The 69,228-nt window shown below is 43.2% G+C and overlaps 2 protein-coding genes across 2 annotated transcripts in view; one reads left to right on the forward strand and one right to left on the reverse strand.

Moving 5' to 3' along the window:
- Positions 1–27,873: 27,873 nt before the first annotated feature.
- LOC128703462 (uncharacterized) lies at positions 27,874–47,988 on the reverse strand. The gene is made up of 6 exons (XM_053798122.2): positions 47,912–47,988; positions 46,956–47,047; positions 46,008–46,175; positions 45,037–45,146; positions 37,361–37,492; positions 27,874–28,178 (listed from the first exon to the last, which is right to left on the reverse strand). Exons 1-6 carry the CDS (start codon positions 47,971–47,973, stop codon positions 28,020–28,022), a joined length of 723 nt encoding a protein of 240 aa, XP_053654097.2. The 5' UTR covers positions 47,974–47,988; the 3' UTR covers positions 27,874–28,019.
- A 17,311-nt stretch (positions 47,989–65,299) lies between these two features.
- The window catches only part of LOC128687578 (uncharacterized), a 36,321-nt gene continuing 32,392 nt past the window's right edge, over positions 65,300–69,228 (forward strand). Inside the window, exon 1 of the mRNA XM_070084136.1 lies at positions 65,300–65,336. The gene's annotated coding sequence lies outside the window, so the exon portion shown is untranslated. The remainder of the gene's footprint in view (positions 65,337–69,228) is intronic.

A 69,228-nucleotide genomic window follows, 5' to 3' on the forward strand; every position in this document is an offset into this window, starting at 1 on the left:
AAGGACCAAACAAGTGTTATTGTACCAGAGTCTGAAATAAAAGAAGCCAGGTTACTAGGATCCCATGGTAGAAAAAGTGTTATGCTTAGATTCCACTCACATGACAGGAAAAAAGACTTAATTATTGCATCTATTAAAGTAAAGAAAGAGGTATACATTAACGAGTGTCTTACAAAAAAACGTCAGAACCTCCTGTATAGAGTCAGAAAACTTAAGCGGGAGAATAATGACACAATACACCAATGCTTCACACGGGATCCTCTTCAAGGGGGGCTCCTTGGCGTGGTGAAGAGGCTCTTGGTCTGAGGAATTAGCCCTGTCGGTCTTCTTCCTCAGACCGAACCTAATTACCCCCCATTCTCCCCTCCCCTATCCCATCCTCCCCATCCTCCCCTTTTTCCATTCCTCCTCCTCCTCCTCACCCCTCCCTTTTGCCCTTCCTCTTTTTAGCCTTCGTGATTTCTCCCACAGGCGCGCTAGTTCCTAGGTAGGGGAAAGGACACCGGGGTCCATCCCATTCCGTTGAGGTTTCTTGGCGGTGGCGTAGTTTGCCGTGGAATCTGGATTGCCTAGGGATGTCCCGATCCCTCTCCGGTATCCCGGAGTAGCTTTGGGTGTCTTTTGGGCGACGGGTGTATCTCTGGAAGCCACCTTTCGGATTCCGGGGGTGGTGGCTGAAGGAGGTATGCTTTGTGGCGGATATCCGGCCGCCCTCTCTTTTGTCCACCGAGGTAGCTCGGCAGATGTGAGGTTGCTATCCCAGATTGCTGGTTTACTGGCATGAAGGGTAGGGTATGGCACGGGTTCCATGCTGCATCTGCGCTACTAGCGGTGTCGAGTCCTCTTGGGCGCGGAGGGAGATTTCTGGCCCTTTCATTCCTCCTAGGAACTATCCCTCCCCGGTCCCCCCTTTTTTTTTCTTTTTTTTATTTTTATTTTCTTTTCTTCTTTCTTTTTTTTTCTTAAAAACAAAAAGAAAGAAGTAACCTAACCATGGCAGCCCTAGTCCATGAACCTGGTACCCCCGGGCCCCTTCTTGATACCGCACCCCGTTCTGACCCCGCCTCGTCTTTGGACCACTCTTCAGACATTCCTCATGCCTCTGTACCTATTGCCGGTGCTGTTTCCTCACCCGCTTCAGGTACTGAGGCCTCGACTGACTCCTTCGATTTATCAGACCTTCGCTCTCCTCTGACTATGCTTCCGGCCTCTCCCTCTACGGTGCGGCAATTTTCAAATCGCCGACCCGTTCCACGTCGGACCAACTCTGGTCCCACGCCTAAACGTCAACGACAATTACCTGCTGATGATACTTCTCCACCTTCACCTTCTCGTTCTTCTCAGAAACGATCGACACGTCCTTCACTACCTTTCCACGCTCAGTTTCAGACTGAACAGTGGACTAAATTCTTCACTTTACGACCAACTTCCTCTACTGCCTATCTTTCTGACCATAGTATTGGCAAGGCACTCCTACGCCATGTTGGTAAAGATATTTCTTTTCATGCTCTTAAGAGCGGTACGCGCATCATTACCGTACAGAATGCTACCCAGGCTCGTGAGCTCTCTCGTCTTTCCCATATAGATACTGTTCCTGTCACCCTTGAAAAACATCATTCCCTCAATTCTTGTAGTGGTACCGTTATTCTGCCCCATACCATAGTTCAACAAAATTTCCAGACATGTGGCACCGACATTCTAGAACAGCTGGAACTCCAAGATCTCCCAATCCTCAAGGTAGACACTTACGTTCTTCCTGCCCGTGGGCGGAGACGATACCCTAGCAATGTGGCTCATTTAACTTTTGACAGCCGAGAACTCCCATCCTCCGTTTATATAGCAGGACATCGGTTACAAGTTCGAAAGGTGATCCCTACACCACAACAGTGTAGAAATTGCTGGCGATTTGGCCATCCAGCGAAATATTGCAGATCTATCGCCGAATGCCCAGTCTGTGGTGCTGATGACCATTCTAATACGTCTTGCAATCGATCTCCCTCTTGCCTTAACTGTCATGAGGCACACCCTTCATACTCTCGCCGTTGTCAGGTCTATTTAAACGAGCGGGAAATCCGTTACCTCAAAGAGACAGAAGGTCTCCCTTATGCCATGGCAGTTTCTCATCTCCGCCTCCAAGGGAGACTCCCACGTGTTTCTTATTCCCGTGTTTCAAAACGTCCCCCCACTTCTGGTATCCCATCTTCTACACCCACCTCTGTGGTTACCTCTCCCATAATCACTCCTGTATCTAATCCTTTTGCTGTCCTCGGCTCAGACGTCCCTACTTCAACGCCTCAGTCTAATCTCGCTTCTTCGAGTTCTCTCTTACAAGCCTCAGTATCGACGAGACCTCGTACGACACCTCTTCCCAATCGTCCCTCTACTTCTCAAAAGTCAAAAAAAGGTCCGGTAACACCTCCTACCCATCTTCCACCTCCTCATTTTACCCTCCCTGTCTCTGTCCCTAGTTCTTCCCCTCTCACTGGCTCAGTTACAAGTGCAGAGGTTCACCCTCCTCCTCGTAATGTACCTTCCTCCCCTGTTCCCTCCCAAGTTTCTTCCTCTTCTGCCACCTCCCAGGTTCCTGTCTCTTCTGTCCCCTGCCACGCTTCTCCAGTTCCCTCCACCCTTTCGCCCCCCCCTACCTTGGTACAGTCCAATACAGTTCCAATCTTTACTCATCCTCCCCCTACCATTCCCAATATTGTCTCCCATACGACATCTCTGAATTCCAAAACACTTGAAGCAATCTCTGAATATATTGCAGAGACCAAACCATCAATGGACACTGATCCACCTTCCGCTCTTTCTCTCTCCTCTGCTCCATCTGCGCAACTCCTTTCTTCACAGCGCACCGTTCCTTCGCTGCTTGAACATTTTCCACTGCCTCCGCATGTGGACTTTTCTAACCCTTCTAGTCCGTAGGAACCCTTACCTGCGGATTTCAAGTATCTTTATCATTGCCAATCATGGCCTTTTTACAGTGGAATATACGCGGCCTCAGGGGTAATCGGGGTGAGCTTCAGATGTTACTCTCCCAGTTTGCCCCTGTTGGTGTTTGCTTACAGGAACCAAAATTACACTCTGCTGTTATTTCTCACATCTCAGGCTATAATTTATTGTATTCTTCAGATCCTTTTCCTGATGGGACCTTTAATGAAAGTGCCCTTCTTCTCCGCACTGATATTCCGTACCATCAGCTATTTATTCATACTTCGCTGCATTACACAGCAGCCCGTATCCACTTACATAGGTGGTATACGCTCTGTTCTTTATATCTCTCTCCTTCTCGGGCATTATCTATTCCGGATTTTGCCTTCCTTGTTTCGTCATTACCGCCACCGATTCTGTTACTTGGTGATTTTAATGCCCACCATTTCCTCTGGGGAGGGTCTCACTGTGATTCCCGTGGAATTCAGTTAGAGGCTTTTCTTGCCACCCACCCCCTCCATGTTTTAAATACAGGTACTCACACCCATTTTGATCCTCGGACTCATACTCTCTCTTGCATCGATCTCTCAGTTTGCTCTTCCTCCGCCGCATTAGACTTTACTTGGTCTGTTCTCCCGGACTTACATGACAGTGATCATTTCCCAATCATTCTTACTTCCCCTTCATATTCGCCACCTCTTCGCACCCCACGCTGGCAATTTAATCGGGCAAATTGGAACCTTTACTCACACCTGACTGTTTTTAAAGAGGTTCCTTCTTCGTCCTCCATCGATGAGCTTTTACACCTCTTCTCGTCCTCCGTTTTCACCGCAGCTTCTCATTCTATACCCCAAACTTCGGGCAGGCATTCTCAGAAATGCGTGCCTTGGTGGTCTCCTGCTTGTGCTCGTGCAGTACGTTTGAAACGCGCTGCATGGGGCAGGTACCGGTACAATAGAACCACAGAGCGACTCCTTGATTTTAAACAGAAGCGTGCGATCGCTCGCCGTGTCATCCGTGATGCTAAACGCACTTGCTGGCGAGATTATGTCTCCACCATCACCTCTGCTTCCTCTATGAGTGCAGTCTGGAAAAAAGTACGAAAACTGAGTGGTAAATATTCTCCTGACCCGGCTCCTGTTCTGCGGGTTGCCGGTGTTGATATAGCAAACCCACTAGATGTTGCCAATGAAATTGGCAATCATCTGGTCCGTATTTCTCAGGGACTCCATCTATGCCCCTCATTTCTTTCCTCAAAGTCTGCCAGAGAGTTAGCACCCTTGGACTTTTCTTCTCTCAGAGAAGAACAGTATAATGTGCCTTTTACACTTCAAGAACTGGAGGCAACACTCTCAGCTTGTCGATCATCGGCAGCTGGGCCCGACGACATTCATATTCGTATGCTACAACATTTACATCAGTCAGCCCTTGCAGTCCTATTACGCCTTTACAATCTTATTTGGTCACAAGGAGTTCTTCCACAGCTGTGGAAATCCGCCATTGTTCTCCCTTTCCGCAAACCAGTCACTACGGGACATGAAACCTCCCACTATCGTCCCATTGCTCTTACCAGTGCAGTTTGCAAAGTAATGGAACGTCTAGTAAATAGACGTTTAGTGTGGTATTTAGAGACACACAACAGTCTCTCCACTCGTCAATATGGCTTTCATAAGGGACGTTCTACCATAGACCCCTTACTGCGCTTGGATACGTATGTTCGTAATGCCTTTGCGAATAACCACTCAGTTATTGCCATATTTTTTGACCTTGAGAAGGCATATGACACAACTTGGAGGTATAATATTTTAGCCCAAGCCCACTCCTTAGGCCTTCGAGGCAATCTACCATCCTTCCTTAAGAACTTTTTAACTGACAGGCATTTCCGTGTTCGGGTTAATAATGTGCTCTCCCCGGACTTTGTCCAAGCTGAAGGTGTCCCCCAGGGATGTATTCTGAGCACAACACTTTTTCTCCTTGCTATTAATGATTTGGCCTCTAGTCTTCCATCAAATATTTGGTCATCACTCTATGTTGATGACTTTGCTATTGCCTGTGCAGGCGCTGACTGTCACCTCCTTACAGTTTCTCTCCAGCATGCAGTCGACCGTGTTTCCAATTGGGCCACCACACATGGGTTTAAATTTTCCAGCACTAAAACCCACCAAATCACTTTCACTAGACGCTCTGTCATCTCTGATCATCCTTTGTACCTCTATGGCTCATGTATCCCTGAACGTGATACAGTCAAGTTTCTGGGCCTCCTCTTTGATCGTAGGTTATCCTGGAAACCTCACATTACCTCTCTGAAGGCAACTTGTCACAGCCGGCTGAACCTTCTTAAAACCCTTGCTCATCTTTCGTGGGGAGCTGATCGTCGAACCCTCCTTCACCTACATTCCACCCTTATTTTATCGAAACTTGATTATGGTGACCAGATCTATTCAGCGGCATCTCCTGCTACTCTCTCGAGCCTTAACCCCATTCATCACCAAGGATTACGTTTATGCCTTGGTGCTTTTCGCTCTTCCCCTGTCGAAAGCCTCTATGCAGAAGTGAACGTTCCATCCTTATCCGATCGCCGTGATGCCCATTGCCTGCGCTACTATGTACGCTCTCATGATCTCCGCAATCCTTCCATTTATAGAATGGTCACTGATATTAGTAGACATTCTTTATTTGTTCGCCGCCCCTGCTTACTCCGTCCCTTCTCTCTTCGCCTTCATTCGCTCTTGTCTTCTCTTCAACTACCACCTTTCTATGTACATGTAGCATCTCACTTTTCCCTACCCCCCTGGGAAGTTCCAGCTGTTCGAGTCTGTTCTTTCTCCCTCCCTTGCTCGAAAGCCCAACTGTCTACGGTCGCTTCCCGCTCTCTTTTTCTTGACCACTTTCACTCTCATTCTCATGCCATTGCTGTGTACACAGATGGCTCTAAGTCTTCTGACGGCGTAGGATTCGCAGCAGTGTTTCCGGACAGCGTCGTACAAGGGCATTTACTATCTTCAGCTAGTATTTTTACTGCTGAATTATATGCCATCCTTACAGCACTTATCCGTATTGCATCTATGCCTGTGTCATCATTTGTGGTTGTCTCAGACTCCCTTAGTGCTTTACAGGCTATACAAAAATTTGATACACCTCACCCCTTAGTCCTCCGTATCCAACTTTGGCTACGCCGCATCTTTACTAAGCATAAAGATATTGTTTTTTGTTGGGTCCCTGGTCATGTTGACGTACAGGGCAATGAACAGGCAGACACTGCTGCGCGGTCAGCAGTACATGACCTACCAGTTTCTTATAGAGGTATTCCATGTACGGACTATTTTGCTGTAATATCTTCCCACCTTCACACCCGTTGGCAACAACGTTGGTCTACTATGCTCGGCAACAAACTTCAGTCTATTAAACCGAGTATAGGTTACTGGCCGTCTTCTTATCACCAGTGTCGAGGTTGGGAGACTACTCTCTCCCGTCTTCGCATTGGCCATACTCGTCTTACTCATGGATATCTCATGGAGAGGCGTCTTGCTCCTCTCTGTGAGAATTGCCAAGCTCCATTATCAGTCAGCCACATTCTGTTGGACTGCCCACTTTATCAACGAGCACGCAGAATTTACCTCTGTCGTCGTCTTCGCCCCGCTGCTCTCTCTTTACCTTCCCTTCTCGCTGATGGACCCACCTTTCATCCGGACTCTCTCATTGACTTTTTGACAACGACTGACTTACTTCACAAATTCTGATACTTTCAGCCCTTTCTACTTGTATCTCTTGCTACCCTCTACCCCCGTACTATCCCCCGCCCCACTGTTTTCTGTAACCTGCTGATCATCCCCCCTCCCTTCTGCCATCCAATTCCCTTGCTTCCTTCCCTACCCTGCAGCGCTGTATAGCCCTTGTGGCTTAGCGCTTCTTTTTGATTATAATAATAATAATTCACACGGGATGGGAAAATTCTTGTTAGGAAAACAAATGTAGGTCAACTTTACACAATCACGAACGAGAATGATCTATCACGATTTCTCAGGGATACTAATCTTACAGAGAATAACTAAACAATGTCCAACTTAAAAGCCTACGTAGTGTAGTGTATGTTTTGCTCCATTATTGTTCAAATTTCATTGTACAATCTCTTAGTAATTAAATAATCAACTACCTCATTTTGTGATTTTACTAGTAAGCATAAGTCACCTTATCTAATTTTCTTATTTACTATTGTTCGCTTAAACATTAGCTGAATTGATACTTTCTCTGTCCATATTACTACCTCATATTTTTTTAAATACTATCAATTGATATTACTTACTAAAATTAATAATTATCATTTTTACTAAAATTTCAATTTACTCTTAACATTTTTGACATTTAATAACCATTACTTGTCTAATTACCTTTACCTGTTTTAATACCACATTTACTATCTTAGAGTACTCTTAATTACCTTGTACTGCCATATAACATCTAGTATAACTACCAGTGCAATATTGAATGAAGTAAACATTACTTTTTCACTTTTTTTGTAATCATTATTACTTACTAAAATTTTATTAAACACCATATTTACTACCAGTCAATTTTACTTTTGTACATTAAACATTATCTTATACTTCCCATAACATTTTGTTGCCAAATTTTCAAGTTTGTATATTCAACCCCAACCTTTATATTATCCTTTGTACCTGTGTACCTGGGTACCTGTCTACCATCTTACTATCATATTATAACCAAGACATTACCATTGTTATTTTTTTACTATTATTCTTTTGGTACTTTAATTGTGAATTTTATTTTGTCAATTTAAATCTAGTTATAATCTTGATCTTGTCAACAACCTATACCAGACTCTAGTGCAATTGCAAGTACCATTTCAAATTGTATTTTTATATTATAAGTTTATATTATAATTCCTACCATCTGTCCATTTAACTTTGTTTACCATTACTTAATTTTAGTCCCTTATATATTTTCTCCTTTTTTTTAGCTTTATATAACTACCCTAGTTTATATATTCACAATTGTTAAAATAATCAAGGTGCTATTCTCAGGTGCTAAAGTAGAATAAGTTCACAATTTTGCCATTATATTCCAAAGCTCATTTATTTGATTACCACTTTATTGTTCACCAAAACCTATATTAGTCCCTTTTATATTATAATTTTATAATATAATTCTAACTTTAAATAATTACCTTTATAGTACTACCTACTATCATATTCCCAAGCTCCATTATTTGATCATCACTTTATTTGTATTAGTCCCTTTTATATTGTCTCCTTTATTTTAGCCTAAAAAAAAAAAAAAAAAAAAACTACCTTAGCTCATTATTTTACATTTGTTAAATAATTCAGGTGCTATTTTTTTAGCTTAAGACTATTTACTTTGTTTTATACTTAATTCTAACTATAGATTCACTACAAATCTTATGATTACAAGCAGCCTGAGCTTGCTACCATCTGCAGCTCCTTCGAGGTGGGGTAGATGGCAGACCAGAGGCCTAGCTTCTCCCTACGAGCCCCGTGAGGGCGGGGAATGTGGCTAGGCCTGGGGACACTTGGTCCCAAAGATGAGGAGGTACTTGTCCTTCCTCCCATGGGAGACTTAAGTCTCGAGACACTCCCCAGATAGGGAGCCAAGGCCGGGTCACCACTACTTGGAAAAGACCCGGGCCGGGAGAATACCGGTGAATAAAAAAAAAAAAAAAAAAAAAAAATTACAAGCATTGATCCTGATACCAACCTCTTATTTAATGACTTAAATGATTCAAACAGTTACTGTAATTACTACACAGCAGAACAATCAAAGGCACTTCTCAGAGCCAACAACAACATAACTATCTTTAACTACAATATCAGATCTTTAAGCAAGCATTATGATGACCTCCTAGCATTACTAAATTCCTTGCATGCCAATATGTCCATCATTACACTAACTGAAACCTGGCTAAAGCCTGATACTACAGATGTCTATGCCATTCCTGGTTACACAGCCATACACAACTGTAGGCCAGACCAACAAGGGGGTGGCACTGCTATATACTACTCAGACCAACTAGAATGTATCACTAATACTTGCACAAGGGATGAACATGGGGAATATATAATAGCTAAATTCAAATCCAAATACCTACAAAAACCTCTCACATTGATAAACATCTACAGAGTTCCACAGTCAAACATTAGCCAATTTAGTCAAAACCTAGGAAGTATGATAACTGATGCACACATGAACAAAGATCACTTACTACTCTCAGGTGACTTCAATATAAATCTCCTGCAAGACCAGGACCCACACGTTACTGAATTCACAAACACAATGAGTAACTGTATGTTACTACCAACAGTAACAAAACCTACAAGAGTTACAGAGACTAGTGTTTCCCTACTTGACCACATCTGGACCAACACCATATCCCCTTTAAAATCAGGCATAATTACAGATAATACCACAGACCACTACCCTACTTTCCTCATAACAACTCTTGGTAAACTACCCCAAGACACTACTAAAGTCACCTTCAGACTTCACAATGAGGCAGCCATTAATAACTTCACAACAGCAGTAGCAAACATTGATTGGCACACTGAGCTAGAAATCTATACAGATATTGACGAATGTATTAATAATTTTTTAAAAAAGACCCAATACCTCTATAACAAGCACTGCCCTAAAAAAACTAAACAGATGACAGCTAAGAGACTGAACAGTCCCTGGCTAACACCCAGCATTCTCAAATCCATAAATACAAAACACCAATATGAAAAACAGTACAGAATGGGTCACATAACCAGAGACCAAACAAAACGTTACTCGTCAATCCTAACCAACCTGATAAGAAGGGCAAAAAAATTGTATTATGAGAACAGATTATCCAACTTACGAGGTGATATAAAAAAGACCTGGAAAACCCTATCAGAAATTCTGGGAACAAAAAAGATATCACGAAATAGCGAAATAAAATTAGCAAAATCAGATGAACCCCAACTCCCACCAACAGAAACAGCAAACAGACTCAATGATTTCTTCTCCACTATAGGACAAAACCTTGCCAATAAAATCCCAAGCTCAGATACCCCACCAAATGACTACCTCACCGGCAACTACCCGAACACACTGTTCCTAGCTCCGACTAACCCATACGAAGTCTCCCTTATTATCAACGCACTAAAAAACAAGGCAGGAGATTTAAATACCTTACCACCCTTTATATACAAAAAAGTGTCACAAGTGCTATCACCAATCATTGCAACACTTTAACAAATCCATTGAATCCTCCACCTTCCCTACAGTACTCAAAATAGCAAGGGTCACCCCGATCCACAAAAGAGGAGACCAGAGTTGAATAACTATAGGCCAATATCCAACTTACACCCTCTCTCAAAAATCTTCGAAAAATTAATTCATAAACGAATCTACTCCTACCTTATCTCCCAAAACATACTCAACCCCTGCCAATTTGGATTCAGGCCTAATAAAAATACTAATGATGCTATTATACACATGCTAGAACATATATACACTGCAATAGAGAAAAACGAAGTCCCACTGGGGATCTTCATTGACTTACGTAAAGCTTTTGATACAGTTGACCATGACTTGCTCCACGTAAAATTGTCACACTATGGTATAAGAGGGCACTCCCTCAACTACCTCAAGTCATACCTCAGCAACAGAAGCCAATATGTGTACGCAAATGGGGCAAACTCTTCTGCGCAACCAATTACAGTTGGTGTCCCACAGGGAAGTGTCCTTGGCCCTCTTCTCTTTCTCCTATACATAAATGACCTTCCAAATGCTTCGCAATTACTCAAACCCACACTATTTGCAGATGACACTACATACGTCTTCTCTCACCCGAGCCCAGTCACGCTAGCCAATACTGTAAATACCGAATTACAGAAAATATCTACCTGGATGAGGACTAACAAACTTACACTAAACATTGACAAAACCTACTTCATTCAGTTTGGTAACAGAACTACAGATGTCCCTCTTAACATAAGGATAAACGAATCACCTATCACAAAGCTAAAAGAGGGAAAATTCTTAGGAATCCACCTTGATAATAGACTCAAATTTCATACACATATACAACAAATTTCTAAGAAAATTTCCAAGACTGTAGGCATACTATCGAAGATACGGTACTATGTTCCACAGTCAGCCCTCCTGGCCCTATATCACTCTCTTATTTACCCCTATCTCACCTATGGAATTTGTGCATGGGGCTCAACAACAATTAACCATCTCAGACCACTAATTACCCAACAAAAGGCTGCAGTTAGAATGATAACAAATTCTCACTACAGGCAGCACACTCCACCAATATTCAATACACTAAACCTACTCACCATACAAAACATCCATTATTATTACTGCACCTATTACATACATAGAACACTTAACTCTGATATTAACCCTCCCCTCAAACATCTCCTTGCCAACCTCAACAGAACACATGACCATAACACAAGACACAGATCACTCTTTGATGTTCCTCGTGTCCATCTCACACTATGCAAAAACTCAATGCACATAAAAGGCCCTAAAATCTGGAATTCATTACCTGTAAATATAAAAGAAACACTACCTGTTTATAAATTCAAGTCTCTTCTCAAAGATCACTTACTCACCCAAAACCAAATAAATACTGAATAACTGAACCTTATAAATTGTATATCTTAAATGTTTCTCACAATTATATCACATAAATGTTAAACCTAAAACCGAATCTAACTTTATTATTTTTTTAAATACACTACCTAACATAATACTTCATACGACTGAATGTACAACAATGCATGCAACCATATGACCTGTCTTTGTAATACTCACTTGTGCTTTATAGTAATCTGTTTACATTAATGTTTTATCACTGATTTCATCATTGCTTAGTTAATCCTAAGTTAATTTTAAGCCAGCCCGTAATGCTATGCATAGTATAAGTGGCTTTGGCATGCTGCTCTTATCTGTATTTTTTGTACCTCTGTATGTGTGCTCAAATTGTTAAGAAATAAATAAATAAATAAAAACTCCGGACAAGACTCTGGAAAAGTCTTCTAAGAACTGGTCCTGGGTAGGAGGGCGGTAACTAGTTCCTACTAAGATGGGTTTGGTCTTAGGAAGCAGCACTTCAAACCATAGAATCTCCAGTTTATTGTTATTTAAATCAGGTCTTGGGTTGTAAGCTAAGTCATTTCTAATGTAGGCACATACTCCACCACCCTTTCTGTTCCTATCTAAGCGTTTTGTAACCATCTATTTTGACCTCGTCGTCAGTCACCGTATCATCCAACCAAGATTCAGAGATGGTTATAACTGCCGCCCTAATTTTGTTAGCTAGAATCCTAATCTCTGCCAATTTAGGAAGAAGTGATCTTGCATTGACATGAATAAAGTGAAGGCCTGTTTTCATAAAACAATCATAATCATCAATATATGGCAATGGGTCATTTGTATTAAAATTAGGTAAATCAATGTCATCACTGCTAAAGGGTAACTGTGCCAAAGTGCATTTGTTACACACAAAATGAATTCTGGCACTGTTGCTATAATTGTACATACATCCATCATGCACCCACCCCTTACACATTTTACATAAGGTGCCTTTTCTGTTTTTCATGCGTACTTTAGTACAGTGTATGCACCTGTTTGGTAGTGTTTGAGATAATAATGGCTGTATTGTCTCACATTGACCTATGTATGCATTACATATGGAGTTAAGGTTATCATTCCTAGCTACTAGACCGTCATTATCGCCGTCATTTATCTGTCTGTTTTGCCTCTGCACAATAGTTTGAGGTCCTGGATTAATTTGGATATCACCACTTAAGAGCGCTACAATAAGAGCTGTGTGCCACTGTTTTTGTTTGGGTATGCGGTGTTGCCATACCTTGTGGCGATAGTGACATTTACTTTTCTGGTAGGATGGCAACTGTTGGGCTTTTACTGTCCAGGGCGCTGTTACTCCATTCACCTTTTCCAGCCCCCATGACTGATTTCTTTCTTCATGGAATTGAAGAAGAAATATAAATATAATTATGGCAGCCTGTACCCCCCTAATGCCTGCCATTTTCACTCTTCGCTCTTTTACTCATATACAATAATATTTATTTCTCTTTTCCAGTCCCTAGTACACTTAGTATCTGCTTTAGCAATCACCACTGAATTACTAGTAAAATTTCATCTTCAAAACCCTCTTCACTGCTCACTTTTCCCTTAACTTCACAAAACCCTTACAGTTAACCCCTTATTACACACTCCCCTTCCCATCTCACTTCACAGTCTGGCTTCACCAATTAACTTCTAACTCCTTTCCATTCTGGTAGATCAGAAAGGTTTAACCCATGGTTTTATCCTTCCAAATCCCCCTCAATTCCATTTATCGGGGGTTGTGTGGTGTTGTTGTCTCCTGACCTGGTCTGCTGACTCAGCCATTTTTAAAACACTGAGGGGAGTAACGCCTCCTACAACCTGACTTTCCTTGAGTTTATAGATATATTTGGCGTTTCTGCTATAATTCTCTCACTGTACACTGGTCAGCTGAATATAGGTCAGTTGAATATAGGTCAGCTACTAAAACATTAACCTTGACTGTTTAACTATTCACTTCTTTCTCACGACTGGCACTGAGGGATATCCGACCTATAACCTTGGAGTTTTGTACTGTTGATTTGACGATGTCTCCTGTGTTTCCCTCTCGTTAGCACTGGTACAGGTGATATGATGGCGGTACAGATATGATGCTACTGTCAACAGATGAACGTCAGTAAAGATGAGAATTTCACTTTGCTAGTTGTACGTCTGGCAGTAGCGGCTGTTTGGATGCCGGTCAGCCATGTTTAAATGCTTAATTCTTTCCCTCGTTTGGCACTGAAGAAAAAAGTCCTACAGACCTGTCATTTCCTTGGAGATTTAGTTGATCAGCTTTTCTGCCATGTTGTCTTCCCGTTAAACACTGGTGCAGTTGATATGGAGATCAGTTATTTCATTGTAGTGGAAAACGTCTCATGTCTGGTTCACGTCTGGCAGCAGGTCTGGTACTTGAATGCCGGTCCCTCTTTTGTCATATTTAGTCCATTTCGTTGTCGTCACCGTCAGTTAAAAATTGACCTAAATTCCTCCCATTTTTCTCCAGGATTAAACACAGGCAAACACAATTCTGGGAGTTTTGGCAAAGACATTATTTATTGGAGCAGAGTGATTACCTGTCTGGTTTACACATTTTAATTTATTCAAGGCCTGACTTTTACAAGAAAATCTTTTCCTCTAATTCATAATACTGATTAATCATGAGATCTACTTCAGTCTCATCTACACAGTTTACTAACAAATCTCCTTCATATTTGTTGTAATATAATTTGTATGAATCATATCTATTACCTAAAGCATCTAAATACAATTTTAAATTATCAGTATTCACAGTTTCTTGATTCATTAATTCCAAGCATTTATTGTATGTTTTTGTTACATGCCTTTTTTTAGCTTGCATTGATGCTTTCTTTGCTCTATATTCCATATTTTTCTCTTCTACATTAATTTCCTCATTTTCAGCCATGATACAATGTATTAAATTCAACTTTAATAATAACACTGATTACAACTTACAACACTGATACAACTTACCTCTGAATAAATCCTAGCTACTTGAGCTTAGCAATTACATATAAAAAATTATAATATAATTTTAAATGTGCATTAATACAAACCTTTAGCCAAACTTGGCTCATCAAAATTAATATTATACAAATTAATAAATCCTTGCAAGAATTTGGCATAGCAAAATTAATATTATACACATTATAATCTTTAGACACACTTTTCTTATCAATTACACATCACTGATATAAATCTTGGCCAGAATTGTCTTATCAAATTAATATTATACAAATTAATATAAACTTAGCCAGACTTATCAAAATTAATATTGTAATAATTATAATTCACTACACATTCAGTAAATTTGTGAGCTTAACATCCACCTCCTGTCATTTCACATATAATTATTAAGTAATTAACTAATTAATGACTTCACTAATTACCTCCAGTTCAAGAAGGACCAACAGGCAAATTAAATGTGGAAAACTGCATTTATCTGAATGTATCATTAGTATATACATAACAGTAAATTAACAAAGATAATTATTATTTATCAGTTAGACAAGTAGGAATTTGGGACACCTAGGTCACAAAAAATGTCCTCCTTCGATACCTACCACTGTCATATCCACAAGTTGCTCTGGACCTATTACTTACAAATGAAAAATACATCACCAGGAATGCTGATAAACCATACCCCTGGCCGGGATTGAACCTGCGGTCATAGAGTCTCAAAACTCCAGCCCGTCGCGTTAGCCACTAGACCAGCTAATGCTGATAAATGTATAAATTTGTGGACTGTATATTAAAAATAATAAATGGTTATATATATATACACAAATACATAACAGAAGGAGAATATCTTAAAAATCACTCACCAATTTAACTGGAGATTAAGTTGTATCATACTCAGAAAACCTCACTGTCTATACATGAAATTAACAACTGGCCAGAGTTATAACATAACAGACTTATCTGAGGTTCCTGGAGCTGTCTTGTCCAGTCGCCTGATATCTCAGGTTATGCAGGACTGTGCATACAACAATTTCGCCTATTTGAGAGGTGTCAGTCCAGTTTTAACCTCTAGAGCACGAAAAATTCTTCCCATTACACTAACGTTTACTTGGCTCATTCAAACCAAAATGGCGACTGTCTGTTCTTTTAAAAATGCACTTTTATTAAATACAATATAGGGCATCTATTTACCTATAAATTACCGTATTTCCGGAAAATATATAGTATTTTCCACAGTCTTCCTTTGCAGATGACACCCAAATCTGCATGACAGTGTCTTCCATTGCAGACACTGCAAAGCTCCAGGTGGACATCAACCAAATCTTTCGGTGGGCTGCAGAAAACAATATGAAATTCAACGATGAGAAATTTCAATTACTCAGATATGGTAAACATGAGGAAATTAAATCTTCATCAGAGTACAAAACAAATTCTGGCCACAAAATAGAGCGAAACACCAACGTCAAAGACCTGGGAGTGATCATGTCGGAGGATCTCACCTTCAAGGACCATAACATTGTATCAATCGCATCTGCTAGAAAAATGACAGGATGGATAATGAGAACTTTCAAAACTAGGGAGGCCAAGCCCATGATGACACTCTTCAGGTCACTTGTTCTATCTAGGCTGGAATATTGCTGCACACTAACAGCACCTTTCAAGGCAGGTGAAATTGCCGACCTAGAAAATGTACAGAGAACTTTCACGGCGCGCATAACGGAGATAAAACACCTCAATTATTGGGAGCGCTTGAGGTTCCTAAACCTGTATTCCCTGGAACACAGGAGGGAGAGATACATGATTATATACACCTGGAAAATCCTAGAGGGACTAGTACCGAACTTGCACACGAAAATCACTCACTACGAAAGCAAAAGACTTGGCAGACGATGCACCATCCCCCCAATGAAAAGCAGGGGTGTCACTAGCACGTTAAGAGACCATACAATAAGTGTCAGGGGCCCGAGACTGTTCAACTGGCTCCCAGCACACATAAGGGGGATTACCAACAGACCCCTGGCAGTCTTCAAGCTGGCACTGGACAAGCACCTAAAGTCAGTTCCGGATCAGCCGGGCTGTGGCTCGTACGTTGGTTTGCGTGCAGCCAGCAGCAACAGCCTGGTTGATCAGGCTCTGATCCACCAAGAGGCCTGGTCACAGACCGGGCCGCGGGGGCGTTGACCCCCGGAACTCTCTCCAGGTAAACTCCAGGTCCAGGTAGTATATCTGGTATCTTATGTTCATTAATAAGATATCTTGACATGTCACATAGGTTATTATACTATATATTCCTCAATAAGTGGACAATTAAGCACAGTGTTCAAGACAGTGACCATACACATTATAACCATCAACATTACACACACAAACATTACCATATAATATAAACTAACATTATTGCCCGACTGATATATCCATTCATGTTTAACATAGTAAAACTATATTTTCTTTCATCAATATTTCTTACACATTAACCCAATGACTCAGAATTTGTTTACATGGAACCTATATCTGGATCACAAGGCTCAAGTTACTTAGATCAAGAGACCTTAAAGTTATATTTCAATAATGGAAAAAAATAGCCCAGAACTACATAGACCATTATGGGTTATGTAACGCCTAGTGTGAGAGTTACTGTTTGATCAGAGGAAGGGGAGTAGCTCAAGTTCCTCGCATCAAAACCCCTCCACTAAAGTCAATTATCCCCCCTCCGAGACATTAGACCCCAAAGAAAATTAAGACTATTAATACCCTTTGAGGGTTTCGGCCGTACTAGTACGGCTTACGACCCACGGTTTTTGACGTACTAGTACACCAAAATTCTAGCGCCCTCAAATCTAGTGGGAGAAAGCTGGTAGGCCTACATATGAAAGAATGGGTCTATGTGGTCAGTGTGCACAGTATAAAAAAAATCCTGCAGCACACAGTGCATAATGAGAAAAAAAAAACTTTGACCGTTTTTTTGGAATAAAACAGCGACTTTGCACTGTATTTTCGTATGGTATTTATTGTTGTATTCTAGTTTTCTTGGTCTCATTTTATAGAATAGAAGATATATTACAGAAATTGAGATGATTTTGACTGGTTTTACAATGAAAAGTACCTTGAAATTGAGCTCAAAGTAGCAGAAATGTTCGAATTTTACCAAAGTTCAGAAGTAAATAAATCATACCAAGCGTCCAATACACGTCAACTGGTGAGTCTAATATTCTTTTGCAAGTGCGCCAATATTATTTATACCATTTTTTACACTAATGCAGTAGTCTGCATAACAGTAAATCTTCTATTTTTTGTGAGAATAAAAATTCAAAGTGGAAAGCAAAAGAATGTAAGAGGGGCCTTGGGACGTGACTAATGAACAAAGAAAATGTCATTTTAGTGCCAGGAATGTCTTTCTTGTTTATTCTGGACCCTATTCGGAAATTGCCATCTTTTGAAATTTGTGTGAAATTGGCAAAATTGCTAAATTCTGACCACTGTACTGGATAGTTGAAATTGGTAAATGGGTGGTTTCTTGCACTCATTCGATAGAAAAAAATGGAGTTCTAGCGAAATATTTCATGTTTTTTGTCGGTTAGTGCAGTGGAATTGGCCGAAAATGGGGCTCAAAGTGGGCAAAATCACTGATGCGTAAACATCGCCGAGACCGCTAACTTCGCGAGAGCATAATTCCGTAAGTTTTCCATCAAATTTCATACTTTTGGTGTCATTATGATCGGAAAAAGATTCTCTATCTTTTCATAAGAATTTTTTTTTTAAATTTGGCCGACCCTGAGAACGAGTCTCGGAGAGGGCCTGTCGACCCTCAAAGGGTTAAAATAACCAAACTGGTGGCGAGGATCAAGAGCTGCAGCTCAACTCTGCTGTTGTACTTACAAACACGTCAACAGACAATACTTACGTTATTTAGGTGTATTAAGAGGTTGCCGAAGCCGTAAAGCTGGCGGAGCGGCAGGAGGAAGAGCAACACGTCTTTCTTATGCAACCACTTAAGTTCCACTGACCTTTAGTGCCCTTGAGGTTGGTCACTCTCCTGAACTTCACTATAACACCATCACTGATGACCTAACTAACTCTGACTACCACCACTAGATGACACTACGACACCATCACTATCAGTACTACTCATGATGGAGCGCTCAACCCGAGGGGGTCATGCATAAAGAGTGATTTTCGTGTGCAAGTTTGTTATTAATCCCTTTAGGAGTTTCCAAGTGGAAATAATCATGTATCTCTCCCGCCTGCGCTCTAGGGAGTACAGGTTGAGGAACTTAAAGTGTTCCCAGTAATTGAAGTGTTTTATCGCAGTTATGTGGGCAAAGGTTCTCTGTACATTTTTTAGGTCAGTAATTTCACCTGCCTTGAAAGATACTGTTAGTGTGCAGCAATATTCCAGCCTAGATAGAACAAGCCACTTGAAGAGTTTCATGGGTTTGGCATCCTTAATTTTGAAGGTTCTCAATATCCATTCTGTCATTTTTCTAGCAGATGTGATTGATACAATGTGGTCTTTGAAAGTGAGATCCTCTGACATGATCACTCCCAGATCTTTGACATTAGTTTTTCGCTCTATTGTGTGGTTGGAATTTGTTTTATACCCCGATATATTTTTAATTACCTCACGTTTTCCATATCGGAGTAGTTGAAATTTCTCATCACTGAACTTCATATTGTTTTCTGCGGCCCATTTAAAATTTGGTTGATGTCCGCATGGAGTCTTGCAGTGTCTTCAGAGGAGGACACTGTCATGCAAATTCAGGTGTCATCTGCAAAGGAAGACACGGTGCTGTGGCTTACATGCCTATATGGTGGCCCGGTGACCTAGTGGCTAAAGCTCTCGCTTCACACACGGAGGGCCCCGGTTCGATTCCCGGCGTGTGGAAACATTTCGACAAGTTTCCTTACACCTGTTGTCCTGTTCACCTAGCAGCAAATAGGCAACTGGGTGTTAGTCGACTGGTGTGGGTCGCATCCTGGGGGACAAGATTAAGGACCCCAATGGAAATAAGTTAGATAGTCCTCGATGACGCACTGACTTTCTTGGGTTTTCCTAGGTGGCTAACCCTCCGGGGTTAAAAATCCGAACGAAATCTTATCTTATCTTATCCTCAGATATGAGGATGAGGACCAGGATGGGAGCTATTACTGTGCCTTGTGCAACAGAGCTTTTCACAGTAGCCGCCTCAAACTTTACTATGTTTACTACTCTTTGTGTTCTATTTGCTAGGAAATTATATATCCATCTACCAACTTTTCCTGTTATTCCTTTATCACATGAAGGGGAGATTATTTTACCACTACTGTAGTACTCTACATGAAGGGGAGATTATTGTACCACTAGTACTCTACATGAAGGGGAGATTATTGTACCACTAGTACTCTACATGAAGGGGAGATTATTGTACCACTAGTACTCTACATGAAGGGGAGATTATTGTACCACTAGTACTCTACATGAAGGGGAGATTATTGTACCACTAGTACTCTACATGAAGGGGAGATTATTGTACCACTAGTACTCTACATGAAGGGGAGATTATTGTACCACTAGTACTCTACATGAAAAGGAGATTGTTGTACCACTAGTGCTCTACATGAAGGGCAGATTATTTTAACATTCAGGGAAGTGCTAAAACCGTACGGGTCATAATGGGGAGAGTTAATCCAGTAGGAATAGACTTATTTAGGGCTGTTTTTGCTAGCTTATGGATCAGTGTTAAATTCATGTGGGAAATTTAAGGCTTTAGAGATAGGTCTATTTAGGAGTGTCCCTGCTAGACTATAGGTCAGTATTATGGGGAGACAAGCCAGTAGGGATAGGCCTATTTAGGGGCGTTCCTGCTACCTTATGGGTCGGTATTGCATTCATGGGGGAGACTTAATAAGACAGGTGCAGATAAAAATAGTTTAGAGAAGCAGCTTGGGTTACCAGACAGCGCAGTAAGACCCTTGTGAGTATACCACTAACTATTGATTGTAATAATAATCAATGGGTTACTATGGAAAGTTTTGAGCCAGCAGAAACAAGCCTAAATAAACCTATTCCTCTTGGTATTAAGGTCAATCACAAGCAGTTTCATGATAATGTTTGCAGACGTAATTCTTACCATTATTATAACAAAACCAAGTGCTAAACCTACTAGGGTCATACAGAGCTGCATAATTCCTACCAGCCTCCTAAGAAAACCCATGTCATGGATCAGTTCTGTGAAACTTTTCTCTCGGGAACTTGTGGTAGGATTCATTAGAGCCCTGGAGTTTAGAGCTCTCTATCGTACCAGGATCCCAGCTGTCACTGGTAGAGGTCATACACCCCAGTGAGGACCCCTACCAGGATCCCTGCTGTCCCTGGTAGGGGTCATAGACCCCAATGAAGCCCCTCTACCAAGATCCTGGCTATGTCACTGATAGGGCTCATAAACCCCTGTGAAGCCCCTCTAACAAATATTTTATAATCATGGAGAAGTGCTAAACTTGTAGGATTATACAGCGCATGTGGGGCGATAAAAGGTATTCAGCTTTAATTCAGGGAACTGGAGCACAGATCCAATTCCCTAGATCAACAGCCCCTCACCGGCATCAAGGAACCTCCCTGGAGGGGACCCTCTACCAAGATCCTGGCTATTTCACTAGTATGGATCATAAACTTCTGTGAAGCCTCTCTACCAAGATCCTGGCTATGTCACTATGCCAGACACGATCCAAGGAATGGGATCTTAGAGCAAGTGACGAAACTTCACCAGCAGAAGGTACAGGGATATGGGAAAAGTCTGGAGAATGGTCCAGTAACAAAGCTGGGTCAGAATAGAATGTGGTAACATAAAGGGGCCTGGAAGGAGGAGGGTTATCACGGAACGAAGACTCCATGATGATGGTACTTCTTTCTTATTATTATTTAAACAAAAAAGAAAAAAAAAGAAAGGGACAGCGGAGGGACAGTCACTAGAAGGCATAAAAAGGCCGTAAATTCCCCCTCTTATCCGAGACCACCTGCAGTGCAGATGCAGCATGGAACCCGTTCCATAACCTACCCTTCACGCCAATAAACCAGTGCTCTAGGATACCATCCTCACATCTACCGAGCCATCTCGGTGGACAAAAGGGAGGGCGGTCGGAAACCCACCACAAAGCATACCTCCTATGGCTGCCACCTCCCAGAACCGACAGGCAGCCTCTGGAGATACACCCGTCACCTGCAGAACACCCAGCCTCACCTCCCGGAAATCCAGGAAGGGAGCAGGGCACCTCCAGGTAATCCAGATTCCACGGCAAACTACACCACACCCGAGGAACACCACAGAGCGGAATGAACCCTTTTATACTTCCCCCTACCTAGAAACCATAATGCCAGAGGGGAGGAGCCCAGAGGCTACAAATGGGACGGGGAAAGGGGAGGGCTGGGAGAGGAAAGGGAAAAGGGGGGATAGGGAGGATGGGATAAGGAAGGGGGGATTAATTAAGGGGTAATTAGGCTCGGTCTAAGGAAGGAGTCCTAAAGGTCTAATTTCTCAGACCAAGAGCCTCTTCACCACCCCAAGGAACCCCCCTTGAAGAGGCTAAACCCATAGGATTATACAGCGCCCGTGCGGGGGGGGGGATGTAAGGCATTCAGGCTCAATTCAAGGAACTGGAGCACAGATCCAATTCCCTAGATCAAGAGCCCCTTACCAGCATCAAGGAACCTCCCTGGAGAAGTTGTCTGAATTCAACCTAGCATGATGCCTTGCCCAGCATCCACCACAGCGTCCCCACAAAAGAATTGCTGAGTGCAGCTTTATATCCACTCGTTGCTTATCTGTGCAATCAGAATTAACACAAGAGGGTAGGTTTCTTGTTATTTAGCTGTAGGCTAGAATTCATAGCGTTCCTAACTTGTAGACCAAGTGGGGTGAAGTTTTCTCTTAATTTTCCTTTGGGGAAAAAGAGTAATTACTTTCGTTAAACCCTAACTGTATAGCTGATCAGAAATATTAGCAAGGAGAGAGCCGTGCATGGAGATGCCTCGTACACGTGTTCCTCATAAAACTGCTGTGGGAGGAAGGAAGAGTCCACTAGTCTTTTGTGATAGGGCTAAGTCCCTGAGAGGGCTGTGGGGGCTGAGAGATACCCCCCTTATACTGGAGATCTTTTCTCCACAAGAGTACTATAAAATTGCTTTACCATGTTTTACTGTAAGATTACAGGTTACGGTACCCATATTCTTAGTGTCCTGGTGTCTTCTGCATCAGCGGACCAAGTCCACTGTTTCAGAACCCAACCAGATCATAAAATTTTAATTTCATAATTTGGGAGTTGTGGACAATAGCCATTATCGTACATCCGCTTGCTCTAGTTAGTCTGTTCAACAGAGGTTTTACTGTACTGTATTGCATTATGTATATTTAACCCAGGCTCACCCAGTAACTTCAGTGTGTCTTATTTCTTCTATCTAATGATCATTTAATAATTAGATATGTCAGTAATGACACTGACATTCCCAAGTGATCACTGGTCTGAAAACATCTCCAAAATTCTCTTACATCTGAAGAGACCTCCAATATATAAATTTGACTTATATTAAACTTGACTTGTATTATATTGTTGGATAACTATAGCCAAGCGGTAACCTAACTTAAACCTAAATTATACTCTTGGATAATTTGTAATTTAAGTATAAGAAGTTAAAAACTGCTGCCAACTTAAGTTGCTGATGCCACTGATTTTAAAATAGGTTACTTTGCCGAATACGAAAATAAGTTGCACATCTATACAATTTATTTCTTAGGCTATCCTTGCTGAAATATTCAAAACTTACCACCCATGTATGCTATTCAAAGTATGTGCTTATCAAAGCTTTATAACTTTCCTGAATAAAGCTCATCACAACATACTGTACACCATGAGTTGTTTATCCAGTGTACAATATATGCACTCGAGAGTTTAGCTTTATCAGTATATTTTAGAATATTAACGTGTCTTTTGACTGGTAACATAAAAGTGATACACAGTACATCCCTAAGGTTTCACATAGTGGATAGGTGTTACACCGAATAAAGCAACTAGTAATAAAATTTCAATGTATGACAATAATCATGTAAGGCTATACAAGAGGGCGCCGCTTATGGCGCTTTGGTAATACAGGCATTTCAAATTACAGTGATAACTCGCATATCCAGCCTACCATTATCCAAACCTCGCCAATATCCTAACAGGCCCTGGGAAAGAGCAAAATTCTAAAATTATTACCGAAACGTCCGAACAGCCGCTTGAATACGGCAGAATGCTGAATCAAACGTGGTGCGCACTTTAGTGTACAGGTTGGCCACTAGGAGCCGCGCTCCTCGCCTTCCTTGTAGCATTATTACAGCTGTGTTTTGTCTTAGCTATCTTGTGTATGGCACCAAAGTGGGCCAGGAATGTGCTTACTCTAGAAAAAGAGAAGGAAATATTGTCACACGTGGATGCAGGCTGGGGAAAAAACTACAGAAGGCGATGTGCAGGACTGGCTAGAGAAAGATGAAGACGACCCTGGCATGCATTTTCAGACTGATGCAGAGATTGTAGAATCAGTGTTGCACCCGGAACATTCCGAAAGTGACGATGACGACGACACAATGCCTCCAAGATCAAAAACTTCAGCAGCAACGGCAGGTGTCGAAACTCTTTTGGAGTATTTGGAGCATCCACTGTCCACAGCCCATTTGACAAGTTATGGTCCTGTGGTCCATGAAATCCGGGAGGCTGTTTTCGAGCCCAGAGTGTCTGGTCTCACTGCCAGACGACGTTGAACTCGTTTTTGAAACCTACAACGCCATCGCCGATGGCGATTTGACGGCGTACGGATGGTGATATGGTATGGGTGTGCATTTTTTCCCCCTCACCTATCCAGAAACTCCGTGTTCCCAAACCGGTCTCGGCCCCTTTAGTTCGGATATGAGAGGTATCACTGGACAAGATCACTGGACAAGCACCTAAAGTCGGTTCCTGATCAGCCGGGCTGTGGCTCGTACGTTGGTTTGCGTGCAGCCAGCAGTAACAGCCTGGTTGATCAGGCTCTGATCCACCAGGAGGCCTGGTCACAGACCGGGCCGCGGGGGCGTTGACCCCCGGAACTCTCTCCAGGTAAACTCCAGGTATACCCAAAAATTTGTTTATATGGCTCTTGATTTGCTACTATGGCGTCCGCGCACCACTCTCACTTTGTTTACATCCTCTGTAAGCGCTGTCTCTCGATTATAAACCATACCACGGGTGGGGTTTGAACCCGCTGTCAGTGAGTCTTAAAACTCCAGACAGTCACGTTTGCCACTGGGCCAGCTAGCTTCAATAAGATTCATCCAACTAGGTATATTTCTACACCATAGGAAGGTTTGCATAGGCACCACTGTGTCCATACTTAGTTGGATGAATTTTATTGAAGCTAGCTGGCCCAGTGGCTAACCCAACGGTCTGGAGTTTTGAGACTCTCTGACCGCGGGTTCAAACCCCACCCGTGGTATGGTTTGTTTGCAACCGTGTCATTACGATTTCGTGAGGCTCTCGATTATGTCTGGAAACTTTCCAACATTTCAAGCGTTTTAAAGTTGTTGCGTATTTCATATATACTCTTTTTTTTTGGTTTGTTTTTGTTTCAATGACATCTAATGGTAGTGCAAAGTTAGAAAGGATTAAATTCAGTGAGCAAGGTATGGCTATGGCTGAGATAGAAGTGATATAGTACTGATATGTGTACATGTACCTAAATAACCCTAATGGGTTTAGCAATTAATTATAACAATAGTAATAACAATGTACCTAAATAAATTTACTGTGTTCACATGCAGGTACATTAAAATCACTATTTGATATCATTACAAAGTAATGATATCAAATAGTGAGTACCAACGCCAGGTGAGGGAATAGCTAAGAGTGTCTCACTAGTCTTGAAGACGCAATAATATAATAATAATAATCACTCTGGAGCACTTTAAATGTCGTATATTATGTCATTATAGACATTTTCAACAATCCATCTATAACATGAGCCAGGGTATGTTGCTGTGAGCCAGGGTATATTTCTGTACTGCATTAAAGTGGAGATAATTTGATAATTTGTTTTGCATCACTAGTTATTCCTAGTCCAATACCTGGTTAACTGCCAAATTAATGTGTCCATCTGAGATTGTCTATTACATGTCCACTGTAATTCTGTAAACACTGTTTATGTCGTGGGGGTTCGGTAGGAGATAAGATGGATAAGGTAAACTCACTGGTTGGATGGTAACGATATATATTGTCAGACTGTGGGTGGGAGCCCTGGCCTGCCTTGTTACTGCCTGGCGGAGTGAGAACGAGGCAGCTCCTCTCACTCACTCATGCTGTATCCCGTGACGTCATACAGTCACTCGGCCTAATAGGGATCTTCTATATAAACACATGGATGGTACTATGATACTCAGTTAATCTATACAACACATATAAGGGGATCAGCAACTATGCTGACATTTACAGAATTTATGTGCTTTGCATCTTTTTGTATTCTGGAAATTTTGTACATTCATTTTACCTTATTTTTTTTAGGCCTAGTTCTATTGCATACTGAGTATATGCTGAAGTTAAATTAGAAGCTAGCAGAGGCTTGTTTCAAAGGTTTAGGGAAAGGAGCCAACTTCACAACATCAAAGTGCAAGGTGAAGCAGCAAGTGCCGACACTGTAGCTGCAGAAAATTATACACATGAGCTAGCTGGGATAATTGAATGTGGTGGATATACCAAGCAACAAATTTTTAATGTAAATGAAACAGCATTATTTTAGAAGATGCAGAAGTGGTCCTGAGACCAATTCTGCTTTGAGTGGCTCAGATTTGTACAATTTCAATCTGACTTCCACTTTAATATTGTACATAGTGTATATATTGATGATGGAATAAAGACATCTACCTCTGCTTGTTTGCCTTGCCCTTGCTCTGCCCTGCTGAGTGCTTTGTTTGCTGACTCATTTACGACTAGGTGCTATTCGACTACATCCACCCCCCCCCCTAATGAAAAGCAGGAGTGCCACAAGTTCACTAAGAGACAACACAACAAGTGTCAGGGGCCCAATACTGTTCAGCTGCCTCCCAGCATATGTAAGGGGGATTACCAATAGACCCCTGGCTGTTTTCAAGAAGGCGTTGGATAGGTACCTAAAGTCAGTACCTGATCAGCTGGGCTGCAGTTCGTACATTGGTGTGTGCGGCGAGCAGTAACAGCCTGATTGATCAGACCCTGATCCACCAGGAGGCCTGATCACAGACCAGGCCGCGGAGGCGTTGATCCCCAAAACCCTCTCCAGGTATACCACCTCAATTACTGGGAACGCTTGAAGTTCCTCAACCTGTACTCCCTAGAACGCATTCAGGATACATGATTATATACACTTGGAAACTCTTAGAGGGATTAGTACCAAACTTGCACACGAAAATCACTGTGAAGCAAAAAACTCGACAGACAATGCAACATTCCCCCAATGAAAAGCAGGGGTGCCACTAGCACGATAAGAGACAACACAATAAGTGTCAGGGGCCCAAAACTGTTCAACTGCCTCCCAGCATACATAAGGGGGATTACCAATAAACCCCTGACTGTCTTCAAGAAGGCGTTGGACAGGTACCTAAAGTCAGTACCTGACCAGCCGGGCTGTGATTCATACGTCGGGTTGCGTGCGGCCAACAGTAACAGCCTGGTTGATCAGGCCCTGATCCACCATGAGGCCTGGTCACAGACCGGGCCTCGGGGGAGTTGAACCCCAAAACCCTCTCCAGGTATACTCCAGGTATCCAGTTAATCGGCCTTATTTAGATTATGCTGCACAGTTCTGGTAACATAAATGCGCTAGAAGACATAGAGAAGGATGACAAAATTGATCCCATATATTAGAAATCTTTCCTACGAAGATAGACTGGAGGGCACTGAATCTGTACCCTGGAAAGGGTAGAATTATGGGGGCATATGATTGAGGTGTATAAATTTAACACAGGAATAAAGAGGGTATAAATAATGTGTTAAAAATATCTGAGTAGGCAGAAATGGATTCAAGTTGGAAAAAAACAGATTTAGTAAAAGTATAGGAAAGCAATGATTTGGAGAGTTGTGGATGAATGGAACAAATTCCTAAGTAGCGTCAGTGGAGTGAAAAACCTTAGACAGCTGTAAATATAAGCTACATACGTACATAGTGTGGGTGGGTGTGAGTTGGACCTGGAGTATACCAGTCAATAATTAGGCCTCACGGTGGATCAAGGTCTGATCAACCAGGTTGTTACCGCAAGCCGCATGTAATTCAAAGTACGAGCCACAGCCTTGTTGGTCAGGTACTGATTGTAGGTGTCTGTCCATCTCCCTTTTAAAGACAGCTAGGGGTCTATTGGTAATCCTCCATATGTATGCTGGGAAGCCTAGCATGGGCCAGCAGGCCCATGCTAGGCTACATTGATAAATAATGAACTTTAAATTAATCATTCAGTGTAGATCTGATTCCTCAGTTAGTGTTTCTTACATTTCTTGCCCTTTTTACCATTCTTACATTTTTTGTGTTCGTCGTCATCGTTGTTGTTGCTAAAGTTGTAGGTGGGGAGTGGGTCCACATTGGGAGGCATCATTTGGATGCATGCTGAACGAACACAAGTCAGAAAAGTCTTCATCTGAGGAGAAGAATCAAGTATATCTAGAGTTAATGATATAATTATTGTAATCGTTTTCATGATGAGAATACCTGACACTGAATGTTAATACCTGTCGTTTCTGACAGGCACTCTATTAATACCTGTCATTACTAACACACTTTTCCTGTCTGTCATTCCTAACACACTTTTTTTAACGCCTGTCATTCCTGACACACGCTTTTTAATGTCTGTCGTTCGTAACATACAGCTAACTCTTAATGCCTATCATTCCTGACACACACAAACACACATACACACAACTGCCTCTTAATGCCCGTCATTCCTGACACGTTTTGTAAAGCCTGTCATACTTAACACACAACTGACTCTTAATGCCTATCATTCCTCACACACACACACACACACACACACACACACACACACACACACACACAAACACATATACAACAGGCCTAGTGTCTAATCGACATGTGCCTAGGACCAAATGGTAACTAACACACACACACAGCTGACGACCCTGGAGGACAGGAGGGTTAGGGGAGACATAACACATGCAAAATATTGAGAGGAATAGATAAGGTGGACAGAGACAGGATGTTCCGGAGACAGGACACAGAAACAAAGGGTCACAATTGGAAGTTGAAGACTCAGATGAGTCAAAGGGCTGTTAGGAAGTATTTCTTCAGCCATAGAGCTGTCAGGAAGTGGAATAGTTTGGCAAGTGATGTAGTGGAAGCAGGAACCATACATAGCTTTAAGACGAGGTATGATAAAGCTCATGGAGCAGGGAGAGAGAGGACCCAGTAACGGTCAGTGAAGAGGCGGGGCCAGGAGCTGAGTCTCGACCTCTGCCTCTTAATGCCTATCATTCCTCACACACACACACACACACACACACACACACACACACACACACACACACACACACACACACACACACATACACACACACACACACGTTTGCGACAAGGTTAGTTCCAGAGCTAAGGGGAATGTCCTATGAAGAAAGATTAAGGGAAATCGGCCTGACGACACTGGAGGACAGGAGGGTCAGGGGAGACATGATAACGACATATAAAATACTGCGTGGAATAGACAAGGTGGACAAAGACAGGATGTTCCAGGGAGGGGACACAGAAACAAGAGGCCACAATTGGAAGTTGAAGACACAAATGAGTCAGAGAGATAGTAGGAAGTATTTCTTCAGTCATAGAGTTGTAAGGCAGTGGAATAGCCTAGAAAATGACGTAGTGGAGGCAGGAACCATACACAGTTTTAAGACGAGGTTTGATAAAGCTCATGGAGCGGGGAGAGAGAGGGCCTAGTAGCAACCGGTGAAGAGGCGGGGCCAGGAGCTAGGACTCGACCCCTGCAACCACAAATAGGTGAGTACAAATAGGTGAGTACACACACACACACACACACACACACACACACACAGGGGGTGGAGGAGTGGTAACTGCTCATCAAAAACCAATGGGATTTTGATGAGCTGGAGGAGACAGAGGAGAAGCAAGAGACTACATAATAGGAACACTTCAGTCTGGAGGTCCCAAGGTGGTAACTGCAGTGATGTATAACCCACCACAGAACAGCAGGAGGCCCAGACAAGAGTATGATGAGAGTAATAGAGCGATTGTTGACACATGGCTGAAGTGGCCAGAAGGGCTCATACGAGCAGGGCAAAGCTGCAGATTATGGGTGACTTCAATCACAAAGAAATCGACTGGGAGAACCTGGAGCCACATGAGGGCCAAGAAACGTGGAGGGCTAAGATGATGGAAGACTGGACCTGGTATTCACCTTGAGTAATGCAGATATTCAAGACATCACATATGAAAGACTTCTCGGGGCCAGTGACGACGTGGTTCAGAGATTCGAATACATAGTAGTTACAAGTGGAGAGGGAAGCATTCTCTAGCACCAAGTGTGCTAGAGAATGGAAGAAGTATAGAAGGCAAAGGACCCAGGAGAATAAGAAGAGTAGTTGTAGAGCCAGAAATGAATATGCACAGGTAAGAAGAGAGGCCCAGCGACAACACGAAAATGAAATAACAGCAAAAGCCAAATCTGACCCGAAGCTGTTGTACAGCCACATCAGGAGGAAAACAACAGTTAAGGACCAGGTAATCAGGGTGAGGAAGGAAGGAGGGGAGATCACAAGAAATGACTGCGAAGTATGCGAGGAGCTCAACATGAGATTCAAAGAAGTGCTCACAGAGGAGACAAGGGATTCCAGAAAGCTGGAGAGGTGGGGTACACCATCAAGTGTTGGACACAATACATATGACTGAGGAAGAAGTGAAGAGGCTGCTAAGTAAGCTAGACACCTCAAAGGCGATGGGGCCAGATAATATCTCTTCATGGATCCTGAGAGAGGGAGCAGAGGTGATATGTGTACCACTAACAACAATCTTCAACACATCTATCGAAACAGGGCGACAACATGAGGTATGGAAGACAGCAGATGTAGTCCCAATTTTTAAAAAAGGAGACAGACACGAAGCATTAAACTATAGACTACTGTCACTGATATGTATAGTATACAAAGTCACGAACATTATCAGGAGAAGAGTGGTGGAGCACCTAGAAAGGAATGGGCTTATCAACGACAACCAGCACATTTCAGGGACAGGAAAGCCTGTGTCACAAACCTACTAGAGTTCTATGACAGGGTGACAGCAGTAAGACAAGAGAGAGAGGGGTGGATAGATTGCATTTTCTTGGACTGAAAGAAGGCGTTTGACAAAGTTCCACTTTAGAGATTAGTACGAAAGCTGGAAGACCAGGCAGGGATAACAAGGAAGGCACTACAATGGATCAGGAAATACCTATCAGGACGACAACAGCAAGTCATGGTACGTGGCGAGGTGTCAGAGTGGGCACCTGTGACGAGCGGGGTTCCACAGGGGTCAGTCCTAGGACTGGTGCTGTTTCTGGTATATGTGAATAACATGAAGGAAGGAACAGACTCAGTAGTGTCCCTGTTTGCAGGAACACTTCTGATTAATGAGAAGAATTCAATCGGACGAGGACCAGGCAGAACTACAGAGATCTGGACAGGCTGCAGGCCTGGTCTAGCAACTGGCTCCTGAAGTTCAACCCCACCAAGTGCAAAGTCATGAAGATCAGGGAAGGGCAAAGAAGACCGCAGACAGAGTACAGTCTAGGGGGCCAGAGACTACAAACCTCACTCATGGAAAAGGATCTTGGGGTGAGTATAACACCGGGCACATCTCCTGAGGCGCACATCAACAAAATAGCTGCCGCATCATACTGGCGCCTAGCAAACCTAAGACTAGCATTCCGACATCTCAATAAGGAATCGTTTAGGACCCTGCACACTCTGTTCTTTAGGCCTATACTGGAGTATGCAGCACCAGTTTGGAACCCACACCTAGCCAATCATATAAGGAAATTAGAGAAAGTGCAAAGGTTTGCAACAAGATTAGTCCCAGAGGTAAGGGGCATGTCCTACAAGGAGCGGTTAAGGAAAATCGACCTGACAACACTGGAGGACAGGAGAGTTAGGGGGAATATGATAACTATATACAAAATACTGACAGGAATCGACAAGGCGGACAGAGACAGGATGTTCCAGAGATGGGACACAGCAACAAGGATGTCACAGCTGGAAGTTGAAGACTCAGATGAATCGTGTTAGGAAGTATTTCTTCAGTCACAGAGTTGTAAGGAAGTGGAACAGTCTGGGAAGTGACGTAGTGGAAGCAGGATCCATACATAGCTTTAAGAAGAGGTATGACAAAGCTCATGAAGTAGGAAGAGTGATCTAGTAGCAGCCAGTGAAGAAGCGGGACCAGGAGCTGTGAATCGACCCCTGCAACCACAACTAGGTGTGCACACACACACAACTGCCTCTTAATGCCTATCATTCCTGACACACACACACACACCTCCCTCTTAATGCCTGTCATTAATATAATAATAATAATATCTTTATTACTTTACACGATGGTAGGATTACTGGTGTCTTTTTTTTCTGTCTCATACACATGCAAGATTTCAGGTACGTCTTGCTACTTCTACTTACACTTAAGTCACACTACACATACATGTGCAAGCATATATATACACACTCCTCTGGGTTTTCTTCTATTTTCTTCCTAGTTCTTGTTCTTGTTTATTTCCTCTTACCTCCGTAAGCCATGCGTGCTGTAAGAGGCGACTAAAATGCCGGGAGCAAGGGGCTAGTAACCCCTTCTCCTGTACATATTACTAAATGTAAAAGGAGAAACTTTCGCTTTTCCTTTTGGGCCACCCCGCCTCGGTGGGATACGGCCTGTGTAAGACACATAGGCAACAGTTAGGCAACTTTATTCCGAAACGTTTCGCCTACACAGTAGGCTTCTTCAGTCGAATACAGAAAGTAGGCAGGAACAGTAGAGATGTGAAGACGATGTAATCAGTCCATCACCCTTGAAGTCGTAGAATTTGAGGTTGTCAGTCCCTCAGCCTGGAGAAGTTCAGTTCCATAGTCAGGAACTATCTGAAGATCAAGCGACAGTGCGGAGACTTAAATACTGTCGGAAGGAGAGGTGCAGAGTAGTAGTAGTAGTGAGAATGTAGCCACTGAGAGGTCATGTCCCCCTCAGATCCAACAATTCTCACTTGAAAAGTTTGTCCAAGGTGTTTTCTGTACCAAGATGCCATGTGTTGCAGTATCTGACAAGATGAACATCAAAATGGTATACAATACCGACAGGTTGGTAGGTAAGACACATAGGCAACAGTTAGGCAACTTTATTCCGAAACGTTTCGCCTACACAGTAGGCTTCTTCAGTCGAATACAGAAAGTAGGCAGGAACAGTAGAGATGTGAAGACGATGTAATCAGTCCATCACCCTTGAAGTCGTAGAATTTGAGGTTGTCAGTCCCTCAGCCTGGAGAAGTTCAGTTCCATAGTCAGGAACTATCTGAAGATCAAGCGACAGTGCGGAGACTTAAATACTGTCGGAAGGAGAGGTGCAGAGTAGTAGTAGTAGTAGTAGTGAGAATGTAGCCACTGAGAGGTCATGTCCCCCTCAGATCCAACAATTCTCACTACCAAGATGCCATGTGTTGCAGTGTCTGGCAAGATGAACATCAAAATGGTATACAATACCGACAGGTTGGTAGGAAAGACACATAGGCAACAGTTAGGCAACTTTATTCCGAAACGTTTCGCCTACACAGTAGGCTTCTTCAGTCGAATACAGAAAGTAGGCAGGAACAGTAGAGATGTGAAGACGATGTAATCAGTCCATCACCCTTGAAGTCGTAGAATTTGAGGTTGTCAGTCCCTCAGCCTGGAGAAGTTCAGTTCCATAGTCAGGAACTATCTGAAGATCAAGCGACAGTGCGGAGACTTAAATACTGTCGGAAGGAGAGGTGCAGAGTAGTAGTAGTAGTAGTGAGAATGTAGCCACTGAGAGGTCATGTCCCCCTCAGATCCAACACTTCTCACTGTTCCTGCCTACTTTCTGTATTCGACTGAAGAAGCCTACTGTGTAGGCGAAACGTTTCGGAATAAAGTTGCCTAACTGTTGCCTATGCGTCTTACCTACCAACCTGTCGGTATTGTATACCATTTTGCTGTTCATCTTGTCAGACACTGCAACACATGGCATCTTGGTACAGAAAACACCTTGGACAAACTTTTCAAGTGAGAATTGTTGGATCTGAGGGGGACATGACCTCTCAGTGGCTACATTCTCACTACAACTACTACTACTACTCTGCACCTCTCCTTCCGACAGTATTTAAGTCTCCGCACTGTCGCTTGATCTTCAGATAGTTCCTGACTATGGAACTGAACTTCTCCAGGCTGAGGGACTGACAACCTCAAATTCTACGACTTCAAGGGTGATGGACTGATTACATCGTCTTCACATCTCTACTGTTCCTGCCTACTTTCTGTATTCGACTGAAGAAGCCTACTGTGTAGGCGAAACGTTTCGGAATAAAGTTACCTAACTGTTGCCTATGTGTCTTACCTACCAACCTGTCGGTATTGTATACCATTTTGATGTTCATCTTGTCAGACACTGCAACACATGGCATCTTGGTACAGAAAACACCTTGGACAAACTTTTCAAGTGAGAATTGTTGAATCTGAGGGGGACATGACCTCTCAGTGGCTACATTCTCACTACTACTACTACTACTCTGCACCTCTCCTTCCGACAGTATTTAAGTCTCCTCACTGTCGCTTGATCTTCAGATAGTTCCTGACTATGGAACTGAACTTCTCCAGGCTGAGGGACTGACAACCTCAAATTCTACGACTTCAAGGGTGATGGACTGATTACATCGTCTTCACATCTCTACTGTTCCTGCCTACTTTCTGTATTCGACTGAAGAAGCCTACTGTGTAGGCGAAACGTTTCGGAATAAAGTTGCCTAACTTTGCCTATGTGTCTTACCTACCAATATGTCGGTATTGTATACCATTTTGATGTTCACGGCCTGTGTGTTGAAAGAAAGAAAGAATATCTTTATTCCTACAAGTATATGTACAAGGTATACAGACCATAGCTGGCATCAATGACATACTACTACGTAGAAAGCCGCTTGTTATGCAGAGCATTTCGGGTAAATTAGGTCAGTTTTGTCGCAGGATGTGACCCACACCAGTCGACTAACACTCAGGTACCTATTTTATAGTGATGGGGAACATAGACAACCGGTGTTAGGAAACGCGCCCATTCACCCTCTCCGGGAATTGTACCCGGACCCTCGCCATGTGTAGCGAGAGCTTTAGCCACTAGGCCATGGGTCACCAAAGACATACACACAACTTTCTCTTAATGCTTATCATTCCTGACACACACAACTGACTCTTAATGCTTACCGTTCCTGACAAACACCACTGACTTAATGCTTATCATTCCTGACACACACACCACTGACTTAATGCTTACCATTCCTGACACACACCACTGACTTAATGCTTACCATTCCTGACACACACCACTGACTTAATGCTTACCATTCTTGTCACACACCACTGACTTAATGCTTACCATTCCTGACACACACCACTGACTTAATGCTTACCATTCTTGTCACACACCACTGACTTAATGCTTACCATTCTTGTCACACACCACTGACTTAATGCTTACCATTCTTGTCACACACCACTGACTTAATGCTTATCATTCCTGACAAACAACACTAACTTTTAATGCTTCTCATTCCTGAGACACACAACTGACTCTTAATACTAACTATTCCTGATACACACACAAGTGACTTAATATCTATGATTCCTGACAAACACTCCTGTACTGCTGGTTATTCACAGTTCGTAAGAGAATTCATAACATTAAAACATAAATAAGAATCACAAAGATAAATGTCTAAAACTCTATCGTTGTAGACGAGAAGGTAAGAACAAAACTGAGTTGCAGGTATTTCTTTTGCCTGATGTTTACTAGCTTGCCAATGGCATCTTGATCACTATATACATTATATCGATAATATTGTCTTCCTACCTCTCCTTATATAACGCACTGGGAGTGCATTCGAATGAAAATCAAATGGATCCGGGTTCACTTACAGGGTGGGGCCGGATGCATGGATAAATCTTACACATGCTGCTCCTGCTCATCCCCTCAAGGGAGGTTCCTTGACGCTGGTGAGGGGCTCTTGATCTAGGAAATTGGATCTGTCCTCCAGTTCCCTGAATTAAGCCTGAATACCTTCCATCCCCCCCCCACAGGCGCTGTATAATCCCAACGGGTTTAACGCTCCCCATGATTATACTAATAATGCTCCTGCCCATCTAGCAGTAAATAGTTAACCGAGTCATTTTTGGTGGAAAAGTTATCACAAGTTATATACACTGATGGATTCTCATTAGCCCCCTTGGGGCGGGGATGGCAGACCAGAGAGGCCTAGCTTGTGGCTAGGCCTGGGGACAGTTGGTCCCAAAGATGAGGAGGTACTTGTGCCTCCTCCCATGGGAGACTTAGGTCTCAGACACTCCCTAAAGAGGGAGCCAAGGCAGGGCCACCACTTGGAAAAGGCCCGGGCCGGGAGAATACCGGCTAATCTTTAATATAATATACTGATGGATCTAAACAGGAGTCTTCTGGCAGGGCTGCATCTGCTCTTGTTGTCACCTCCCTAGTTAATATCGATAATAAACTTGTTGAACTAGGCATAAGAATTAACAACTGGGCGTCTACATCGCAAACTGAACTGTTTGCAATCCTAATGGCTCTAAAGCTAACTAATGACACTGAGCTTGACTCAATCATCATTACTGATTCTATGTCATCACTGAATGCTCTTAACTCATATAATGACTCCAACAACATGCTCATTGGAGAAGCCAGGTACAGATACTCAAAAATCAGGGACAAAGGAATTAATGTACAATTGCTATGGATCCCATCACACATTGGATTACTTCTTCATGATAAAGTTGATAGGTTAGCCAAGAAGAGTACCTAGAAGGAGAATACAGAATATAACTTTGGTATATCTGTGTCTAGCATTGGGAATAATATTAGGAGAGAAGTAAATAATGAAAATGATTGTTATAGGAATGCAGTTATAAGCCTGAGTAGATCTATAACCCACTATGATAACATGAACGTAGATAAGTATGTTTATGGAGCAACTTGCAATGTGAACAGACTGACTGATGTTGTAGTGGACAGACTTAGGCTTGGTTACAAGTACTTCTGGCAGTTTGGGAGACACACAGATGATGATCAAACTAAATGTAAATTATGTGATCAGGTATATGGTCACTGTCTTGAACATTATGTGCTTAATTGTCCACTTATTGAGGAGTACAGAGATAGACAGTATAATAACCTATGTAATATGTCAAGATATCTTATTAATGAAAATAAGATACCAGATATACTAAGCAAATTTCCTAAATTTGCTTGTAACAGATAAGTGAACTATAGATATGTAGATATAAATCCATATGTATTCCTGTTAACCCCTTGGGGCTTAGTTCCTAGGCCTTTTGTGTATCCATATGCTCTCGCGCTACCGTCCACAGGATGGATATGGGGTGCACGATAAACGAGCCACTTCGGTGGCAAAATCTAAAAATCTAAGCATCACTGTAAATAACCTAGGCTGGGTTATTCTGGGTTAATAGCCCTTTAAGGTTAAGTATCTTAAGCAATCAGGGTTTCTTCATGGCCAATTTAGAGAACATGACAAATGCTGACCTGTAGCTGTTCCGGCTCTGGACATGTGGTGATTGCGGCGGCAATGGTGTCCAGGATGGCCGGATGGGTAGAGGTGGACATCTGCAGCTTGTTCATCATAGCAGCGCGATTCACAGTTCCATTTATCGTCACCTGCCGAAAATTTAGCAAAAATAAAATACATGAACACGTTATGGAGTAATATATTTGTTCACTCCTAAATATCAGAAAATGCAATCCACCTCTCTCTCTCTCTCTCTCTCTCTCTCTCTCTCTCTCTCTCTCTCTCTCTCTCTCTCTCTCTCCTGCTTCATATCACTTATTTTGTCGAATTTCTCCTCGAGTTTTTTTTGTCCCAGCCTCGTGTATATATATATATATATATATATATATATATATATATATATATATATATATATATATATATATATATATATATATATATATATATATATATGTATATATATATATATATATGTCGTGCCGAATAGGCAGAACTTGCGATCTTGGCTTAAATAGCAACGCTCATCTTGCCATATAGGACAAGTGAAAATTTGTTTATGCAATAATTTCGCCAAAATCATTCTGAACCTAACGAAAAAAATATATTTCACTATGTTTGTTTAGTATTAAATTATTGTAAACAAATCTAAAATATATTTAGCTGGGTTAGGCTAAAATAAATTGTTCTTTTTATAATAAGATTAGGTAAGTTTTCTAAGCTCTTTTTGGTGCAAAATTAAAAATTTTTACATTAACATAAATGAAAAAAATATATCTTTAAACGTATAAGATAATTTTTTAGAAATCACTTAATTTTAAATGAGTTCTTCCTAATTGACCAGTTTTACATATTCGGCACGACATATATATATATATATATATATATATATATATATATATATATATATATATATATATATGTGTGTGTGTGTGTGTGTGTGTGTGTGTGTACTCACCTATTTGTACTCACCTATTTGTGGTTGCAGGGGTCGAGTCACAGCTCCTGGCCCCGCCTCTTCGCTGATTGCTACTAGGTCCTCTCTCTCCCTGCCCCATGAGCTTTATCATACCTCGCCTTAAAACTATGTATGGTTCCCGCCTCCACTACGTCGCTTTCTAGGCTATTCCACGGCCTGACTACTCTATGACTGAAGAAATACTTCCTAACATCCCTTTGATTCATCTGAGTCTTCAACTTCCAATTGTGACCTCTTGTGTCTGTGTCCCTTCTCTGGAACATCCCGTCTTTGTCCACCTTGTCTATTCCGTGCAGTATTTTATATGTCGTTATCATGTCTCCTCTGACCCTCCTGTCCTCCAGTGTCGTCAGGCCGATTTCCCTCAAACTTTCTTCGTAGGACAATTCCCGTAGCTCTGGGACTAGTCTTGTTGCAAACCTTTGCACTTTCTCTAATTTCTTGACGTGCTTGACTAAGTGTGGATTCCAAACTGGTGCTGCATACTCCAGTATGGGCCTGACATAAATGGTGTACAGAGTCTTGAACGAATCCTTATTGAGGTATCGGACCGCTATCCGTAGGTTTGCCAGGCGCCCGTATGCTGCAGCAGTTATCTGAATGATGTGCACCTCAGGAGATATGCTCGGTGTTATACTCACCCCCAGATCTTTTTCCTTGAGTGAGGTTTGCAGTCTTTGGCCATCTAAACTATATTGTGTCTGCGGTCTTCTTTGCCCTTACCCAATCTTCATGACTTTGCATTTGGCAGGGTTAAAATCAGGGAGCCAGTTGCTGGACCAGGCTTGTAGCCTGTCCAGGTCTCTTTGTAGTCCTGCCTGATCCTCATCCGATTTGATTCTTCTCATTAACTTTACATCATCTGCAAACAAGGACACTTCTGAGTCTATCCCTTCCGTTATGTCGTCCACATATACCAAGAACAGCACAGGTCCTAGGACTGACCCCTGTGGAACCCTGCTTGTCACAGGCGCCCACTCTGGCACCTCGTCACATACCATGACTCGTTGTTGCCTCCCTGTCAGGTATTCTCTGATCCATTGCAGTGCCTTTCCTGTTATGTGTGCCTGATCCTCTAGCTTTTGCAGTAACCTCTTGTGAGGAACTGTGTCGAAGGCCTTCTTGCAGTCCAAAAAAATGCAGTCGATCCACCCCTCTCTCTCTTGTCTTACTTCTGTCACCTTGTCATAAACTCTAGTAGGTTTGTGACACAGGATTTTCCTTCCCTGAAACCGTGCTGGTTGTCAATTATACACTTGTTTCTTTCCAGGTACTCCACCACTCTCCTCCTGATGATCTTCTCCATGACCTTGCATACTATACACGTTAGTGATACAGGTCTGTAGTTTAGTGCCTCATGTCTGTCTCCCTTTTTATAAATTGGGACTACATTTGCCATCTTCCATACCTCAGGGAGTTGCCCAGTTTCAAATGATGTGTTGAAAATCCTTGTTAATGGCACACACAATATCTCTGCTCCCTCTTTAAGGACCCACTGAGAGATGTTGTCTGGCCCCACTGCCTTTGAGGTGTCAAGTTCGCATAGCGGCTTCTTCACCTCCTCCTTGGTTATATGTACCTCATCCAGCACTTGCTGGTGTACCCCCCTGTTCTGATTTCCTGGAGTCCTACTGGTTTCCACTGTAAATACTTCTTTAAATCTCGTGTTGGGCTCCTGACATACCTCTCGGTCGTTTCTTGTGAGTTCCCCATCACCATTCCTCAGTCTGATTACCTGGTCCTTGACTGTTGTTTTCCTCCTAATGTGGCTGTACAACAGCTTCGGGTCACTTGACTTTCGATGCTATGTCATTTTCGTATTGTCGCTGAGCCTCCCTTCTTATCTGTGCATATTCGTTTCTGGCTCTTTGGCTAATCTCTTTATTTTCCTGAGTTCTCTGTCTTCTGTACCTTTTCTATTCTCTAGTACACCTAGTTTTTGCCTCCCTACACCTTTGGGTGAACCATGGACTCGTTCTGTTCTTCCCATTATTTCGGTTTCCCTTGGGAACAAACCTCTCCTCTGCCTCCTTGCATTTTGTTGCCACATAGTCCATCATTTCTTGTACTAGTTTTCCTGTCAGTTCCCTCTCCCACTGAATGTCTTGAAGGAAGTTCCTCATGCCTGAGTAGTTCCTCCTTTTGTAGTTTGGTTTTTCCCACCCTATTCCTGCTACTCTCTCCACTTGAAGCTCAACTATGTAGTCGAAGCACAGAACCACATGATCACTAGCTCCCAGGGGCCTTTCATACATGATATCCTCGATGTCAACTACTCAAGGTGAATACAAGGTCCAGTCTTGCTGGTTCATCCTCTCCTCTCTCTCTGGTAGTGTCTCTAACATGTTGATGCATGAGGTTTTCCAGTACCACATCCATCATCTTGGCTCTCCATGTTTTGGGACCCCCAAAGGGCTCCAGATTTTCCCAGTCAATCTCCTTGTGCTTGAAATCACCCATAACTAGTAACTTTGCTCCCCCCCATGTGTGCTCTCCTGGCCACCTCGGCTAGTGTGTCGACCATTGCTCTGTTGCTCTCATCGTATTCTTCTCTTGGCCTCCTGCAGTTCTGTGGTGGGTTGTACATTACTGCAATTATCACCTTATGTCCCTCAGACTGGATTGTTCCTACTAAGTAGTCCCTTTCGCCCGTGCCATCCATTCCTTCCATTTTCTCAAAACCCCACTGGTTTTTAATGAGCAGTGCAACTCCTCCTCCCCCTCTCCTCCCTCTGTCTTTCCTGAGGATTTGATATCTGTATGGAAAGATTGAATCTGTTATTATTCTGATGAGTTTTGTTTCTGTGAGTGTTATTATGTCTGGGGATGTCTCCTTGATTCTTTCATGCCACTCCTCATACTTATTTGTTATTCCATCTGCATTTGTATACCATACCTTCAACTTCTTTTCTAAGACTGTGGTCTGGGAGGTGTATTGGGGTTGGGGAAGCGGGAGACCTGATAAGGAACTATGGGTGGTTGCTGTGGGGGTGGAGCTTGTAATGCAGTGGGTGGGGGCATTGGATGTGGCATGGGTGTTTTGGTTTAGAGTGTTTGGTTGCACTGGGGTTGACCTGGTTGGGAGGCTTCTATAGGAAGTCTGGGATCTCCTGTCTGTCTTCTCCATCCCCTCTCTTTCCTCCTTTCGCCTTTGTACCATCTCTCTCAGTTTCTGCCTTTCTTTTTGTGTATCCCCTCATTCAATTTGATTTCCTCCAATGCAGCTTTCCTTTCTTCAGTTTCACTAGCTAATGTACTTGGGCTCAGTAGCCTGTCATTTTCCCTTCTTGGCTTTCCCTGGGCTCTGCTGTGGTCTGTTAGGGCCTCCACATATAGCTTAGCTCTTTCATTTACTACAGTCTCCTCTGATAGAGCTTCTACATGCAGTTTTGCTCCTTCTTTCCCTACAGTCCCCTTATTTGTGACTGAGGTAGCAGTCTCTGCTGTCAATCCCAAAATGTTCTTTAGTTCTTTAGGCTGTTTCAGTTTTTTCAGTTCCTCTTCTAAACTCTGTATCCTAGCATCTGCTGCTTTGACTTGCACCTCCCACTTCCTGCTTTCCATATCTATCCTCTCTTCCATTCTCATGCTAAGTTCTTCTAGTTTCTTTTCCCATTCATGTTCCCTTTTTATGAGCTCTGCTGCCCAATCTTCCTTTGCAGCTTCCTCCTCCTCTCCCTTGGTTTTTCTTGTTGCTCTCTGGCAACCCATTTTTGTTTTATCCTGATTGCCTCAGAGTGGGAAACCTATGTAATTCTGTGTGTTAGGTTAGTAGTGTGTATGTCAGAGTGTGGAGGGGGGAGGTAGAGGAGGAACTGTGGCTATGTGGGAGAGGAGTGGGGAGGGGGATTTAGGGGGGAATATGGGGAGTGGGAAGGAGGGAGAAGCAAGTGGGTGAGTGGGAGAGGGAGAGGGGGAAGGAGGGAGAGGTGGGGAGGGGGAGGGTGAAAGAGGGAGGGGAGGGATCAGGGGAAGGAGTGAGATGTCGGTGGGGAGGGAGGAAGTGTATGTGTGAGTCTGGATATATGTGTGTGTGTGAGTGTGTGTGAGTGTGTGTGTGTGTGTGTGTGTGTGTGTGTGTGTGTGTGTGTGTGTGTGTGTGTGTGTGTGTGTGTGTGTGTGTGTGTGTGTGTGAGGTAGGTGACTTGTGCTGTGTAATGTGGAGTCTCAGTGGTCCTTGACTGACCACAACTTCTTGTGACCTGACCCCCACCCTCCTGGGACTTGACCCGCACCTACTTACAATGTTGCCCTTAAAAGCTTGTCCTGCCACCTAGCTTATAGTAAGTTACTCGCCTTGTTCATTGAATTACCAATTGCTATTCCTTATTTAATACTTGAGTGCCTATTCTTTATCGTGCTATGAGAGACCATTCACAATCAGCTTGACAGTTAATTGGAACCCTGGAACACCCACACAACCACTCATAGGTGATACAGTACTTGCAATGCAGCTGTAGCAGCCTGTAGATTGTCCAGCTCTATGTGACATCCTGGCGTAGATCCACCTCAATTTCTTCTCGTTAATAGTGTACCCTATTCACTGTATTTCTCTCACTGGACACACGATTGTTTCACTTTATTAGGTTTCTTGGGTGACACGTGACAACGTCGCCTTACCACCCACACTAGCCTGCCCACTCTGACTGCGCCACCACGGTTTACTTTCTTGATCACTTACAAAATTGCGGCTCTCCCCACACTTATGTGGCTCAGGCAGATTGTAAATCGCTTTTAGGATTGTTCACTACCCTAACACACTTTGCAACCCCTGCAGAACACTTGGGTAGCCCTCAAAAACACTTATATTCACGGAGCACGGAAGGCGTGACTCACACGCTCGGTGTGTGTGTGTGTGTGTGTGTGTGTGTGTGTGTGTGTGTGTGTGTGTGTGTGTGTGTGTGTGTGTGTGTGTGTGTACTCACCTAGTACACACACTGTGGCCAGTAGCAGCCACTGTGACTAGTAGCGGCCAGAGAAGAGGCCCTGCCTCTTCACTGGCTGCTACTAGGTCACTCTCCCTGCTCCATGAGCTTTATCATACCTCTTCTTAAAGGTATATATGTATCCTGCCTCCACTACATCACTTTCCAGACTATTCCACTTCCTGACAATTCTGTGACTGAAGAAATACTTCCTAACATCCCTGTGATTCATCTGAGTCTTCAACTTCCAACTGTACTCACCTAATTGTACTCACCTAATTGTGGTTGCAGGGGTCGAGACTCAGCTCCTGGCCCCGCCTCTTCACCGACCGCTACTAGGTCCTCTCTCCCCCTGCTCCATGAGCTTTATCATACCTCGTCTTAAAACTATGTATAGTTCCTGCCTCCACTACATCGCTTGCTAGACTATTCCACTTCCTAACTACTTTATGACTGAAGAAATACTTTCTAACATCCCTTTGACTCATCTGAGTCTTCAGCTTCCAATTGTGACTGCTTGTTTCTGTGTCCCATCTCTGGAACATCCTGTCTCTGTCCACCTTGTCTATTCCACGCAGTATTTTGTATGTCGCTATTTTGTGTGTTTGTGTGTGTGTGCATGCTCGTGCGCGCGCGTGCATGAGGCTGGGTCAAAAAAAATCGAGGACAAGTTGACATAATAACTGATGTTATGCAGGAAAGACAAAGATGGGTCGATTTCATTGTCTTAGATAACAAGAAGGCATTTGATACTGTACCCCCGCAAGAGGCTGGGGCACAAATAACTGGGAACATACTCCAGGGAATCAAAGAGTACTAAGCTTAAGGAAAGGAAACAAAGAGCGAGTATCTTGGAAGAAACGTCAAAATGGAAAAAAAAGTAACTAGCAGAGTTCTATAAGGATCTATATTAGAATAAGTATTATTTCTGCTTTATCTAAATGGCATTCCAGGTGGGATTAAATTAGATGCTCATGTATTTGTGCTTGCTAATTATGTAAAACTAATGAGAAAAAAATAGATGAGGAGAAGGAAAAGCTCGAAGTGGATCTGGATAAAATGCAAGATTGGTCGGGTAAGTGGTTGTTTGAAATCAATCTCAGAGCAAATGCAAGATTATGAAGACTGGGGAAGAGACAAGTTGACCGTACCCAGTACAGACTTTGGGAACAGAGGCTGCAGACTTAACTCAGACCTAACCTAGGTGCGACCTTAGTACCCGGTAAATCGACAGAGGCTCACATCAGTTGAATAACCTCTGCAACCGATGCTCATATGGCAAATCTTAAGGTAGTCTTCAGGAATCTCAACAGACATCCCAGGCTCTTCATAAAATATACGACAAGCAGCACACCTGAATAAAAGCATTTTAAGAAACTGGAGAAAGTGTCAATGTATGCAACAGCGCTTGTTCCAGAGCTAACTGACACGCACAGAAAAGCCACGGGGATGATAGGTTAGAAAGTGAAATACTCTTTAAAGAATAGACGCGAAATAGACAGAGTCAAGAAACTTGTGAAAATAATCATCTGAGTCTCAGAGTCTGGTTCAGAAGCTGAGAATCGATCCTTGTAATCAAGAGTTAACAAAGTCAGCTGTTTATGTTAACTAAAACTGGTTAAAAGGTTAAGCAATTGTGGTATTAGGACTTAAGTGCACTACGTAGGGAATTCTAGCCAGAAATGCCTAGGCATGTTAGTGGTTTTCTTTGTAATTAATACTTTGTAATATGTAAACCACATATTGTAAGCTTTGCAAGGAAATAAGCATTTTTCATTTTCATTTCACACACCTGACCGCCAGCAGTGAGGACACACTTTCGTAGCTGAAACGCAGCATCTGTGTCGTTGGTAATGATGCGGTCCACGATAGTCTCAGGCTGTCCAGACTGGAAGGCTATACCTGTAATATATAGAGATATAAGCAGTGCCCCCCACACAGATATAACCAGCACTTGTAACTCACGCAGATATAAGTAACACCTGTAATACATGTAAGTATAAACTGTCAGAAACACATGCAAGTATAAACAATAACTGTAACACAAGCAGGTAAAAGCAGTGCCAGCAACACATCCAGGTATAAGCAGTACCTGCAACACATTTATAGCATGCAAAGAGTACGTAACCTTTATTCGGTGCATGTACACACCCTCATTGAAAGGCTATCTCCCACAACCAGCGAACCAGGTACTAGGGTTGATGATGGGGCCCTGTCGTTCAATCAGTACCCAGGTTTCAGCCAATGAGAAGATGGTTTTGGCAATCGCAGAGGTAATGTGGATACCACTCACCTGTCTGCCCTTGTCATTCTCATTCTAGAGCTGGTTGAAGCACGGTCTGCTCTCTAGTGGCTTCTTTTCTGCCTTGCTTACCGTGGAGTGCACTAATACCTATTGTTGTACATAGTGTATATAGTGTACATACTTCTGTTCTAAATTGGTGAAGGATAATACAAGTCAAAAGTTTTTCTGCTGTGTTTATTTTGCTCCCTTTACACCCAGGATAACAGGCCTTTGGGACTCCTGGGTTGTATTATATATATATTCATATATATACAGTACATTCAACATATGCATATATATATATATATATATATATATATATATATATATATATATATATATATATATATATATATATATATATATATATATATATATATATATATACAGTACCTGCAACACACCATACCTCCAAGTCTAAGATAAAACAGACAAACATATACCACTACATGGATTCTGGTACAAAATGCGTCACTCACCAAGAACACTGACGACCTGGGTCTTGGGGATACCCTGGGCGGTGGCACAATCAAAGACGTCTTTAACAGGTCCATTCTTGCCTTGGGCCAGTTTCTTAACCAAGGCGCATTTAGCGGCTCTCGTAAGACAGGTGCCAGGACCAAGGCTGCCACACGCGGGGTCGACACCTGTCGTAAAAACGTATTTACAGTTTTTTCACTGTCTTTTCCCGTTACCTTATTCACAACACCTACTTTCAATCTTCATTTTACGTGTATACTCGTTATTACCATCTGTTATCTATTTACTGTCTGCGTGTATATACTGAAAAAAAAATTCAATCGAGTGATTGGCCCTGCAGGATAATAGTCCATGATAACCTAAGAAAGTTAGGCAGAGTCATTATTTTCGTTGGAGGTTCCCCAGAATGTGACCCACGACATTTGACTGACTCTAGTTATACCTGCACAAGACTTATTTAGTCATATGTTCCCGCTCGAGATTGAACCTGGGTTCTTTTGGTTACGAGTTAATTTAATCTTCTACTGAGCTACGAGGTACGCATTCTTTTTACTCATTACTAAAGTCTCGAGGAAAAAGAGGCAGCTCTTAGCGAGAGAACGAACTGCGAATAGTGGAAATTTCCGAGTCAAGAAATTGAGGGTTGCATGCGGAGGACAGGGAGGAAAAAAGTACAGTAGTGGATGTACATGCCACTGTAGAGGAAGCATGGTAAGTACAGTAGTGAATGTACAAGCCACTGTAGAGGGAACATGGTAAGTACAGTAGTGAATGTACAAGCCACTGTAGAGGGAACATGGTAAGTACAGTAGTGAATGTACAAGCCACTGTAGAGGGAAAGATAAAAAAAGCTGTAATTAAAGTATTATGAAATACTTCGGAGACTACAAACTATATCTGGTATAATGCAGTTTATTTTGAAAGTCGTCAGAGATGATAGCTATTACCTGGTGTAACGAGGGCCAAGACAGAGAGATGTTGGCAGGTCACCAGTGTCACCATCATCACCGCTAATCTCCGCCCAATAGCCATACTCAACCTGTAATAGCATTTCACACTTACATTTAATATCTTTTGCTGTTGCGTACTGTGTTTTCAGTGTTATTACACCACTGTTATTCAGGTGCAAATTTATTACACAATGATGAGGTTCACTACTGTTACACAATATTATTGCTCGAAATGCTCTGCATATAGAGGGGCTTTTGGAATGTTCACATAATTATTACACTCCTTTGTGCAAACATGTATCATGCTAAAATAAAAATATTATTATTATTATAATGCTGCTATGCCTGATATCAAAGTCAAGTACCTCGTTTACTCACGGTTCAGTCATTTATGTAGACATGAATTAGGTCACACAAAAATTACAAAATATTAAGTTATATTTTAACAAGGTAAGCTTGTGATGTAAAAAAAAAAGTGTAAGTGGTTATGCGTTATTTACAATGGACAAAGTCAGTGTATTTTTCCAGAATGGTTGGTAATATGCCACTGTGGATAAAATACTTTGACATGTCTTGAACATTTCTGAGTGAATTGTTTCTAAATTCATTAATTTTATCGCATTCCAGCACATGATGCAAGGTGTGACAACTGTTCATCTGTCAGCAAACCCAGATTTCCTGAGTCCAGCAGAGTAAGTATGGAGTCGCTACTGCTGGGACCCACCTTAATTCCGTCGACTACCCCCACCTTCATGTGTCTGCTGGCATCACTCAACAGGTCAGCATACTCATGTTAGGTTATTTTCTCTAACCAACAACTACTTTTTTTCACAGTATATATTGAATAGGTAATTTATACATTACGAAAACTCTTGAAATTTCTTTATCTTGTATATACATGAATGTGCATTGCATTCCCAAATAATTATGAGTAAGTAGGAGGTAATAATTACCTTAACCTGGGATTAGGAGCAGGCAGCAGGTTACACAAGCACAGTTCACTATCAAATAACATGTTTGTGGCAACTCTTCTCAGCTTTATACTCCTCGTGACTCCTACTCTCCTCTCCCTAGCCCCTTGGTATCCCTCGTAACACTTCGTGTTGACACTTTCCTCTGAGCTCTCCTCTCATCCCTTTCTTTCCCCTCAATATCCTTCATGTTTCATACTAAACAGCTCTCCAGAGCGTAACTCCATGGCATATAAATGGAAGACAGGAATAAATAAAGGGGATGTAAACAGTGTGCTGAAAATATCTAGCCTAGACAGGACTCGCAGCAATGGTTTTAAGTTGGAAAAATTCAGATTCAGGAAGGATATAGGAAAGTACTGGTTTGGTAATAGAGTTGTGGATGAGTGGAACAAACTCCCAAGTACAGTTATAGAGGCCAGAACGTTGTGTAGCTTTAAAAATAGGTTGGATAAATACATGAGTGGATGTGGGTGGGTGTGAGTTGGACCTGATAGCTTGTGCTACCAGGTCGGTTGCCGTGTTCCTCCCGTAAGTCAAGGTGACCTGACCTGACTAGTTTGGGTGCATTGGCTTAAGCTGGTAGGAGACTTGGACCTGCCTCGCATGGGCCAGTAGGCCTGCTGCAGTGTTCCTTCGTTCTTATGTTCTTATGTTCTTATCAAGTGGCCTGCTGGCAAAAGCCCTCGCTTCACACAAGGGGTAGAAACATCGGTTGACTATGTTCACCCATCAGTAAAATGGGTACCTGGGTGTTAGTCGACTGGTGTGGATCGCATCCTGAGACAAAACTGAACTAATTTGCCCGAAATGCTCTGCATAACAATGGACTTTCTATATAATATTATGTCATTACCTGGAGTTTACCTGGAGAGAGTTCCGGGGGTCAACGCCCCCGCGGCCCGGTCTGTGACCAGGCCTCCTGGTGGATCAGAGCCTGATCAACCAGGCTGTTGCTGCTGGCTGCACGCAAACCAACGTACGAGCCACAGCCCGGCTGATCAGGAACTGACTTTAGATGCTTGTCCAGTGCCAGCTTGAAGACTGCCAGGGGTCTGTTGGTAATCCCCCTTATGTGTGCTGGGAGGCAGTTGAACAGTCTCGGGCCCCTGACACTTATTGTATGGTCTCTTAACGTGACACCCCTGCTTTTCATTGGGGGATGGTGCATCGTCTGCCAAGTCTTTTGCTTTCGTAGTGAGTGATTTTCGTGTGCAAGTTCGGTACTAGTCCCTCTAGGATTTTCCAGGTGTATATAATCATGTATCTCTCCCTCCTGCGTTCCAGGGAATACAGGTTTAGGAACCTCAAGCGCTCCCAATAATTGAGGTGTTTTATCTCCGTTATGTCAGCTAGGCCTCTATACCTTGTACTTGTAGTAAATAAAGATATTATTATTATTATTGTTGTTGTTGTTGTTGTTGTTGTTGTTGTTGTTGTTGTTGTTGTTGTTGTTGTTGTTGTTGTTGTTGTTGTTGTTGTTGTTGTTGTTGTTGTTGTTGTTGTTGTTGTTGTTGTTGTTGTTGTTGTTGTTGTTGTTGTTGTTCAGAGATTTAAGCAAAGAGTAATCTAAGATATTACAACGCCAATATCAGGTTAGTCACAGGGTATGTGATATGTAGTAAAGCAATCAGAAGGGCTTGAGGAAGTCAGAGAGTTTGCAACTAGAAAAGTCCCACAGTTGATATAAATACTATTTGAGAAAAGACTAAAAATATTGAATAGGAACGTTAAGAAACATTTCTTCAGCGTTAGAGTTAAATAAAAATGGAACTAGCTGGATAAGAAGACATTGAAAGAAAATGTCATGAATTGTTTAAAAGAATATACATATAGAGCTCAATAAATTAGGAACTAAAACACGCCAGTGGATTGTAAGCTAAGAGCCGGGGGCCTGGGGCCGGGGGCCGGGTGCTAATGCGTGAACTGAGGCCTGGTATGAGGCCTGCTGACTCGCTGCAGATTCAAAGTTTTTCAAATTCAAAGTTTATTCTCTATAAGTATTACAATGCTGAGTTTACAGAATTTAGTTGTTGTGTGGTTTACATGTAGTAAAATAATGATTACAGAGTGTACAACCAGAACACCTAGCGTGGCTAGGCATTTCGGGCAGACTTAGTTTAATTCTTAATTTTAAAATATTACAAATTATTAGGTAAGTTGGTATTATGGCTAAGTGACTAAATACTAGTTTGTGAGTTTAGCAATGTGAATGCTTTTGTTTTGGCACAGTACATAGTTTCAGTATTGGAGTATCACAGGATTCATTATTTTAAGATTGATATTAATATTTCTGTTTATGGTCAAATGGGTGAGTGTAAGTGTGAACCACCAGGTGGTATTCGTGTAGTTAGTTGACGGGGTGTATCAGGGAGACAAGATGTTTTCTAATGGTAGTTTTGAAGGTGATGAATGTGTCTGCAGTTCTAGAGTTTTCAGGTAGTGTTCCAGATTTTAGGGCCTTTGACATACATTGAATTTTTGTAAAGGTTTAGTCGGACACGGGGAATGTCGTAGAGATGTTTGTGTCTGGTGTCATGCCTGTGGGTTCTGTCACAACTATCAAGAAAGCGTTTTAGGTCAAGGTTGATATTGGAGTTTAAGGTCCTGTAGATGTAGATTGCACAGTAGTAAGTGTGGATGTACTGAACAGAGAGTAAGTTTAGATCTATGAAGAGTGGGGGGGGGGTGTTGCCAGGGATGGGATTTAGTGATTGTTCTTACTGCGGTTTTTTGTTGGGTTATTATTGGCTTTAGGTGTGTTGCTGCAGTTGATCCCCAAGCACAAATAGTATAGGTGAGGTATGGATAAATAAGTGAGTGGTATAGTGTGAGAAGGGCATTTTGCGGAACGTAGTATCGTATCTTGGAGAGGATCCCAACTGTTTTGGATACTTTTTTGGTTATGTGTTGGATATGGGTGCTGAAATTCAGGTTGTTGTCAAGGTATAGGCCTAGGAATTTGCCCTCATTATGTCTGGTAATTAGAGTGTTGTCGATCTTAATGTTAATTTGTGCATCTCCTGCTCTGCTACCAAACATAATATAGTAGGTTTTGCCAGTGTTAAGTGTAAGTTTATTGGCTGTCATCCAAGTCGATATTTTGATCAGCTCCTCGTTAACAATGGTGTTGAGCTTGGCAAGATTAGGGTGAGAGATGACATAAGTCGTGTCGTCAGCAAAGAGAATGGATTTCAGGTGTTGGGATACGTTTGGAAGATCATTGATGTATATGAGGAAGAGCAGGGGACCAAGGACACTTCCATGCAGAACTCCAGTATCAAGTGGCCGTGTTGTTGATGCTGTCTTTAATGGTGACATACTGATACCTATTAGTAAGGTAAAATTTGAAATAAGCAAGCGCATGGCCTCTTATACCGCAATGGTCAAGTTTGTGGAGTAGGATGCCGTGGTCTACTGTGTCAAAAGCTTTTCTTAGGTCAATAAAAATTCTCAGTGGATATTCCTTATTTTCCAATGCTGTGTAAAGCAGATCTAGCATTTTTATGATTGCATCATTAGTGCTTTTATTTTTCCTGAATCCAAATTGGCAGGGGTTGAGTATGTTTTGTGCCATTATAAATGAATATAGTCTCCTGTGCACGAGTTTCTCAAAGATTTTGGATAGCAATGGTAAGTTTGATATTGGCCTATAGTTGTTTAAGTCTGTAGGGTCACCACCTTTATGTGTTGGTGTAACCCATGCCATCTTGAGTAGTTTCGGGAAGGTGCTAGTTTCTAGTGACTTGTTAAAAAGTAATGAAATAGCATGCGAAAGGACATGGGTCGCTCGCTTGTACAGTAACGGTGGAACATGAGACAGATTCCCTGAGTTATTTTTAAGTGACTTTATAATCTCGGTGACTTCCATGGGCTCAGTTGGTGCAAGATAGAAGGAATTTGGGAAATTCCCATCTAGGTAGTCCCCGGCATGGGCATTGGTATGTGGGATTTTATTGGCGAGAGTAGATCCTATGGTTGAGAAGAAGTCATTTATCTTGTTAGCTGTGTCAGTGGGATGTAGCGGTGTTTCATTAGGTTTAGTTAGGACAATATTCTTGTTTTTTTTTCAGTTTGTGGGTCCCTAGAATCTGAGAGAGTGTTTTCCAGGTCTTTTTTATATCTCCTCTAGTGTCTGTGAATCTACAGGAGTAGTATAGTTGTTTGGCTTTCTTTATTACTTTGGTGAGAACTGATGAATAGTGTTTAAGAATATCTTTGTGTATTAAGCCCTGTCTATATTGCTTTTCATATTGGTGTGTCTTGTCAATGGATTTCAGAATGGTGCTGGTTAACCATGGGCAACCAAGCCGTTTGTTTGTGATCTCTTTCGTTTTTATAGGACAATGTCCATTAATAATAATAATAATATCTTTATTTACAAGAAATACTTCCTAACATCCCTGTGATTCATCTGTGTCTTCAACTTCCAACTGTGTCCCTTCGTTGCTGTGTCCCATCTCTGGAACATCCTGTCTTTGTCCACCTTGTCAATTCCTCTCAGTATTTTGTATGTACAAGGTATACAGGCCGAACTGACGTCAATGACATACTACTATATAGAAAGACGATTGTTATGCAGAGCATTTTGGGCAAATTTAGTCAGTTTTGTCCCATGATGCGGCCCACACCAGTCGACTAACACCCAGGTACCCATTTTGCTGATGGGTGAACACAGACAACCGGTGTAAGGAAACACGTCCGGTATTTCCACCCCTTTGCCGGGAATCGAACCGGGACCCTGACTCACGAAATCGTAATGACACGATTGCAAACAAACCATACCCTCACTGTGTGAAGCGAGAGCTTTTGGCACCAGGCCACGGGGCACCGTGTCGTATTCCAAGCGGAATATCTGGTCTTTTTCACAGACAGAAGTTGGCGATGAAGTATAAATCTTGTTCAGTGTCCCTTGGATGGGTATGGTAGTGTGATATATATAGACATTGTATCACTTGTTGTGCCAGTACTTACAGGGAAAACTTATAAATACACAAATAACCCACATTTATGAGGCTAAAACTTATGACAAAGTTTCATTCTGACTTGAACCAATAAAAAGTCATACTAAGCCAGAATATATATGAAAGGGGGTGAGGAAGGGAGTGGCAAAACGGGAGGAGGGAGTAGTAGTGGTGGTAATCATAGTAGTGGTAGTGCAGCAGTGGCTGAGGTAGAAATAAGAAGTGGAGAAACAGTAGTAGTTGAAGTCCCCGAGAACAAGAAAACAGAGAAGCAAAGCAGGAGCGCTACTGGCCTAGGGGCATAGGGTAAAACCACCATAAGACTAAACCCTCCTAGGCATAAGACAAGAAAGGCAATGAATATATAGGAAATGTGAAAAAGTAAGGAGAGGAGAAGACAAAGGTCAGGTCAAGTCACGAGTGTTCTATTCTGACGATACTTTATTCAGTTCTTTAGCCTGAACACCCTATGTAGAATGTTTTATTATACTCAAAGCTAGGAAGCTCCACTGGAGTGGAGGCAAGAGAAGGATATATGATAATATATACCTGGAAAGTATTTGTAGGCTTTGTCCCAAATCTGCACACTGCCATAACAACATACTGGAGTGAGAGCTATGAGAGGAAGTGTAAAATATACCGGTGAAAAGCAGGGGCGCCGTGGGCACAGTAAAGGACACTATCAACATCCGTGGCCCGACTATTCAACATCTTGCCAGAAGATATCAGAACAATGCTGGGACAAGGGAAGAAGTCTTGAAGAGGAAAATGGACAAGTACCTTCACTAGGCGCCAGATCAACCAGGTTGTGATGGATATGTAGACCAACGGACCACCAGCAGCAAACAGCCTGGTTTACCATGCAAGCATCGGGCGAGCCTGGTATATCAAAAACCTGCAAGCCTAGCAGTGCTTATGTTCTTCCCTACGTCTGGTTATAAAATGTTCCTATTACCTGGAGATTACCTGGAGAGAGTTCCGGGGGTCAATGCCCCCGCGGCTCGGTCTGTGACCAGGCCTCCTGGTGGATCAGAGCCTGATCAACCAGGCTGTTACTGCTGGCTGCACGCAAACCAACGTACGAGCCACAGCCCGGCTGGTCAGGTACCGACTTTGTGCAGATAGGATCTATAAGACTTGGAGAAACGTGCTGTGCAGGCGAAAAGTTGCCTGAATGGCTTCTCATTACTGATTTTTTTTGTCGTTTTATCATATACATTTAAACTCATGGGTATTTCCATACCATCTACTATTACAAATAATCGCTTAAGTGATTTTTGTGTGATTTTCGCATATACAACAATTCTTTACATAAAAAAATATTGATTAAAGGCCAGTGTGATCTGAGTAAATATTTATTAGCTTGTAGTAAGATTTGTAGTCAAGGGTGTCACTAGCTATTTTGAAAAACGTGAAGCTTATATACAGCTCGTATCGTGAAGGTGTTTGTAAGAGAAGATAACAGTAAGGTTGGATCATCAGGTGTGATCCTCTAGGTGGCTCAAACAGGCACGACATATCATGAACATGAGGCTGGATCGTCGGTGTGATCCTCAAAGTAGTTCAAGCAAAAACGACCTCTCATGAGAAGTGAACGAGGTAACCTTGGCTCTTGACGCCTGACTTGCGGCGTCATATCCACCAATGTACACCCATCAACACCCCCTCCCAACAACATGTACACACACACACACACACACACACACACACACACACACACACACACACACACACACACACACACACACACACACACACACACATACACACACACACACACAGGAGGGTCAGGGGAGACATGATAACGAGACCTGGACAGGCTGGACACCTGGTCCAGCAACTGGCTTCTTGAATTCAACCCCGCCAAATGCAAAGTCATGAAGATCGGAGAAGGGCAAAGAAGACCGCAGACAAAATATAGGCTAGGTGGCCAAAGACTGCAAACCTCGCTCAAGGAGAAAGATCTTGGGGTGACCATAACACCAAGCATGTCTCCGGAGGCACACATCAACCAGATAACTGCTGCAGCATATGGGCGCCTGGCAAACCTGAGAATAGCGTTCCGATACCTTAGTAAGGAATCGTTCAAGACACTGTACACTGTGTACGTCAGGCCCACACTGGAGTATGCAGCACCAGTTTGGAACCCACACCTGGTCAAGCACGTCAAGAAATTAGAGAAAGGGCAAAGATTTGCAACAAGGCTAGTTCCGGAGTTCGGGGGTATGTCCTACGAAGAAAGGTTGAGGGAAATCGGACTTTCGACACTGGAGGACAGGAGGGTCAGGGAAGACATGATAACGACATACAAAATACTGCGTGGAATAGATAAGGTGGACAAAGACAGGTTGTTCCAGAGAGGGGGACACAGAAACAAGGGGTCACAATTGGAAGCTGAAGACTCAGACGAGTCACAGGAATGTTAGGAAGTATTTCTTCAGTCATAGAGTCGTCAGGAAGTGGAATAGCCTAGCAAGTGATGTAGTGGAGGCAGGAACCGTACATAGCATTAAGACGAAGTATGACAAAACTCAGGAAGCAGAGAGAGAGAGAGAGAGGATCTAGTAGCGATCGGCGAAGAGGCGGGGCCAGGAACTGAGTCTCGACCCCTGCAACCACAATTAGGTGAGTACATTTAGGTGAGTACAATTAGGTGAGTATACACACACACACACACACACACACACACACACACACACACACACACACACACACACACACACACACACAATTCACGGAAGGCAAATCCTGTGTCACAAACCTTCTGGAGTTTTATGATAAAATAACAGAAGACATGAGAGAGAGGGGTGGGTTGATTGCATCTTCTTGGACTGCAAGAACGCCTTTGACACAGTTCCTCACAAGAGATTAGTGCAGAAGCTAGAGCATCAGGCGCATATAACAGGAAGGGCACTGCAATGGATCAGAGAATACCTGACAGGGAGGCAACAACGAGTCATGGTACGTAATGATGTATCACAGTGGGCACCTGTGACGAGCGGGGTCCCACAGGGGTCGGTCCTAGGACCAGTGCTATTTTTGGTATATGTGAACGACATGACGGAAGGGTTAGGCTCAGAAGTGTCCCTGTTTGCAGATGATGTGAAGTTAATGAGGAGAATTAAATCTGATGAGGACCAGGCAGGACTTCAAAGAGACCTGGACAGACTGGACACCTGGTCCAGCAAATGGCTTCTCGAATTTAATCCTGCCAAATGCAAAGTCATGAAGATAGGGGAAGGGCACAGAAGACCACAGACAGAGTATAGGCTAGGTGGCCAAAGACTGCAAACCTCACTCAAGGAGAAAGATCTTGGGGTGAGTATAACACCGAGCATGTCTCCGGAAGCACACATCAATCAGATAACTGCTGCAGCATATGGGCGCCTGGCAAACCTGAGAACAGCATTCCGATACCTTAATAAGGAATCATTCAAGACACTGTACACCGTGTATGTCAGGCCCATACTGGAGTATGCAGCACCTGTTTGGAACCCGCACTTGATAAAGCACGTCAAGAAACTAGAGAAAGTACAAAGGTTTGCGACAAGGTTAGTTCCAGAGCTAAGGGGAATGTCCTATGAAGAAAGATTAAGGGAAATCGGCCTGACGACACTGGAGGACAGAAGGGTCAGGGGAGACATGATAACGACATATAAAATACTGCGTGGAATAGACAAGGTGGACAAAGACAGGATGTTCCAGGGAGGGGACACAGAAACAAGAGGCCACAATTGGAAGTTGAAGACACAAATGAGTCAGAGAGATAGTAGGAAGTATTTCTTCAGTCATAGAGTTGTAAGGCAGTGGAATAGCCTAGAAAATGACGTAGTGGAGGCAGGAACCATACACAGTTTTAAGACGAGGTTTGATAAAGCTCATGGAGCGGGGAGAGAGAGGGCCCAGTAGCAACCGGTGAAGAGGCGGGGCCAGGAGCTAAGACTCGACCCCTGCAACCACAAATAGGTGAGTACCAATAGGTGAGTACATACACACATACACAAATCCTGTGTCACAAACCTTCTGGAGTTTTATGATAAAGTAACAGAAGTAAGACACGAGAGGGAGGGGTGGGTTGATTTCATCTTCTTGGACTGCAAGAAGGTCTTTGACACAGTTCCTCACAAGAGATTAGTGCAGAAGCTAGAGGATCAGGCGCATATAGCAGGAAGGGCACTGCAATGGATCAGAGAATACCTGACAGGGAGGCAACAACGAGTCATGGTACGTGATGAGGTATCACAGTGGGCACCTGTGACGAGCGCGGTCCCACAGGGATCGGTCCTAGGCAGATCGCGCACCCTCATCCCTTGCATAGGGCGAATGAGTTAGTCAGTGCTTGGGCTGCTACATCTAGCTATGACAATCTCCCCAGTACCACACACGCAAAATTAAATGACAAATATGATGCAAGGGAGAGACTTGTTTGCTTTATGCTCAGTAAGGCAGATGATTGCAACATTCCTTTCACTAATTATGAACTTGATGCAGCGCTAACTAGGGGCAACTCCACGTCGCCTGGTGAGGATGGTATTACTTACAACATACTCAGATTGCTGTGTCGAGTACCAGGTAATCCATTACTTGAATTATATAACATGAGCTATGTAACTGGGGAGCTCCCTCAATCTTGGACCAACAGCCTCATCATTCCAATTCCTAAGCCCAATCAACAAAATGCATTTCGCCCAATATCTCTTACTAGCTGCTTGTGTAAAACATTTGAGAGAATGATTCTTAATCGTCTCATGTACAGAATCAAACAATTTTTGTCTCCCCGGTTACATGGTTTCATGCATGGAAGGAGCGTGCATCATTGCATATCCACCTTTCTCACCCTGCACACTGACAGTTCCTACACTACCTTCCTTGACCTTAAATCCGCTTTCGATGTAGCCAACCGACATGTAATGATTAGTGAACTTGCCAGAATGGATGTTGGAGGATGGCTTCTCCGCTGGATTACCTGGAGTTTACCTGGAGAGAGTTCCGGGGGTCAACGCCCCCGCGGCCCGGTCTGTGACCAGGCCTCCTGGTGGATCAGAGCCTGATCAACCAGGCTGTTGCTGCTGGCTGCACGCAAACCAACGTACGAGCCACAGCCCGGCTGATCCGGAACTGACTTTAGGTGCTTGTCCAGTGCCAGCTTGAAGACTGCCAGGGGTCTGTTGGTAATCCCCCTTATGTGTGCTGGGAGGCAGTTGAACAGTCTCGGGCCCCTGTCCAACAGAAAATCGTCTGTGTTGTTCCAGGGACATAGAAGTGTAACTAAAGACTTTGAATTAGGAACCCCACAGGGAGGTGTGCTCAGTCCCACACTGTTCATTATGTTCATTATGTGATTAGTTTTGCTGATGATATAATGATTCACACCACCGGATTCTCCAACACCCAAAACATTCTTAATCATGTACTAGCCTCGTGTCAGGACCTTGGGTTGATAATCTCTACTGATAAAACAAAGATACTCAATAGGCGTCCTCCTCGACAGAGAGGCACAGTTCGTCAGATCCAATTGCATGATGGGTCTCTTCTAGAATATCAGGACCGGTGGCCTGGTGGCTAAAGCTCCCGCCAACACATAGTTCAACAAGGTCGATGAACTTCTGCACACCATGCCCAGCAACCCCAGACCTGCCAAAATGTACGGCCTGCCAAAGACTCACAAGCCTGGTATCCCACTCAGGCCCATATCCTCGGGAATAGGCAGTGCTCCCCACCAGCTCTCAGGAATTCTCGCCAAACACCTCTCTAAACTCTTGGGCACTATCAGTCCAGCACATCTCAAACACTCAGGTGATCTTCTCAATCGCATTCGCAACATCAACATCAGGAACAAGAAACTTTCCAGCCTTGACGTGACTTCCCTATTCACCAAAGTACCTACTACACAAGCCATCGATCTCTTGCGCAGGAAAATTGACGGTTCACTTGATCTTCCCATTCCAGCCAGCGATTTCATCGACCTCGTTGAACTATGTGTTGGCTTCACGTGTTTCTCTTTCGAAAATCACCTCTTTCAGCAGACTTTTGGACTACCCATGGGTTCGCCACTCAGTGCAGTCCTGGCGAACCTATACATGGAACATCTAGAAGCCGAACGTTTCTCCACCATTATTCCTTCGTCTGTCACCTGGCTCCGTTATGTTGACGACATTCTCCTGATAACTCCTAAACGCTTCAACGTTCAAGCTCTCCAAGACAAGCTCAACCAGGTCGAGCCTTCAATCCAGTTCACACTTGAAGAAGAAGTCGACAACACTCTTCCTTTCCTTGATGTCCTGCTCTGCAAAGCTGACCACGAACTTCGTTTTAAAGTCTATCGAAAACCCACCAACCAAAACGATCTTCTCCACTTCTACTCTCACCACGACACCGAAACCAAACGTGGTGTAATTATAGGCTTCTTCCTGCGTGCACTCAGAATCTGCAGCAACGAGTTCCTTGAGGAAGAATGCACTATAATTGAACAAATATTTTCTAAACTCCACTATCCTCGTCACTTCATCAGAGACTGCAGACGGCGGACATTAAACATCTTCAACACACCCAGAGAAGACACTGCCGAGAAGAGATACATAGTCCTTCCCACCAACTCCATTGCCAAACATGTTTCCAACATCTTTGCCAAAACATCATTCCAAGTATCTACCTCCACAACCACGACCATCAAGGACATCACCAGTAGTAGACAGGACAAGCCTCCATCCTCTGCAGGGGTATACATAATCCCTTGTAATGACTGCAACAAGTTATACGTGGGCGAAACATCAAGGGACCTCCAAACACGTGTTTCAGAACACCAATACGCAAGCAGGTCTGACGACACAAGGAATGCCTGCGTACAACACCGTAATTCACACAACCACTTGATAAACTACAGAAACTCAAGACTTATCGCCACAGAAGACAACACTCAATACCGAAGAATCCTGGAATCATCACTTATTTCTATATCCGACAACTTCAACCAGAATAGTGGCTTCTATAACATAGCTGAACCACTTGCCAAGAAACTTCTTCATCGCTATCCCACATAAGAACACTGTAGAAGGTCTGCTCACAAACTTATCCAATCTCCTTTCCAAGCTACCCAAGTTTTTAGACTCTATAACCCCACTCGGTACATCATCAGATGCAGCATTCTTCACCTGACCTCAGCATTCTGAACCGGACTATAAATACTCGCGTTCCTTCCACCCCAGGTAGTTCTGTTTGTGACTTGAAAAAGCCCACTGTGTGGGCGAAACGTAGTCAATAAAGGATCACATTATACTGCATTTGTGTTTATATTTCCATTGTGTCGGTATTTTATACCATTTATTTCCAAGATTGTAATCTACTCCCTCTTTGAAAGCATACAGCTTAGCCAATTTATCAGTTCTATCATGCATCTGAAGACCAATGTGAGATGGGATCCACAGCATGTGCACTCTGACTCCACTGTCCACAATCCTACCATACCTGTGTCTGGCTTCTGACACAAGCATGCCACAATTTATGCTTAATGAGTTGAGAGCATTTATGGATGACAGAGAATCAGTTACAATTAAACTGTCAATCTTTGATACATAGATGCATTTCAGTGCAAGGAGTATGGCAAACAGTTCTGTCTGAAGGGTAGAGGTCCAATTATTGATGCGTGCTCCAATTTCTTTAAGAGAGCCATCACTCTGTACGACAACAGCAGCACTACCAGCTGCACCAGTGGATTGGTGAACAGAACCATCAACGTAAATAATTTGCGAGAGTGTGTGCTGTGTGACTAAGTTATCAATACAGCTTAAGGCCTCATGTTTGGCTTCAAGGCGAAGTTTTGGTTGTGATTTAAGAAGTAGTTTGGGGGAAATGGAGGAATGGTAGTTTGGAATGGGGTAATATTCCATATTCCATGGAGCGGAGAAATGCCGCTGTTGCCTTACTTGACATAGATCATGTATCTGATTCATGCGGAGGTCGGTTCCAGTCTTTTCGATCCATCTGGAGGAGTGTTCACCAGTGCTGAGGAAAGTTTGGAGGGCTTCTGTGCAGGGGTTTGAATGAGTTTGCCTGAGCATATTAACCCCAATTAGTATATTTCTTTCAGTAACACGATCTCTGATGCTTGGAATATCAAGTTCTTTTTGCATATTTAAAATTTTGGCAGTACGAGGGCTTCGTTCTGCAGTTTTTCCAGCCCTCCAAGCTTCCAGTCAGACACAAGAGCAAGTAGTGGCGCAGCATAATCAACCAATGATCTAATATAAGCAAGATACATCATTTTCACAATTTTAACATTAGCACCATACCTGGGGTGAAGCCCTGCCACAACTCTAAGTGCTCTTAGTTGTTCTTTGTATTGGCGACAAAGTCTTGTTACAACAGGTCCAAGTAGTGGAACCTCAAAGCCTAGATACCTGTATTTGCTTACATATTCTAGAAGAGACCCATCATGCAATTGGATCTGACGAACTGTGCCTCTCTGTCGAGGAGGACGCCTATTGAGTATCTTTGTTTTATCAGTAGAGATTATCAACCCAAGGTCCTGACACAAGGCTAGTACATGATTAAGAATGTTTTGGGTGTTGGAGAATCCGGTGGTGTGAATCATTATATCATCAGCAAAACTAATCACATAATTATGGGGCTGACTAGGCATAGCATTAAGTAATGCATTAATTAGAATATTGAACAGTGTGGGACTGAGCACACCTCCCTGTGGGGTTCCTAATTCAAAGTCTTTAGTTACACTTCTATGTCCCTGGAACAACACAGACGATTTTCTGTTGGACAGGGGCCCGAGACTGTTCAACTGCCTCCCAGCACACATAAGGGGGATTACCAACAGACCCCTGGCAGTCTTCAAGCTGGCACTGGACAAGCACCTAAAGTCAGTTCCGGATCAGCCGGGCTGTGGCTCGTACGTTGGTTTGCGTGCAGCCAGCAGCAACAGCCTGGTTGATCAGGCTCTGATCCACCAGGAGGCCTGGTCACAGACCGGGCCGCGGGGGCGTTGACCCCCGGAACTCTCTCCAGGTAAACTCCAGGTAATCCAGCGGAGAAGCCATCCTCCAACATCCATTCTGGCAAGTTCACTAATTATTACATGTCGGTTGGCTACATCGAAAGCGGATTTAAGGTCAAGGAAGGTAGTGTAGGAACTGTCAGTGTGCAGGGTGAGAAAGGTGGCTATGCAATGATGCACGCTCCTTCCATGCATGAAACCATGTAACCGGGGAGACAAAAATTGTTTGATTCTGTACATGAGACGATTAAGAATCATTCTCTCAAATGTTTTACACAAGCAGCTAGTAAGAGATATTGGGCGAAATGCATTTTGTTGATTGGGCTTAGGAATTGGAATGATGAGGCTGTTGGTCCAAGATTGAGGGAGCTCCCCAGTTACATAGCTCATGTTATATAATTCAAGTAATGGATTACCTGGTACTCGACACAGCAATCTGAGTATGTTGTAAGTAATACCATCCTCACCAGGCGACGTGGAGTTGCCCTTAGTTAGCGCTGCATCAAGTTCATAATTAGTGAAAGGAATGTTGCAATCATCTGCCTTACTGAGCATAAAGCAAACAAGTCTCTCCCTTGCATCATATTTGTCATTTAATTTTGCGTGTGTGGTACTGGGGAGATTGTCATAGCTAGGTGTAGCAGCCCAAGCACTGACTAACTCATTCGCCCTATGCAAGGGATGAGGGTGCGCGATCTGCCTAGGACCGATCCCTGTGGGACCGCGCTCGTCACAGGTGCCCACTGTGATACCTCATCACGTACCATGACTCGTTGTTGCCTCCCTGTCAGGTATTCTCTGATCCATTGCAGTGCCCTTCCTGCTATATGCGCCTGATCCTCTAGCTTCTGCACTAATCTCTTGTGAGGAACTGTGTCAAAGACCTTCTTGCAGTCCAAGAAGATGAAATCAACCCACCCCTCCCTCTCGTGTCTTACTTCTGTTACTTTATCATAAAACTCCAGAAGGTTTGTGACACAGGATTTGTGTGTGTGTGTATGTACTCACCTATTGGTACTCACCTATTTGTGGTTGCAGGGGTCGAGTCTTAGCTCCTGGCCCCGCCTCTTCACCGGTTGCTACTGGGCCCTCTCTCTCCCCGCTCCATGAGCTTTATCAAACCTCGTCTTAAAACTGTGTATGGTTCCTGCCTCCACTACGTCATTTTCTAGGCTATTCCACTGCCTTACAACTCTATGACTGAAGAAATACTTCCTACTATCTCTCTGACTCATTTGTGTCTTCAACTTCCAATTGTGGCCTCTTGTTTCTGTGTCTCCTCCCTGGAACATCCTGTCTTTGTCCACCTTGTCTATTCCACGCAGTATTTTATATGTCGTTATCATGTCTCCCCTGACCCTTCTGTCCTCCAGTGTCGTCAGGCCGATTTCCCTTAATCTTTCTTCATAGGACATTCCCCTTAGCTCTGGAACTAACCTTGTCGCAAACCTTTGTACTTTCTCTAGTTTCTTGACGTGCTTTATCAAGTGCGGGTTCCAAACAGGTGCTGCATACTCCAGTATGGGCCTGACATACACGGTGTACAGTGTCTTGAATGATTCCTTATTAAGGTATCGGAATGCTGTTCTCAGGTTTGCCAGGCGCCCATATGCTGCAGCAGTTATCTGATTGATGTGTGCTTCCGGAGACATGCTCGGTGTTATACTCACCCCAAGATCTTTCTCCTTGAGTGAGGTTTGCAGTCTTTGGCCACCTAGCCTATACTCTGTCTGTGGTCTTCTGTGCCCTTCCCCTATCTTCATGACTTTGCATTTGGCAGGATTAAATTCGAGAAGCCATTTGCTGGACCAGGTGTCCAGTCTGTCCAGGTCTCTTTGAAGTCCTGCCTGGTCCTCATCAGATTTAATTCTCCTCATTAACTTCACATCATCTGCAAACAGGGACACTTCTGAGCCTAACCCTTCCGTCATGTCGTTCACATATACCAAAAATAGCACTGGTCCTAGGACCGACCCCTGTGGGACCCCGCTCGTCACAGGTGCCCACTGTGATACATCATTACGTACCATGACTCGTTGTTGCCTCCCTGTCAGGTATTCTCTGATCCATTGCAGTGCCCTTCCTGTTATATGCGCCTGATGCTCTAGCTTCTGCACTAATCTCTTGTGAGGAACTGTGTCAAAGGCGTTCTTGCAGTCCAAGAAGATGCAATCAACCCACCCCTCTCTCTCATGTCTTACTTCTGTTATTTTATCATAAAACTCCAGAAGGTTTGTGACACAGGATTTGCCTTCCGTGAATTGTGTGTGTGTGTGTGTGTGTGTGTGTGTGTGTGTGTGTGTGTGTGTGTGTGTGTGTGTGTGTGTGTGTGTATGTGTGTGTGTGTGTGTGTGTGTATACTCACCTAATTGTACTCACATAAATGTACTCACCTAATTGTGGTTGCAGGGGTCGAGACTCAGTTCCTGGCCCCGCCTCTTCGCCGATCGCTACTAGATCCTCTCTCTCTCTCTCTGCTTCCTGAGTTTTGTCATACTTCGTCTTAATGCTATGTACGGTTCCTGCCTCCACTACATCACTTGCTAGGCTATTCCACTTCCTGACGACTCTATGACTGAAGAAATACTTCCTAACATTCCTGTGACTCGTCTGAGTCTTCAGCTTCCAATTGTGACCCCTTGTTTCTGTGTCCCCCTCTCTGGAACAACCTGTCTTTGTCCACCTTATCTATTCCACGCAGTATTTTGTATGTCGTTATCATGTCTTCCCTGACCCTCCTGTCCTCCAGTGTCGAAAGTCCGATTTCCCTCAACCTTTCTTCGTAGGACATACCCCCGAACTCCGGAACTAGCCTTGTTGCAAATCTTTGCCCTTTCTCTAATTTCTTGACGTGCTTGACCAGGTGTGGGTTCCAAACTGGTGCTGCATACTCCAGTGTGGGCCTGACGTACACAGTGTACAGTGTCTTGAACGATTCCTTACTAAGGTATCGGAACGCTATTCTCAGGTTTGCCAGGCGCCCATATGCTGCAGCAGTTATCTGGTTGATGTGTGCCTCCGGAGACATGCTCGGTGTTATGGTCACCCCAAGATCTTTCTCCTTGAGCGAGGTTTGCAGTCTTTGGCCACCTAGCCTATATTTTGTCTGCGGTCTTCTTTGCCCTTCTCCGATCTTCATGACTTTGCATTTGGCGGGGTTGAATTCAAGAAGCCAGTTGCTGGACCAGGTGTCCAGCCTGTCCAGGTCTCTTTGAAGTCCTGCCTGATCCTCATCTGTGTATGTGTGTGTGTGTCATGGGACACCATCAGCGTGATGCTCACTACCTTCTCCAGATTATTGATCATGTTGATGATTAATGAGGTATAACACAAAAGAGGTTAGTTGTGAGTCATGGGCACATGACTGACCAGAGAGAGAGAGCTTAAAGCCTTTGCTCCACCTTACTCACTCTCAGTTCTTCTTAAGCTTCACACCAAGGTGGGTCATGGGAAACTTTCCAATATTTATAAGTAACCATTTCGTCTTTTCTTTAATTTATTTTTTATATTTACTTTTCTTTAACTGCTGTTGTTTTTTGGACTGTTTACTGTTCATATAGAATATATAATCTACCTAAATTATACTTAGTACTAAGTTGAATCAGAAAAAAAGAGTATTAATTTTAATATCCTACAGAAAAATTAAAACCATGTATGTGTGTGTGTGTGTGTGTGTATATATATATATATATATATATATATATATATATATATATATATATATATATATATATATATATATATATATATAATATATATATATATATATATATATATATATATATATATATATATATATATATATATATATATATATATATATATATATACTCACCTAATTGTACTCACTTAATTGTGGTTGTAAGGGTCGATACTCAGCTCCTGGCCCCGCCCCTTCACTGAGTGCTACTAGGTCCTCTCTCTCCCTGCTCCATGAGCTTCATCATACCTCATCTTAAAGACCCCTGGCAGTCTTCAAGCTGGCACTGGACAAGCACCTAAAGTCAGTTCCTGATCAGCCGGGCTGTGGCTCGTACGTTGGTTTGCGTGCAGCCAGCAGCAACAGCCTGGTTGATCAGGCGCTGATCCACCAGGAGGCCTGGTCACAGACCGGGCCGCGGGGGCGTTGACCCCCGAAACTCTCTCCAGGTAAACTCCAGGTATGTATGGTTGCTGCCTCCACTACCTCACTTGCTAGGCTATTCCACTTCCTGACTACTCTATGACTGAAGAAATACTTCCTAACATCCCTTTGACTCATCTGGGTCTTCAACTTCCAATTGTGACCCCTTGTTTCTGTCCCCTCTCTAGAACATCCTGTCTCTGCCTACCTTGTCTATTCCACGCAGTATTTTGTATTTCGTTATCATGTCTCCCCTAACCCTCCTGTCCTGCAGTGTCGTCAGGCCAATTTCCCTTAACCTTTCTTCGTAGGACATTCCCCTTAGCTCTGGAATTAACCTTGTCGCAAACCTTTGCACTTTTTCTAATTTCTTGACGTGCTTGATCAAGTGCGGGTTCCAAACAGGTGCTGCATACTCCAGTATGGGCCTGACGTACACGGTGTACAGTGTCTTGAACGATTCCTTACTAAGGTATCGGAACGCTTTTCTCAGGTTTGCCAGGCGCCCATATGCTGCAGCAGTAATCTGGTTGATGTGTGCTTTCAGAGACATGCTCGGTGTTATACTCACCCCAAGATCTTTCTCCTTGAGGGAGGATTGCAGTCTTTGGCCACCTAGCCTATACTCCGTCTGTGGTCTTCTTTGCCCTTCCCCAATCTTCATGACTTTGCATTTGGAGGGGTTAAATTCGAGAAGCCAGTTGCTGGACCAGGTGTCCAGACTGTCTAGGTCTCTTTGAAGTCCTACCTGTGTGTGTGTGTGTGTGTGTGTGTGTGTGTGTGTGTGTGTACTCGCCTAGTTATGGTTGCAGGGGTCGATTCATAGTTCCTGGTCCCGCCTCTTCACTGGCCGCTACTCTGTGTGTGTATGTGTACTCACCTAGTTGTACTCACCTAGTTGAGGTTGCGGGGGTCGAGTCCGAGCTCCTGGCCCCGCCTCTTCACTAATCGCTACTAGGTCACTCTCTCTGAATCGTGAGCTTTATCATACCTCTGCTTAAAGCTATGTATGGATCCTGCCTCCACTACATCGCTTCCCAAACTATTCCACTTACTGACTACTCTGTGGCTGAAGAAATACTTCCTAACATCCCTGTGATTCATCTGTGTCTTCAACTTCCAACTGTGTCCCCTTGTTACTGTGTCCAATCTCTGGAACATCCTGTCTTTGTCCACCTTGTCAATTCCTCTCAGTATTTTGTATGTCGTTATCATGTCCCCCCTATCTCTTCTACCCTCCAGTGTCGTCAGGTTGCTTTCCCTTAACCTCTACTCGTAGGACATACCTCATAGCTGTGGGACTAGTCTTGTTGCAAACCTTTGCACTTTCTCTAGTTTCTTTACGTGCTTGGCTAGGCGTGGGTTCCAAAATGGTGCCGCATAGTCCAATATGGGCCTAACGTACACGATGTACAGGGTCCTGAACGATTCCTTCTTAAGATGTCGGAATGCTGTTCTGAGGTTTGCTAGGCGCCCATATGCTGCAGCAGTTATTTGGTTGATGTGCGCTTCAGGAGATGTGCCTGGTGTTATACTCACCCCAAGATCTTTTTCCTTGAGTGAGGTTTGTAGTCTCTGACCCCCTAGACTGTACTCCGTCTGCGGCCTTCTTTGCCCTTCCCCAATCTTCATGACTTTGCACTTGGTGGGATTGAACTCCAGGAGCCAATCTCTCTCTTGTCTTACTGCTGTCACAAGTGCTTGTGTGTGTGTGTGTGTGTGTGTGTGTGTGTGTGTGTGTGTGTGTGTGTGTGTGTGTGTGTGTGTGTGTGTGTGTGTATGTATGTACGTGTATGTGTATGTACTCACCTATTTGTACTCACCTATTTGTGGTTGCAGGGGTCGAGTCATAGCTCCTGGCCCCGCCTCTTCACTGATTGCTACTAGGTCCTCTCTCTCCCTGCTCCATGAGCTTTATCATACCTCGCCTTAAAACTATGTATGGTTCCCGCCTCCACTACTTCACTTTCTAGACTATTCCACGACTTGACTACTCTATGACTGAAGAAATACTTCCTAACATCCCTTTGATTCATCTGAGTCTTCAACTTCCAATTGTGACCTCTTGTGTATGTGTCCCATCTCTGGAACATCCTGTCTTTGTCCACCGTGTCTATTCTGCGCAGTATTTTATATGTCGTTATCATGTCTCCCCTGACCCTCCTGGCCTCCAGTGTCATCAGGCCGATTTCCCTCAACCTTTCTTCGTACGACAATCCCCGTAACTCTGGGACTAGTCTTGTTGCAAACCTTTGCACTTTCTCTAATTTCTTGACGTGCTTGACTAGGTGTGGATTCCAAACTGGTGCTGCATACTCCAGTATGGGCCTGACGTAAATGGTATACAGTGTCTTGAACGACTCCTTATTGAGGTATCGGAACGCTATCCGTAGGTTTGCCAGGCGCCCGTATGCTGCAGCAGTTATCTGATTTATGTGCGCCTCAGGAGATATGCTCGGTGTTATACTCACCCCCAGATCTTTTTCCTTGAGTGAGGTTTGCAGTCTTTGGCCATCTAAACTATATTGTGTCTGCGGTCTTCTTTGCCCTTCCCCAATCTTCATGACTTTGCATTTGGCAGGGTTAAACTCAAGGGGCCAGTTTCTGGACCAGGCTTGTAGCCTGTCCAGGTCTCTTTGTAGTCCTGCCTGATCCTCATCTGATTTGATTCTTCTCATTAACTTCACATCATCTGCAAACAAGGACACTTCTGAGTCTATCCCTTCCGTTATGTCGTTCACATATACCAAGAACAGCACAGGTTCTAGGACTGACCCCTGTGGAACCCCGCTTGTCACAAGCGCCCACTCTGACACCTCGTCACGTACCATTACTCGTTGTTGCCTCCCTGTCAGGTATTCTCTGATCCATTGCAGTGCCTTTCCTGTTATGTGTGCCTGATCTTCTAGCTTTTTCAGTAACCTCTTGTGAGGAACTGTGTCGAAGGCCTTTTTGCAGTCCAAAAAAATGCAGTCGATCCACCCCTCTCTCTCTTGTCTTACTTCTGTCACCTTGTCATAAAACTCTAGTAGGTTTGTGACACAGGATTTTCCTTCCCTGAAACCATGCTGGTTGTCAATTATACACTTGTTTCTTTCCAGGTGCTCCACCACTTTCCTCCTGATGATCTTCTCCATGACCTTGCATACTATACACGTTAGTGATACAGGTCTGTAGTTTAGTGCATCATGTCTGTCTCCCTTTTTAA

Source organism: Cherax quadricarinatus, chromosome 11, assembly GCF_038502225.1.
Source record: "Cherax quadricarinatus isolate ZL_2023a chromosome 11, ASM3850222v1, whole genome shotgun sequence".
NCBI lineage: Eukaryota > Metazoa > Arthropoda > Malacostraca > Decapoda > Parastacidae > Cherax > Cherax quadricarinatus.

Coding starts and splice junctions, on each gene's coding strand:
- LOC128703462 (XM_053798122.2), bottom strand. CDS start 47,973: ATGTTATTTGATAGTGAACTGTGCTTGTGTAACCTGCTGCCTGCTCCT. Junction 46,176..46,955: donor CTTGGCCCTCGTTACACCAG/GTAATAGCTATC, acceptor TTTTTACGACAG/GTGTCGACCCCGCGTGTGGC. Junction 45,147..46,007: donor CCAGGTCGTCAGTGTTCTTG/GTGAGTGACGCA, acceptor TATATATTACAG/GTATAGCCTTCCAGTCTGGA.